The sequence below is a fragment of the Elaeis guineensis genome, chromosome 2, assembly GCF_000442705.2.
Source record: "Elaeis guineensis isolate ETL-2024a chromosome 2, EG11, whole genome shotgun sequence".
NCBI lineage: Eukaryota > Viridiplantae > Streptophyta > Magnoliopsida > Arecales > Arecaceae > Elaeis > Elaeis guineensis.
In genome coordinates this window covers 106,400,720-106,472,808 of record NC_025994.2, presented here as the reverse complement: position 1 = coordinate 106,472,808, position 72,089 = coordinate 106,400,720, and the positions used below count along the sequence as shown (strand labels likewise).

Here is a 72,089-nt window from a genome sequence, read left to right as displayed (position 1 = left end):
CATGTAATCAATGATGGCTATTGTAGTAAAGCTGATTCCCCCATTTCGTTCAAATGGTCAGTTGGAAGCTGCCCTCTTTCATCGAGGGGGAGAGTTACAAGGAAGCAAGTTGGTTTTGATTATTGTTTGATCGAGTCATTGGTTTAAGAGCTAAGAGTCTGCCCGCCTGTGAATGGAATCTGAACTGTTTGTACTTGAAGAGGAATCACGAGGACAGGATTTCATTCGCTTGCTGCAGTTACAAACAAAGTAAACAGCTGGTGATTGGTCGAAAATGAATGCTTATTTGCATGTTCCTAGTTGTTCTCTCATTTCCGTGCAGGTGGCTTTGGTCCAACAGTTTGATGGTTCCTAATCGGGCAGAAGCGGTTTGGATGATCATTAATGGGACCCAATATAAGCCTATTGTTCCATATGCAATGCTGTTTATGAGGGATGATGAATTGAAGTGATGAGCATTGCTCAAATAATTACTACGTTCTTTTGTAACATACTGATGGGAGAGAATGATGGAAGAAAACAATACCAAGGCCTGTGGTTCACTGAGTTTGAAGGAATAGAGAGAACGAGACGCAAGCGAAGGGAACCATGTGACTGGCAGTCCAAGTCTCCATCATGCTCTTGGTCTTCGATTCAAAGCAAATTAAAGTGAGTGAAAGGGTTATTTATTAATAAGGTTTTAGGGTTTTGTCTCCCAGGCAGTCATCAAATTGCGTGAAGGTTGGTGGATGGGGGTGCATGTGGGGGATGGGAGTCCCAATTCCCAAGCGGGGGGTACTCTGAGCGCAGCAGCGCACGCTCCTTGGTGCTCGCCCGGCGTCTCTTTCGTCGACAAAGCCGTGGGTTGTAGAACGAATCTTGCTCCATTCCCGACACCTCTCCCCTCCCGCTTCCTATAAAATGCTCGCCCGACAGTCCAAGTGTAGGCAATTAAAAGCCATCCAGAGAGATAGAGAAGCCTGTCATTAATTTGTTTCATCAACAAGTGCCGAAAATGAAGCAGAGCAAGCAGAGGAAGGTGTCGCATGGAGGGCAAGGTGGTGGGCTGGGCAGAGCTCTGAGAGAGCACAAGGCCAGGCTCTATATCATCCGCCGCTGCGTGGTCATGCTCCTCTGCTGGCATGACTAGCCCTCACACCCCGCCGTACGGCCTTTTAAAAAAATGAAAAAAAAAAATTCTAGGCAAGGGCAGAGAAGTTTTGGTTAGGCTTTTCTCTGTACATTCATCGATCCAAATACTATCTCTTTTTTTCTTTTCTTTTCTTTTCTTTTCTTTTTTGGGACCATTTGACTTCCGGTCCTTCATTGGACAGTGTTTTTTTTTTCCGGGACCACTTGACTCCCGGTCCTTCATTGGACAGCTTTTTTTTTTTGTTACTACTGTCTCATGCTAGGCGAGGATGGACCAATTTTGATGTTTGTAGAATCAAACACCTTGTACGTTGAAATGGATTGCTAGAGGAATTTATTACCCTCTTATATCTAAGCATTTAACCATGGTCTCTACCGCACGCGTATCCGTGTACGTGCATGAATCACATGTGTATACAGATGTCTAGATGCATAAATTTGAATGCGGAGGATCCGAATAGTTTTCTGAATGAATGAGGGATGTGAATCACTTCTGTTAGCGATCACCATTCGGTTCACCGGAAGATACGGTGGTTGATGATCGTCTTAGTCAGGTCCAACCAAGACCACGGACTTCACTGTTTTTGACCCTAGTCCTTGACCGCCCCATCTGGGGAACTGAGGTGATCACTAGCATCAGTAATAGTTTCTAAAGTTATACAAGATTTGAGAATGTTGCTAACTCGTCTAGCTTTCTTATCGTGCATCTACCTAATTATGAGAAGCTGCTTGCTTATTGTGCGTCTATCTAATTATGAGAAGCTGCTTGCTGATTACCATTTTTAAGAAGTCTCTTCTATGGCTGGTCTCTCTTTCTGCCCATTTTAATCTTCAATCACCTTCACCGCAAGACGCACAACTTTGATCCTGCATGCTGAAGCTTCTCTCAGACAGCAGCCTCTTTAACTCTTTTAACACTCCTGGATGACAGCCTAGTGCTTTTAGCATGAATTGATTATTGCACCAAGCACGGATGGGACCTGCGCCCTGGCTTGCTCGGACTCAGCTGATATGCACATTAACACAAACTGCAATGGGCGGTCAGCTCAGCCACTGAAGATCACAAGGCAGCTTCTACCCAAAAAAAAAACACGAGGGCAGCTCGAACTTGCACCACCGTTTCACCCATGGAGAGAAGGGGATAAAAATAGAGTACATGATGATGGCAATAGTCTTGCATTAAATATTTATCAAAAAATATACGAAAAGAGATGTTGAAACCTCCTAACTCTATATTCGAAACATGAAATAAACATTTTAATAGCGATTAGAGTCATCCTAGGAGTTGGGCAGAGGCCCTTCTTTGTGAAACTCGGTGATCTTTGTTGTAAATGTGCCACCGTAGATAGACTTGATGGCATGAAAGCTGTTATAGTTTGGCCAGAACCAGATACTTCCCTCGCTTGGGTTTCAGAAAGCGCCTTAAATATCACAGTGCCAACTTTAGGTATGTATGCATGCCGATTAGATATGTATAACACCACATGCCAATTAGGTATGTATAGCACACCACATGCCTGACTCTTGACCCAACATGATCTTCCATGCCAATGCATAACTCTGGCGAATATAACAAGAAGCTCCTTGAAGGAAATGACAAGCACAGCATGGAAGACTTTCAACATGGAACCAGCTGGTCAATGGAAACTGGGTGCTCATACTCCATAATGCTGAACTGAACCGCGCCTGGTCACAAGGCACAATAAGGAAATGATGATTTAATGACATACTACTTACGAAAAAAAATTATTGTTGCAAGGTGCTTGGTCAATTTACCAACAATGCGATCACATGAAGAAGGTACTTTCTTCACATGCCTCAAAATGGTTGAACGGCATTTTAGACATGGGACATAAGTTTTCAGGAGTCATATATGCAGCATTTCTGGCATATTTAATGCATCACTTGTACAAGGTAATGCCCTCTAATCATTTATCTGTAGAATTTTTTCCAGGACAATTCCAGCTTTTTAGTTTCACCCTAGATAAAAATGATAACTTATTTGGAAAGAATTGCATGAGATTGATTCACAATAACACACATGAATCAATTAAATCTTAAAAGCAAAAGTTATCAGTGAGGATTTTGATACATCTGCTGCTAAACAAGCCAAAAAAAATATGACCATCGACAGTGGAGCTAACAATTTATTGGCCATATACGTAAACCAAAATGTATAAGCTTATATATGGAAGCCAACAGATTCTATCTCATAACCTATCCGCTAACAAAGGCACTACTTCATAGGCACCAACCTTGATGTCATCTATATCTACAAATCCACACGTATATAATATACAAATATTATCTATACCATATTATGAAATGAGAGAGGAATATGCCAAATATATTCAATCCATCAAAAAACGATTCCCACATTATCGATTCCTTTTATTAAAAGATAATTTTGCCATAAATGGACAATTATACAATATAGATGAAAAGGCTAATTGTCTAATCTGCCAATTTTTAAACCAAAAACCATCAAACCACTAATTCACTCTCTGTTGCAGAAATCACCCATCGAATCCCCCCTCCTCTCTCTCTCTCTCTCTCTCTCTATATATATATATATATCATCTCTGAATCCCACTTTAGCCAACATCTTCTCCTTTTTAGCAGACGGAGATCTCCTTTCAATAATGACTTTTCAAAAATGATCGATGGGGAAAGCTAGGCTTTTATCTAAACTAGACTGATGATAGCATAAAGGGGAATGGGCACATAAGGTCCTCTTGGTGGGAGCAGGTGATTCGTTATTCCTATCGTTCTTCACCTTCTCCTGAGTTTTTTCTTTTCCCCTAATTTCGAAGTGTTTCAAGTGAAAATCCATACCGGTTTTCTAGGTTCACATTTTTTTATCATAGTCATCATGATCAAAATTCCAAATCAATGATCACAATCCATGTGATTTTAAATGCTTTGCTATTTTCCTTTTTCTTGCTATGACTGATAGCAAAAAGGTTCCTTTATTTTTGTTCTTTTTTGCTGAATGTTCTTTGGTCTGATTTTTACTCATGACTTTAGTAAATGTGTAGCATGGTACAATTTGTAACTTATTAACAAGATAACACATACTTCTCACTATGCATGATGAAGAAAGATGATCGCACCTTTCAGTTCTCGTCGATCCTTTTTGAAGTCATAAACTTGAGGTTGTACTGAAGTAAAAGATGAATGTAGCTCATGACTTCAAAGACAGGTTGACGAAAAGAATGCTCCTAATCAGCAAGGCTGCATTCCGCCAATTGAAATTCAGAATAATCAAGACATATACAGAAAAGGAAGGGGTAAAAAAATTTGGCATTCTAGAAATTCAAATATGCTTACCCTGTCTTAACCCAAATTGGAACAGAACAGCAACCAAGTGGCTGTAAACAAATTTTATGTTCTAAGATGGCCTGACATGGATTTACAAAAGCACACCAATTTAGTAAGAACTATCACAAATTAAAACCACAGGATAGTTGTAGAGGCAAATCGATAGACATGGTACATCCACATTGTGCAAATCAAATTACAAATTCTGATTGGACTTAAACACAAATCAAAACAGCACAGGAAACAATGGGACATTGACATGCCCAACACCTTGTATACACGACATATCTAATGCTAAATTTATCGAAGACAGATTAAGGAATATGGACCACAGCCAATGGTCAAATTTCAAAACCTCTAGAACAAAGATTAGTACATTACATCATCATGATCCTAAAAAAAGAACTCCTACAGTAATTTAAATTACCAAAATAGAAAAAACATTATCAAGAGGACAACAAGAGAACAACAACTGTCTAGACATATATTGATGTTGATCAAGATAGGAAATGCTAGAGTTAGATTCGCTGCATGATGTACCATCAATCTGTTTTTCCTATACAGTCCATTTTTTAAGTTTCTAGAAGTGTCTCCACTTTGGGAACTTGGACATGGCAAGACACCTACGAGGCACAAACATAAATAGGGATACGAATGATATGAATATGCCACTGAAGCGAACACTGAATCAGGAGGATATAATAGGCTAGGGTACATCAAAGAGCATACGCATAAGAAAGCAAAAACACTTGAAAGGATAGGATTCACTAGGTGAGGATACATTTCAGAATAAATGTATTCTTACATGCAAAAGTACATACATACATATATATATACATACATACATATATACATACATACATACATACATACATACATACATATATATATATATATATGATGTAAAAGGGCGCCTGTAAAGTATAATAGGCTATCAAATACCATCAATGCTTTATATGATAGTATCAACTTCTATGACCTCATTATATAGTCATCATTTAAATTCACAGACCCAAAACCATACTTAATATTTTAATATTAATATCATGAATTACAAAATCAACCATTCATCATTAAAAGGTTAAAATTTAAGAGACAAAGAAAAGGCCTTCCCCCTTGATTTTGGAGGCATCAAGGAATTATCTTGTTCAAAGAATACACATGTAATAAAGCAAAAAACCTGGAAAAAAGGAGGATTCGATAAGCTAGGACATATCTAAGAATGTATATGTACTCAGGTACACAAGTACATCCATAAATATATATACATATGTATAATATAAAAGGGCGCCCGTAAAGTATAATAGGCTATCAAATACAGTCTATGATTTATATGATAGTATCAACTTTTACAACCTCATTATTTAGTCATCATTTAAATCCATAGACCCAAAATCACACTTCATATTTTAATATTAATATCACAAACTACAAATCAACCATTCATCTTTAATAGGTTAAAATTTAAGAGAGACCTTAATTTTGCAGTCATCAAGGAATGATCTTGAGTGTATCTGGGAGATATCCAAATTATTTTGTTTTAATTTTGCAAACTAAGATAATTTACACAAATATCAGACACATCCAAGTATCAAATGAGTATCAGTATCTGATACATATATGACATAGAACCCAGCATGTGATTTGAAGTAGCAATGCTTCCAAGCAAGACAAAATAGGCCACACTTAGTCGCTTCATTTTGAAACATCCTTTCGATGCCAACAAAAAGTGCTAAAAACTGTTTCTGGATAAGCATCAAAACAATTTCTTACATACATGAGTGCATGCATGGACGCAATGCACAAACATAGATGCACATGCAACACTGAGAGCATTTGGCCCCGAATGCTTCCCAATGAAAATGATGGCCCTCTCAAAATGAAAATCCATAGTTAAATATTGGTCATGATCCGTATCATCAAAATTTTGGCTAGAAACAAAACATCGCATGCTTTTAAGGTCTTTTAACCATGCACCAAATGGATACAAATGAAGGATTTTAATAATATGATATAATGTTTTGATTTGATTGGTAGTCTAGAAGAATCCAAATCAGCTAAATTTTGATCTGTAAGATCAATGGTTTCAGTTTGCAAATTATACAGTCTATGATATACCTTTGCTTGCTAGCTATTGTTCATTTGGATCCCGCTTGCAACGTCTTATTGTTGCACACATATGCACTCAAACTTGCACCATGCATGCATCATATGCAGACACACACACACATACACACAGAAAACTAGCAGACATATGTGTATGTCAGTACATCCATGACCTGCTAACACATTGGCTCATGCATGCAAACACAAATAGGCAAATACATATACATATAATTTCACCTAAGTTTAGAGGATAGAACTTAATTTTATGAGAGAGACTCATTAATCAATTAAAACAATCCAATACATCCATGACGACATAGAATGAATAAATTCAAACAGAATCTTTTATTAAATATATATTTATATTTTGGAGTTGTATATATTATTATATTTAGGCATAAAATTTATATTTACATATTAAGCTTGATCAAGCCAATTGCATGTAAGCTGGAAATCATCAAGAAACCAACCCCGACTTTACAATTCCCATGATGACCCTAACTAGATTTCTCCACTAGACTTGAACCATGGTAAACTTTTATAAAAGGCATTCTAAGAATTTTGGGCTCTAAGGAATATAAATTGGAATTCCTGTTATTGTGTGAGTAATAGGAATCCCACAACCTCCAAAATCCAAATTCATACTAGTTTTCAGATTGTAATAGAACTTGAAAGCTTATCTAGATGAAGAATGTAGTATAGTTAACATATCTTAAATAATTTCATAAGGAAGGCACGTTAGAACCTAATCCACACTAAAATCTTTTCCAAACTAATCCTATATATATATAATCTTTAGCAACCATGTGCACCTACAGGCTACAAGTGCATTATAACTAGTATAATTATAAATAGTATTAACAAGGATAATTGAATTTCTGAACTCACTCCAAGTGGATGCACAAGTGTAATACTAAACTTGAAAATCATGTTATCAGGCGCACTACCAATATTAGCTTGTAATATTTGGAAGAAAATGCCAAGACGACTTAGTACCAGCGATTAAGAAAATCTTTGCATATACTTTAAAACAACAAAGTATAATAGGAATATTGAAATTTACCACCATAACTTATCAACCACCAACAGTCTCAAGCTGTAGCATATGCAAATATGCTTCCTGTAGTCAAGAATCGAAATTGTTAAACCAATTGTCATAAACAATTTATGCAAAATGGGACTGTTCATACATCTAGAAAAAGCAATTCTGAAAGCAGAACAAAGCTGTTGTCAAATCAAGTTGCAATAAGCATAAGTAGAGACACACCTTGACCAAGAACAAGAATTGCATTTGCAGAAAGAGGTATAATGTCCTGAACTTTTTCACTTGCAAAGATTGCTTCAATAGCTACAAGGCAAATGCAGTAGGAAAAAAAAAGTTTTCATTAATGGATTAATAAAGAGAACTCCATTAATATAAGAGACGACATAAAACACTTGAATTGGGTAAAACAAATCACAATATACAAATATCAGATTCTATCAAAAGCAACGATTGTGACAGAGCAGCTCCATGAGCTCAATAGCATCAAATATCAGAGGTCCACGGCGACAGTACTGTAATATTATTTATATACATCATGCAATTAGGAGATTCTAGTTTTCTGATGATCAAAAAAACATGTAGAATATGTTTCTAGTGATAAATAATCAAAAATAAAGCTTCTACCAGCTTGCAGATGTTAACTAATTATGAAATTGACTTGCAAGACCTGAGATCTGAACTGCCTTCTGTTTGCTTTCATTTTTATCATTCTCACTGACAGGACATTCAATATCAGTGATTGACATCATCTGCACTGAATATCCACCATCTGATACCCAAAAAATTTGCATCTCTGTAAAATTAATGACAGCACATATTATACAATATGAAGCATGGGAATACAGATGCATGGACACATAAATTAAGGCATACTTGCAGAAATGTCAGGAAGGACAGCCAGCATTTGCACTTTCATCGTGTGATCCAGATGGATCATATGAGCATCTTTGGGAGTTGCAGAACACAGAGCAGTGCCTTCTGGTGCCTTGACAGTATTAGGCATGCTTAAGACATGCAAATTCCCAGCAGAATCTAAGATCAAAAACTTCTTCTGGGACAGCGAATGGATTGAGACTGCTTTTGCTGATGCCACAGCTCCCATAGCATTTTTAGAATTTTGGATGTCACCACAAGTCATCACCACAAAAATTGAGTAATCACTTGAATTTTGACTCAGACTCACAGTCCTGAGCTTATCTGCAAGTAAGATGATGCAGGACAAAGAGATTAATCTGAATGGCATGACCGGTAACAGTCACAAGGTGCAAGCTCATGGAAAAATAACAGCAAAGTTTAGTTCAGGCAAGCTGTAGAATTCTGAAATCTTTTTTCGCTTACAAAACATTTATAATAAAATCATAGCTTAAAAGGAAAACTAGAGTTCCATATTAGCTATAGACTTTACGATACCGAAAGTACGGATATCATCTGCAGCTATCGATTCGATTTTCTCGTAGGGGCTGTTTGGAGCCCTGAAACTCAACCTGTAAATCAAGTTGCATGCAGCTTGAGCTGCAAGTGGGTTGAGTTGCGACAAGATCAACATGGGTGTCAGCAGGGGGTCGCAAGTGGAAGGCGCTGAACCAAAAGGTTCAGGAGCAAAAGGCACAGCAGCATTCCATTCTCTCTCCCCCTCTTTCTTCCTTGGCTCTCCTCCTCATCACCTTCTCTAGTTCTAGAACTCCTAAATGGCACGCCACAATCCAAACTCTAGAGTACTGCAGCTCTAGTCCCAGAGGTAAGATGTATTGTGGTTGCCCCGCTGGCCGGATCCTATTAATGCAGACAGCACCCTGGCCCTGATGAACTAGTGGATAAACAAAAGGGCTCCATGGCCATCACCATTGACCAGGGCTTCCCCTAGGTATTGCCATGGGATGGGTCGCAAGCCCGCCACCCACTACCTCCCACACCATCATCATCTCCTCTCTTGCCAGTGACGGGGGTGTGCATTAGCTGCAGGAGGCCACAGTGGAAGGATGGTCATAGGAGGGTGGGGGTGATGGTGGAAGCGCTTAAAGGAGGGATGCACAGAATAGGAAGCATGGAGAATCAGGGGGGTGACGAAGGCCGTGGATAAGTTGGGGGAGTAGGGGATGAAGGAGTCAAGAATGCAAGATGCATGAAGCCTAGGGCTTAACCTCATGAGCCTGCAACTCATCCCGTGGCTGATTTGGCTGCAGGTTGATCCACGGCAAAAACGGGCTGAGCTGCAAGGGCCCTACAGCTTGATCTGCAACTGCAGTCCAACTGCAGACCTCTAAACAAGTAGGTTTGCTCCGATCCTTAGCTGGACCTGCAAAATGCAGGTCAAGCTGTAGGCCTCCAACCAGCCCCATAATTGAAAATTACTCAATTATTATGGAGACCCAACCTCAATGTTATGATGTTGAGCTCAGTATTGAGCATCATGCTTTAATAAAATGAAAGTTATTCGAGTAGAAACCATAAACAACCATGCATTTATTATTCAAGAGAGCACAAATATCAAAGAATAGATAAAGCCAAGGTTTTAAATCCCGTGGGATGGGGGCGTCCCGGTTTTCTCCCGGAACAGGATGCCCCGCATCCCACCCCGTCCCGATGGTCGTCCGGATTAGGCATTCCGATATGCATTTGGGATATCCTTATATATATATAAATAGTATTTTTTTGAATTTATAATAGATCGTTTGTTGATTACGAAGTGAAAATTTCTCATACTTGATGCATCCACGAGTATTTGATAAAGTAAAAATATCGAAATTTGATAAAAAAGTTGTAATCCATACAATTTGAGCTTAGTCACTTGTATATAAAAATATAAATGTGCTAATAATTTTAATTTTCAATGTTACACAAAATAGATTCATCAGTTTAAGATAAACATATCAAATTTACTACTAATTCCAAGTGGAATGCCTATAATGCTCATAAACATTTGGATCTTGCTCATAATCGGGGTCTCAAATATGATGCCAATTTTGATACTAAGTCCATCCTTGTTCATTTTGTATTTGATGTTGTCCAGAATAATCCTCTTGATAGTACATTGAGTAAGAAACTGCCCATCCCTAGTTAGGATAATGAGAGGTAATACCATACTGTGGTCTGAAAAAATATCCATATAAAGATGGATATTGCATATGAGAGTACTCCTCAGGATATGATCATTCAGAGGATATATCTGTATCATTTGTAGCAAAAAAGGATCATGATATACATTTGGATCCTGGTGTTGCTTGCTTTCGGGATCCAATTAGTTTAAAAAAATTATGAAATTAATAATTACGAGTATCTAGAAATTAAATTTAAGTTGCATATGCTATACCTATTTGTACTATTATTTTTACTTATCTAACATTTATACACCTTAATTTTGGCTATTATGCTGATATTCTATTTTTAATTTAATGTATCAAATCTCTATTTTGGTCTGATCTCTTTGTTGATGTATCACTGCAAGAAAAATTTATCAAAAATAGAAATTATCAATAAAATCCATATATTTTTATAATTATTTAATTTTAAACAATAATTTGATATGATGTGGTCAGATTGTTGATCAATCCAGCACCTTGGCCAGGTTAAAGTCTGGTCGGGTTTTAATAATTAGACTTACCTAATTCAAATGGTGTCATATAAAACTCTTCTAGATGATGTATATCTACCACTACCATAGACAGTACCATGTTAACTTAAATATGGGTTTGAGTGATGTACGTATTTCAAAATAGTAAATTAAAGATTGTGAAATATCATGAGACGCACGCTTTCCTTCAGACAAATAGCCCACTCGACCAAACACTCCACCTCTTTCTTTTTTGTCTTAAAAAAAAAGATTGTGAAAATACCATTTATGATATTTAACATTTTTTACATCAAAAAATTATGATATCAAGTTAATAGGGATATTGAATCAACAAAGCCCACGTCAGAGATTGGTTCATAATAAAATGATTAAGATTAAATAATTAACTACTTCAAGCAAAAATCCTAACATATAGTAGAATCTGCAAAAATGAGCATGAAATGTAAAAATAAAAGATAGGAGTAGAAATACCATTGGCAGCCTTCCTCTCTTTTCTCAGATAAGACTCCGAGGTACTCAAAAATAACACTGTAGATCTCGCACTCTAGATTTTCGGCGAATGTTATCCTATGAAAAATTGAAAATTAGACTTTCAGTGAATGTTAGTTATGCTATGTGAGACTGAAAGTTAGACTCTCGGTGAATGTGGGAGAGTGAGAGTTGGACATGAATATTTATAGAAATTAGATGGCACATTGGATGCTGCAGAGACTAAGACGCGCTCGATCAAATCATGTTGGGCTTTGGGAAGACCAATAATATCGTTGCGCAACGATTCAAGACCAATAATACCATTGCGCAATGATTCAAGATCAATAATATCGTTGCATACGAAGTCATGGGTGAAGGCTGCGTATCATCAAATCACACGTGAAGGTCTATCACGCGTGCACAGGATGTCAGGTGCTTTGCCAAAATGCGTGGGCGCGCGCAAAGCAATCAGACACATCTGTACCAAAAAAAAAATCAGGCACCCGCGCGCGTAAGGCAATAGCGCAAGGACCGCACCAGGTGCAATTGGACCGGGCAAATCCCATGATGAATAACACGCCACACCACGCTACCCCTTGTATTTCACCGATTTTCGATTGCGATCAGGAATTGGACCAAGCAAATCCCACGATGGACAACACGCCATGCCACGCTACCCCTTGTATTTCACCGATTCCCGATTGCGATCGCGAAAAGTGGAGACCGCCTTAGGGTTTTGGCAGACCGACGATGCTTCGATGATGCTTCTCCTCCGCTCCTCTCTTCTCCCTCCTCTTTTGTTTCCTTGTCGAAGATCCGAACGCTTCCTCCTTCCTCCTCTCTTCTCATCCCGAGCAGCTCCTCCCTCCCGCCCGTGCTCCTCCCGGCTCCTCCCTTGTAGCCGTGCTCCTCCCTCCCAATGATGATGATGGCGGCAGTGGCAAAAAGGTCAGTACGGCTCCTCCCTCCCGTTCTCCTCCCTCCCAGTGTGACGAATCGAAAGTAACAGTGCAAATCCCGATCAAGACGATTGTACCAGCACGTGATCCAGCCGGAAAGAAGGCAGGATGGTCAAGACAAAGGCCGGATGCTCGTTTCGGGGTCCCGCACCCGTTCCAAGTGCCGGATTCTTAGAGGAACAGGACGGGACGGACGGGACGGTCAAGACGGCCCCCATCCCAGCGGGACTTAAATCCTTGGATAAAGCTAACTTGGAAGTAGAAGACTGAGATCGAACACCTTTCACTCAGAGAAGATTGAGAAATGCCTATAATGTTCAAGTGGCATGTATTATTGTTGAAACATGGCTTAGAAGATCACATTATGCTGTCTCAACCAAATCTCTAGCAGAATAAATTAGCTAGGTCAAGATGTCGGACAATTTTGTAGCAAGCAAACACAGCCTTGTGAATTAGTATGAGATATACATATTGGCATGGCTAATTACTTTTTAGAGAACCTAACCTACCTCTTCACTATGCTAATGCTTGGGATGGTTCTACAAAATCCAATGGTTGTTCTTTGTCACATCATCTTGCCACCATTCAATAGAGGAAAAGAAGGTAAAACTAGAAAATTTTTGGAAAAACAACAATGAATCAAATATCAGATTATAATTTGCTGGGTGGATGCAAAGTTTTCTTTTTGGCCAAATTTTATTAAGCCAAAATGGTAAATCTAAACTAAGATCTTTTTAGGTCTTAGTATATTGTCAATTATTAAATGCACTGCCTTAGAAACATGATATAAATTTCACACATGCAGAAAACCCTGGAGAATCACACAGTTGATGAAATCCATGAATTTAATGGTTGTTTTGAAATGAAATATAATGATTCGGAGGATGAAGTGGGTTGACTGCCATGAGAAGAAAATGGAGGAAATCAAGAAAGAAATCAATGGTGTGATATATGTTGTTGTAAGGCATCCAGAACAATGCAAAGATACTAAGGACACCAAAACAATGAATTCCTAAACCATTGATGACCTATTTATAGATTAAGAAATCAGGGACAGCAGCATGCTTGCTTTCAAATCTAAAACCCATCAGACTCCTCATGGACAGCAACAAGTGGAAAGCATATTCCTTGGACAGCAAACTGATGAAGCTGAGCACGAGGAAAGTTATTGGAGTGATTACGATAATCTTGGGCAACAATATTAAGGGTCTGAAGCATATCAACGGCAAGCAGTAAACTGAAAAAATTTGGAGAAACATCAATCTTTTCTTCTTTTCTAATCTGCTCTAGTACTGGTTATATATTTGCAAGTATCACCTCTACAAACAAGTCTGAGTTATAAATATTCTCATCTGTTTCAATGTTTCTGCATATTTTGGTTAAATTTTTAGCTTTGCATTCCTTTTCAATTTAAAAATTTGGATGTTAGATTTTATTATATTTATGATTTTGATTTATACTTTAAATTTTCATATTTTTATTTGAGCTTCCATGTATTCTATTGACTTTATTAACTTTTGGGACTATTAGCTCTCAATAAAGTATGAACTTCATTAACTTCAAATTTATAGTTTTTTTACTGGTGATAATTTTATATCCTTCTTTCTTATCCTTTTTTTCTCCTTGTACATTTCATTTCTAAGTTCAAGTCCCTGGACCTAAATATTTTAACCAATATTTGTTGGCAGAAATCAATTTCCTTCAAGTCTGATTGGGTAAAGATGCAAATAGATTGGTTTGACTTAGGCCTATTCTGACACCAATTTAACATGCATTTGCTTCAAATCTGAGATTAACTGACAAATATTCACTCAAATCAAGACCCCTTTCGAGTAAGATTTGGACTGGGTCTCACTTCAAGAGGCTAGAGTCAGATATTTTTTATAATTATTCTTTGCCGATAGAATTGAGTTGCTCACTAAAATCAGAATGAGATCCAATTCCTCAAGATCCATATCCATCCCAATTCGAGGAAATGTATTTATCTTGGACTCATGCTCAATTATAGATCTTTGCCTTGGAATCGGTAGGGTTTAGGTTCAGCTGAATTTTCAATAAGTCCAGATGAATTTGAGTCTAAGTTCAGCTGAATTTTTGATAATTGCAACAGCGCAGGTTGAATTGAACTATATCTGATCAAGCCAAACAAATGACAACAATTCATCTAATCTGAAACCATCCCTTTTCCTTTTCTTTTACTAAGAAGAGTAACAAAAAGGATAATGTTTAATAAGACAGTTTTATTTTCAGGACCTTTCTACTTGAACATCTGTAAAAAACGAGTTACTACATGCTTTATCCCTTTGGTTTTCTAGCTGACTGTGTCTTATTACCCATGGTTTTTTTATATCTTTGTCATGCACTGGATGCCTCCTTTGCTTGTTCATGAACAAATCAAAATTGCATTTAAATATCAACAATTACATTCATGTACTAGAACCAAGATCGGTCCAAAAGATCATATGAAAAAAAACAAAAATCTGAAACCATGATTTGATAATCATCTTCTATAACACATCTGAAATGACTTCCAGACAATATTGTTGCTTATCACTCTCAGTCTGACCTTATTAAAGTTGCCAATGATGTTGCTAACTAATCTTCAGGTCTATGGTGGATCCTGCAAAAGCCAGTTTTCCAGTCCCGCTATACTTAAAATACAGGCTTCTTGTTATGAGTTCATTGAATCAATACACGTTCTCCTATACGGATTTCTTTCCTTTTTCAGACTAAACCAACACCAGAATTATAAAGAATGCAATTTTATGAATATGCAATGAAACAAAAATGCAACATCATCTGCAACTACTAAAACCTACTTAAACCATCAGGAAGGTGTTCACGTGACAGAACCAAGAATTCTAGATTCAAAAAGTTATTGAGGGGGAAAAACTAGTACATTTAAGGAGGAAAATAGATGTTGATCTAACAGTTTTGATGTAGGACAAGAATCACTTGTTATTGAAGAAATATGAAAGAATATGAATTGATCCCGTCCATCAGACATGCTGAGCAACATTTCATCCCTTGAAGAGACCACTGCCATCAATTACCATATCCCTCCACTTGCTCATCCCTTAAGGTGATCAGTGACACCAATTGTATGTCCCTCCACTTGCAACAACAATCTATAAACCACTCCTTCCCAAATCATGTGTCAAATCTTAGTGCTTAAAATGGTCTAAGTCCATGGATATTTGCCTTGATCTCTTCAATAAACTGGGATGGTTGACTAGAAGCGACTTGTGAAAGAGAGGAAGAAGGCTTCCTTTTATATAGAAGAGGAACTATCATGGAGAGGCCTGGATTAAAGAAAGATGAATCCTTAAGGGGATCAATCAAATCACACATTCAAATATTGGTGAACCAAAAAAAAAAAAAAAACTGCTTCACTGGGCTTCTTTTGGGATCTTATTTTGCAGAAATCCAACTCCTTCTAGTGGCCAATTATGAGAGACTCTGGGTAAAGGAGACATCTAGCCAAAAGCAGGAAAAACTATGGACCGTTCAGATATCATCAGAAATAGTGGAAACACCAATATCTTTAACGGCATACAATAAAAGTTTAGGAAGAAGGGAGTCAGCAAGATTTTTGGAAGGGGATACTACACAAACTTTTAAGTGGGGCATACTGCATATCAGGCCCCCTTGCTTCTAACTAACATTCTAGCCTCCAACACAATAAACATTGTAGAGCCCCAAACTCTACCTTGTTAACAACTTCTATCACTCAAATTACCAAACATACTAGGGACAACTTCTATTAGTAACATTACCAAACATACTAGGGTAGTGTTTGGAGATTTTAGATTTCAAAAATCATGATTCTTTTTCTTTTCATGAATTTGAAATTTTCAGATTTTAAAGATATAAGATTTTTTAGGCAATGTTTGGTTGTCAAATAGCTAACGAGTTCAAAATGGAAAAGATTAAAGGCAACTTCTCCCAGTTCGGCTCCCATTTCCTTCATCGGTTCGCCTCGGTTTGGCATGGTACGAAACCGTACCAAACCATACTGCCAGCCAACCGATATGGCCTGCAGCACCGGTTCAGCAAACCTTGGTTCCTATTATTTAAAAGTAGCAAATTTGACCTGAACCCAAAATCTAAAACTTGTTCTTGAGTTGGAAAATTAACTTTCTTCTTTTGATGGAATTTAAATTTGAGAACAAATTTATTGAATTAAAATGAGGTGTAATTCCTCATTTATATGTAATATATTAAGTAAAATGGAATACTTAGATGATATTTATGTAGATAAGGTTTGTTTTACCCAGATGTTGTAGTCTTATCCTAATCAACACATATCTCCAATTATTGTCTGCTATCTCAGTACTGCACTCTATATAGGTACCATCCTGGTAAAGTGTTGCTACACTCGACACAAGCTTCAGTTCAGCATACTAAGACACGATATGCCCCCTTTACCAAATCTTTGTTCGGTAAAGGTACGATATTGTACGTCTGATATGGGATGGTATGCATAGGTACGGCGAACCTTGATCTTTAAATTGTGGAAAACCACAAAAAAACATTAATGGTCATATGTTTGGTGTCCAAAAGTAACTAGCAAATCATTCAGTATGAGTTACTACCAAGCAATATTTAGAAATTGCATGGAACTCAATATAGATCCCATGCATAGTATCAGCACAAGACTGCACTTTAAATCTCCATTTATGACTATTCTTAATGTGATATGTTAGTAGCGAAAAATATTGCTTTAGAAGGAAGATGGAAGGATCAACAAATGGTTTTCAAGTAAAAGTTTCATGCCATGTAAGTGTGGAAACTCAGGATCAACATTCTGGCTATTAAAATCCCTTCCAAGCATTTCGGATTGCAGATTCGTCATGTTAAATGACTGCATTAAGTAGCCTTTAAAATCATGAACTAAATATCTCCTATATTTAGAATTGTAATTAAAAGTTTAAACGAAAATGTTTATATTAAATGGAATCATGCTGTTATGTAGTATACCTAAGGCTCGAAGTCCATTACTCATGGTTCAAACATCAATTGCAAGAAGGGTTTAGGATTACTTTCAAGTCTTTGCCATTTGGAGTTTGTCTCTGGATTATCAATGCTCAATTTTGATAACCTCATTTTATTTTAGGAGGGGACAATCAAGATGTTGTATGTCTTATAAGCATTTTAGTGTAAAATTCAAAGAAGATAAGCTCCTAAGGATTTAAAGATAGAAAGGATGATTTAGTTTTTCACAAGGTTGAGAACAAAAGCTGCTTCTATCATTTTTTTGCTTTGAGATTTAGTAACAGCATTGTAGTGTACCCCTTCAGTTAAGAGCAAATCTGCTAGTAAACATAAATAGGACCACATCACATCCTAAAAATGGTTCAAGAAATATGGACATAGGGGAAAATAGTTTCTAAGAATGGTAGAAGAAATGTATGCATGTCAAGCTTGACAAATAAGCAAGACATTTTACTTTAAAACTGAAAAACTTTATCCGGTCACATTGCATTATTCATTGCACACAAGAAGTGCTTCGCGGCCAACACCAGGACCCCCCCGCCCACACACACACACCAAACCCACACCCTCCCCCCGCAATACACACCCACCCCAAAAAAAAAAAAAGGACTCCAAGACCCCATGCCATGAGGGGTTGGTTATTTATACTATAACACCAGCATCGCACCAATCTCTTTGTGCCATATGGTGGAGAGCTTTTTCTGGTAAAATGGCTTAACCCCATAGCATTGCTCAATTAATATAAATCCAGATATTTGAGGTCAATGCAACCTATGCAGGCAAAAATATGACAAAACATATATCGCACAGTCATCAAAAATCATAAGACAACATTCACGATTTCATGAGGTGCCAGCATATGTTACTAGTTTCTTCTTTATCTTTTTCTTTGGAGAATAACATGGAAGGACCACCTTTCCAAGTTCAAAAAGAAACTCAATGCTAAAGCAAATGCTGAGGATAGAGGTGCAACCTCAGTGCAGAACCCTGTTGGCTATATTAAATAATATTTGCATTTCTGTATCATAGTAATGATTCATCCATTTATTTTCGATACTATGAGTCTGTCAGGCTAAACTGTATGGAAAGATTTAATGATGATTTCAGTTCTTACTGTAATTATGTATGGCCACTTTGCATGCAAATTCCAGCTCGACGACAAAAATTATCAAATATGCTGATTATTCCAAACTATGCTCAAATTCTTCTTAGATTCTATTGCGAACTAGACAGCAGAATAAAATGAAGGAAAAAATTTACTTACAGGGAGTGCGATCTCCAGCTGTCCCTTTTTCGACGACATTTTTCAATTCAGCACCTCTATCATTGCAGCAACAACCAGCCTCAGGTCTCGGCAGCTTGCCAGCGGCAAGAGATGGCGGACCACTCTTGGCAGCGCTTGAAGGAATCACCAGCCCGTTTAAAACGCCCTTCTTGCATACATCCACGACCGAATCAACGCCCTTAGCTGCACTGAGCCCTTTCTGCCCCACACCGCCACGCCTCGCAACCCTTCCTTCTCCCTTAATCAATGGCCTCAGAGGGAAGACCCTAACCCCATCCATCTCCCCAAGAAGCAGAAACCCCATCGAGACGGCGACCGAGTAGACCGGGAGCACGAGGTCAACGACCGCACACTTCATCAGATCGACGGCCGGATGACCCCCGCCACCGCCGCCGTCGTCATGGTCGCCCGGCAGCCGGGCGGCGAAGACCCAGATCTGGTTGGCGGCGAGGGAGTGGAGAACGAAGACGTTGGTGGAGGCGGCGAGGCGAACGGAGAGGCCGTGGGGGAGCGGGAGGGCGAGGGCGGAGCAGGCGCGTTCGCTCTTGAAATTGAGGAGCGCGGGGGCGAAGAGGTCGCGGGGGAGGAGGATCCAGGCACGGAGTTGGACGGCGGAGCCGGAGGCGACGGGGGAGGCGGATAGGAAGATGACGTGGCCGGCGGCGGCGGGGGAGGGGAGGAGGCGGAGGAAGCAGGCAGCGGTGGAGACGGGAGGGACGGCGGTGGGAAGGGGTGGGGAAGAGAAGGGGGAAAAAGAGGGGTAGAGGAGGCAGGAGGAGTCGGAGAGCATGAGGGCGAGGGAACGGGAGGAGGGCTCGAAGAGGAGGGTCGAGACCGCGGGCGGGGGCTGCGGCTGGGTCTGGGTCCTGGGGAGGAGGTAGACGAGAGTACGAGCGTGCAGCCGCATAACAACCTCCCTCTGTCGGCGGCACCGAACTCAATCCGTCTTCTCGAGATCCCAGATCTCCATCTACAATTTATATGCAGCACCGCTTAACATACATCATTCTATGACATGCCCTGGGTGTGTCCGTCTTCTGCGAGTATGGAGACGACTCCTGGATTTGTTTTCCTCTCTGAGTGGCTCCTTTCTCAACCCTTCAATCGAGTCAGACTCTGAATTAATCCTATGATGGTATCGGTAGTGCTATCGGCCGCCCACTTTGTGCACCCGAAAGAGGACTCATCCTATTATCAAAGATTTGAAAACAGAAATATTCTAAAAGTTATTACCTATCCTTGGAATATGTTTGATTGTGTGAAAGGCTTTGAAAGAGAAAATGTAAAGGGAGAAAACCTCAAGCCATATTTGGAAATCCAGTTTTATATTTTTCATTTTTCTTATTGTCCAAACAGTTGGAAATATTAATTTCCAAAAAATTTTAATTTTCCATGCTTTCTTTGCAGTGACCAAACATACTCCACTGTGATAGAAGGTGGAAATGATATCAGTAGTATATTCTAGATCAGTTTATCTTTTGAGAGCACTCTTTTTTAAATAGCGAATTTTAACAAGCTTTACCGAATTCAGGGATTTTTTTCCTTTTTTTTTTTTTTGAGAATCGTTCAACAAGTTGGCAAACTTCAAAAAGTGGTAGCTGGTGAGTAAATTTTGAAAGCTGGTAACTTATCGACGTTTAAGAACAACCATCAGTGGTCAGATATAACATTAACCATCTTGCAGTTCGCTATGGTTATTTCTTAGATCAGTAAGATTATGGTTGATAGGTTGAAACTTCGTTCCTTACTGTAGGATATCCGGGCATGGAAGGCAAGGGTGTAGGCACGTACATATTTCGCGAAGGAATCAACTCATCAAGTGGCATATTTGATGACTCGTCGGGCTTTCAACAGTGATTTCATCATCAGGGTAGGTGATCCAATCCATCCTTCATTGAGCTGTCTTATAAATGCTGATGGTTATGGTGTTATGTACTCCAGACTTTAGTTGTTGACAATTCTCAAGTTTTAGCTCCATCGTATGTACCCAAAAAAAAAAAGAAAAAAAATCATTTGCAGTTCCTCTTCTAGTTTTCATTTTAGCTTCTCTCTTTTAATTTTAAGTATATAAAAGCAAAAAAAAAAATGATTTTTTTTTATCTTATCCAATTGACGTTGTGTGTTTGATGGGTGTTGTTATGCATCCAAGCATGGCAATTAGCAGCCTAACTTGTCATTTCCCCCTCAGTAACCAACATCTTGTTACTTGCACTGCAATTCTACCATAAACCTACCATTTCATGGTGCACCTTACGCTTGACCTAGCATTCTCGAGCCCAATATGCACCGGCACCAATTAAATAGTAATTTCAATTATGTTTGAAGTTGCCTTAGGTCTACACATAAACATTGTCAAAGACCCCCTCATCCTTAGGCAAAGATGGCACTCTTAAACATTGCCTTGCTCTTTCACAGTCAACTTGATTTATTTTAAACAGTCTCTTGCTCTTTCTTTCTTTCTTTTTTTTTTTTGACCTCTTTTTTTTTGGTAATGATTAATTTTAAACTCATTAAAGAATTAATTTAAGTAAAATCATTAATAACATATATCGCAAAATGATTGCTGGAAGGAAAACTTCTTGTTGCTTGAGGGATGACCGTTCCCATCAACTTGATTATCTCCACTCTTTCACAGCATATTATTTATATTTATTTTTTATGATGCGCAATTATCATTAAGTGGATTAACAAAACAATGGTTGGCGTTCTCCAAAAGAGGGAAAGCCTTTACGCCAAAAGATTCTATCTTGTTTTCCAGAGTCGCTCTTGGAAATACCAATTTGAGGGCAACTTAAGCATCTAGATAACCAGAATTTTCATCTCGAAAGTTCAATATATAAATTAAAATAAATAAAAAATAAAAATAAATTTAATAATATTATATTAATTAAAAGCGAATTCAAATACGTTAATATAGTTGTTCTTGACTATGTTTAGCATTTCGTAAGAAAGAAAGAAAAGAAAAAAAGAAGTGAGAGAGAAAATTTGAAGTGGGATGTGAGGGATGGAGAGTAAGGATTCAAACCACTAAACTAACTAAAATTCTTTGTTCTATGAAGGTTCAAAAAAAAAATATATATATATATATATATATATATATATATATAATTTTTTAAATAATATTTACATACCTTTAAAGATATTGCATCAAAACTTGGAGGTTCAATTGAACCCCCAAGCCAAAATGTGGCTCCTATCCTGCATCTAGATATTTGGCGAATATCTTATCAAGTGGTTCATTTTCACATATCTCATATATTTAGATAGGGGAACAACCCTGCTAACTAGGTAGCATCTCATGTGGTCTATTATACCATTCAAAAAAAATGTTGATAATATAAGTGATTTTGATCATGCTAAGATTTAAGACGGTCAAATCCAGTAGTTGATTCGTCTAAATTAAAAATGATATTCGAATAACTATCAAGATTGATGAAATTGAAAAAGGTTGACCATGCCTCCGTTGCTGCAGCCTTGGCTAATTATGACTTTCCAATTGCAAGAAGATCATGTAATAAAAATGCCCTCCCTGATCTTTGCTTGCCTAAATGCAACAAAAAAAAGAGAGCAAAAAAAAAGCATACAAATTTCAAATAAAAAAAAAATAATAGCACAATTTACTATAGACACTGCAATTAATAATACTGTATCATTACAAAATATAGGGTCGATGTCTAAAAATATAATTATGATATATGTTTCTCGCACATATTCACATTTCAAAAAAGTCATCAATGACATGTATGCTTGAGGCCTGTTCTTCGGAGGATAAATAATTTATTCAAAAATATTTATTTTCTTCGATAAATATTTCTTAAATAATAGTGGGATAAAAAAATTATTGATCCATATTCTTTTGTGCATTGGTAAATGGCTCCAGAATTTACTACATATGTTCTTTTACATTATTATTTTTTAGGATAAATTGTTAAGATCTATTCAATTTATATTATATTATACATCATGTGAAGAATGGATCCTCAAGGAATTCTAGCATGTTTGTAGTAGCCAACGTTCTTCATTAATTCCAAGATAGTTTCATAAGTCATAAGGAGAATGAATAATATTTCAAGATAGAATGAGTTTTCACTTTGACGTGATATTAAGTGCATATTCCTCTTCCACCATGCGTTATATATGCATTGCATCAACCTGGCATCAGCTAAGATGATACATTAAATTATCGGCCTAAATGATGTGATCATAATCTAAATACAAGTTAATAAAAGGACAAATGAGTGACCATTATATACCAATGACCTTCTACTTCATTTCATAATTAGGAGGTCATGGAACATACTCTTTTTTCTTTCATCTACTTCACGATGTTGATTGATGAATTCACTGGTACATCGTGCTACTTGACCATTTTTATTTTTCACGATATGTAATGTATTCTCGGTCTATTCTGTACAGATCTGGTACAGCCTTTATAATCTATATGAGCCAATATAACTATATGAGCATTAATTAAGCCTCAGATATACTATCGAAAAAGACCCTAAAACAAGTATATTTCTTGTGTCGACATCTTCCTATCTTTTTTTTTTTTTTTCCAACCAAAATTTTGAAGTGTATTACCCAAAAAACAAAGATAGATGCAGTTGCCAGTTGATAAAGTCTAAAGGCGCATTTGGTGATCCAATTTGGATCACCATGATGATCTAAGATCACTGATTATCCAAATCCTAGGATAATCTAATTTTTAGTGATCTCATATCATGATGTTTGATTTGCCATAGTATAGTGATTAAAGATTTCCAGATATGTACAAGTTATTTGTTTGGTATACTACGGAAATTCAAAATTACTGACCATATAATATCAAAAATATTCTTGACAACTTATTTAGGAGTTGGGATTGAGGATTGGGATAGAGAAAATTTTAGAACAAAATCAAATAGATATATTTTTTTTTCTAATTAGTACGATGAAAGAAGGAAGAGAAAGAAGAATTTTCTTCTCTTCCATGAAAATGACGCCCCAAGTACCTGCATGCATTCCTTCTCTTTTGTAGACAAGACGACACCTCAACTATCCACTCCACGTGTGCAAAAAAAAATATCACAGTAAACAAAATAATTTTCTTTGAAAGTTTTTTAATCTTGAGGATATTTTGGTTAATATATTTTAATATAAGATCATCGTAATGGAGTGATGTTGGATATCCATCCTCAAGAATGGATTTTCTATTATCGCACTGGACAGTGATTTGAGAAGCAGGGATGATTTGAAATCACCGTCACGTAGAATCATTATAGTGTAACCAAACATGATGACCTCATCATCTCCACCTACATCACTCCTGATCCTGGATGAATCATCCCATACCAAACACCTCCTGATAAAGAAGAAGTATACTCATATGACTGATATGCAAAAAATCTATCAGTAATGCTATGTTATCTCACCTAGAGCCACTTTCTCTAAAAAACCAAAAGCCAATGTCCAATTTCAAATTTCAAATAAAAAAATAATAGCACAATTTACTATAAACACTCCACTCCACCTGAAAATGTGATTATTATGTATATTGCTCTCATGTATTCACATTTAAAAAGGTCATCAGTGGCGTGTATACTTAGGGCCCACTCTTTAGAGGATAAATAACTTATCTAAGAATCTCTATTTTCTTTGATAAATATTTTTTAGATAATATTTAAATAAAAAAATTATTTATTCATATCCTTTTATGGATTGGTAAATAATTTTGGTATCTATTATTTATGTTCTTTTGCATTACTATTTTTTTAAATAAATTACTCAGATCTATTCATATTTCACAAAATATTTTTTATTATATAAATATATATATTATATATTATAATTTATATTATATTATATATCATATAGGAACGGATCCTTAAGAAATTCTAGCATGTTTGTAATAATCAATGTTCTTCATAAATTCCAAGATAGTTTCATAAATCATAATGGGATTGAGTAACATTTCAAGATAGAATGAGTTTTCACTTTGACGTGATATTAAGTACATATTCCTCTTCCTGTGTTGTATACGCATTGCATCAACCTGGCATCAGCTAAGATGATACATTAAATTATCATCCTAAATGATGTGATCATAATCTAAATACAAGTTAATAAAAGGACAAAAGAGTGATCATTATACCAATGACCTTCTACTTCATTTCATAATTAGGAGGTCTCGGAACATATTCTTTTATCTTTCCTCTACTTCACGTTGTTGATTGATGATTTCACTGATACATTGTGCTACTTGACCACTTTTATTTTTCACACTACGTAATGTATTCTCAGTTTCTTCTGTACAGATCTGGTACAACCCTTATAACTATATAAGCATTAATTAAGCCTCAGATATACTACCAAAAAAGACCCTAAGACTAATATATTGTGTCAACATTTGCCTGTCTTTTATTTTTCCAACTAAAATTTTGAAGTGTATTACCCAAAAAAACAGAGATAATTGCAGTCGCTAGTTGATAGAGTCTAATGAACCAACGGCGGCCAATGACAAAAGAAGCCGAATTCAGAAAAAAAGGAACCGTGGGAACTGAATGGGCAAGATGACGGCATCTTGAAAGAGAAAATTTGGCGTGAGTATTTTCTTATTTAAACATCCGTGCGGCATCTCAGTATGCCACACATCAAGATCAGTCTTCTTGAATTTTTTTCTCAGACATACTAATAAGTACGCAGCAATCCAGCCATACAGCCAAGCTTGCATCTCTATGCCTCTGTATAGCAACATTGTTGTACTGAAAATACAGATGACACCCTCAAGTGCCCATAAGCAATCCGACCCCTCGAATTAACCGCAATGCTCATGCATACTTGCATGTCATAACATAGACTCTTTCCAAGAGTTCTCCACAGCTCAACACCTCTGTATCAATTCTAAGACTTTGCCCCTTAAGTTAAGCACTGTTCATCCCAGATGTCTTGATCTTCAATATACCCTCATGTCATGATATAACCACTGTGTCACTGATCTGCAACCCATCAAGCTGCACTTCAGTACTACACATACCAAATCCATATAGTACGACCATGCAATGTCACTACTATGCATGAGGCTCGGACAAACCCATCTTTGATGCTGTCCAGCTAAACTATCAAGCTGACACGACCTACAGCTCCTCGAAGCTACAGATGATCGTACACATCCGAGTTTTCTGGAGTTCGACTATCCAAATTTTCCCCACAAGCTCTTGTGCCACGATCCCGATCTTGCATCTTTGATATGCCTTTCCATCCCTGATCATATCGCTTGACAATATTCATGGCCTGCTCGCCCATCACTATGCATTATCACGATCTTGAGATACATGACCACACCATCCAACATCTTAGGTTCACAGTCTACTCACATATTGAGCATGCCATGATATCGAATCAGGGCAAATTCCGAAGCCATGCACGGTGGATAGAACTCAATCGGGAATCGGTGAAATACAAGCGGTCGTGTGGCGTGTTATCCAGGATTTGCGCGGTCCAAGTGCACCTGATGCATGCAATACTGAGGCCTCTTGAAGGCCCGCTTGGCACTTCGAGACCCGCAACGTCACTGCACTACTTCACATATTATATATTATAAATATATATAAAGCCATTTCCCGCAGCCTCGCCCTGCTCTCCTCCATCATCGCCCCCGGCTTCGCTGTCGCCGCCCTCGCTTGGCTTATTCGTCTTCGACCTGGTGGAGGCAGTGGCGGGGGATGAGGCGGGGGTGGCCCGTATCTGCTCGGTGAGGCGGGGGATGATGGCCACTCATACTTGAGGTGGGTGCGGAAGTAGCCGAGGGCGCCCAGATAGAGGGGAAGGCCTTGGTGTAGTTGCTGGCTTGGTCCGCCTCCACCGCCCGGTTCACGGACTGTAGGAAGTTGAGGGAGTGCATCTCTCTCTTTCTCCTTCGCCGTGAATGTTCTTGCTTCCTTCGTAGTTCTCATCACCAAGTGTTTTTTCCATTCTTGAGAAGTCTCTAGTCCCCGGATCGGTGGGATTGCTTGCGCGCTGCCGACGCTCCGGTGAGTGGTGGACTTTTTTGCTGAATTCATGGATTTTGTTTGTTCCTTCTACGCCACCCGGGCTGAGACGTACTAGGTTGATAGATAGACCACGCTCAAATGAACTGTAAATTATTTTTTTCTCGACTATTTATATTCAAAATTAATAGGTCATCAATCATTTATGAGTAACGTGACTATAAGTAATAAATTGATCATGATTGGATTGATTTATAAATAATGTGATATATATAATATGTATGAATAATTTAAATTCAATCATTTATTATTCATATAAGTGACCACATAAAAATAAGTTTAAAAAACTTCCCACATATTTAACGATTATGAAAAGTTACATGGAATGGTAACCATAGAGGAACGCGTTATCAAGACGATGGAACAGTAACTATAAATAAAAAAACTACCGAGACAAGAAATCATACAGTAAAAAGTATAAAAAATTAGAGATAAATCTCTAATTTTATTTTCAACTTAAAAATAGCTCTCCAGATAAATTTTATGTAAAAATAACTATCCATTCCAAATATAAATTAAAAGTAACACTTCATTTGACTTAAATTATCTTTATATCCTTATATCCTTTAAAATACTGCAGTATTATATTATCATAATTCGAGATAGAAATAGGCCAGATGGCCTATCAGGAACCTACGGCCTGACCTGCTGTCAGCCTAGTCTGGCCTGATCTGTTTATCTAAATAAGTCAGACATAGGCTTTTAAAAAGATCTATTTAAATAAATAGGTAAGGCCTAAAATTTCAAAGCCTGATTTGAAAGCCCACAGACCGGCCTATATATATATATATATATATATATATAATTTAATCAAAAATTATAATTTTATTAATATATATAATTAATTAATATTAAGATACTATTTTCTATTTGGTTCAAGTTATATTCTCTGTAATTTGAGGCCTGTTAGAGGTAGAAAATTATCATATTTGATAGACCTTTGGATCTGTGTTGAGACCTTGAAGGCCTAGGCCTGTTGGCTTATTTAAAGATTTTAATGTTTATAAGCCTTTAAATAGGCTTTCAGACTCGATCAGATTTTTTTATTTTTCAAAACAGATCAGGTCAAACTTCATTTTAAGTTTGAACCAATCCAACAGGCCAGGCTTAGGCTAGTATTTTACAATATAGGCCTGACCTATTTTAGTCAGAATTTGGTCTAGCCTATTTCCATCCCTAATCATAGTGCAGTATTCTTTTACAATAAGATAGTATTACATTATATTAGTATAGTATTTTTTTACAATAATGCAGTGTTGTTTTGTTGTATTATATTAGTACAGCATTCCTTTACAATAAGAAAGTATCATATTATATTAGTATAGTATTCTTTTGTAATAATACAGTGTTACTTTATTATATTATATTAATATAGTATTCTATAATCTTTTACAATAAAATAGTATTATATTATCATAGTGTAGTATTACTTAACAACAATATAGTGTGGCTTTATAATAGCGTAGTATAACTTTATAATAGTATAATATTACTTTATAATAACACAGTACTGTTTTATAATAGTATAGTACGGTTTTATAATAATTCAATATTATTTTATAATAGTATAATATTATTTTATAATAGTATAGTGTTGTTTTATAATTACAGGGATAATTGGATCATTTCATGCCATTTGGATAGTTGTTTTTAAGTTATGTTTCAAATGAAAAAAAAATTTTGCTGGAAACTAAAATGGGTAGCTATTTTAACTTTAAACTCAATTGAGTATTTTTTATTAGTTTATCTAAAAAGTAATACATCACACAAAGACAAGAATTTGGGCTCTCTATTACTTCATATGAAAATAATAATGGAAGCTAAATTGAATGTGCGCCGTTAACCTTTTATCTTAAGTAGCTATTTTTTTTTAAGCAAGTATAGATACAGTTCTATTCGTAGTATCAATTTGTATCAATTCTTCCATTCAAAGATGCCTAAGGTAGTTGATCTTGCTTTACTGCAAATTACAATGTCATTTACGGTAGATAAAAATCAGCTAGCTAATTAGCAATGAAGTTGATTTTCATGAGAGTATAAGCTTATAGCGTTCTTATTTTGCCAGTTTTTCGTTGGTTTCATATTCCTCCAAAACCCAAAGTTGCATGACATTGGCTGGGACTCTAGATTTCAAGCTTAGCCATATATCAAATAAGATTTGCAGCGGTAGACAATTATCCGCCCATATCAGCTAGGAGACCAACAAGCCTGATTCGCTTCCTTAGTTTGACAAATGGAACAAAGGAATTGAAAACCGGCAAAAAGAATATTTCATTTGCTCTTTTATATCATAATAAAAAATAAAAAATTATAGAAATACCACTTCAACTTTAACTTAATTTCACTTACATTTTCTTATTTTAAAAAGTGTCAAACTAACCTTTCTAGTTATCGATATGTTCTGATATAATCCAACCGTCTATCTTCGTTAATAAAATTTTTTAAAATAATAAAAATACTCATCCCCTCTCTCCTCTCCAATTAATCCCCTCCTCCATGGCTAGCATCCCTCTTTCTTCCTCTTCCTTCCTCCTCTCCTTCCTTCTCACCCATTTCTTCTTCTCTCCTTTCTTCACTTATTCTCCTCCTCTCCTTCCTTCTCATCCACTTTTCCAAACTGCTCATAAACCATCCCCCTCCACGACAAGCTCCTCCACCTTCATCCATTCTTGTCTTCTCCACTTCTTCTTCCCTATCCTCTTCTCCGCTCCTTTCTCCTCCTCCATCCTATTCTTTGCTTGCTGGCTGCCCCTCTCACCTCCTTCCCTTCCTCCTCATTTTCTTTCTCCTCATTTTCTTTCTCCTTCAAATCAACTCATGAGCCATGTCCCTCTAGATAGCTCCCTTTACATCCGCCTCTTCTCACTGACAAAAAAATTCCTTCCCTCTCATCTTCGTCTTCACTCATTTCTCCTTTTCCATGGTGACTCCCTTCACCTTCGTTTCTTCTTCCTTTTTCTCCAAACCACTCATAAACCATCCCCTTCATGATGGCTCCTTTTACCTCCATCCCTTTCCATCGATAATCCATTCTTTTCCCTCTTCTTCCTCCCCATCCTTTTCTCCTTCTTATTCTCCTCCTCCTCTAATCTATTTTTTACGCACGACCATTATTCCCTCTCATTCTTCCTCATTTATTTATTTTTTTTATCTTCTTCCTCCTCCAAATTCATTCATGAATAGAAAACATTTCCATCCGTTGAGAGAGAAATCTTGCATCATTTATTGATAAAATGAATAATTGGATCGTGTTAAAATATATTGATAATTAAAAAAATCAATTTGATATTTTAAAATATAAAAATATAAATAAAATTTAATTAAAATTTAAAAAAAAAATTATAATTTTTTTTAAAAAATATTAAGCTAAAATACTACTAAAAGCATTTGACCGTAAATGCCTTCCCATGGAAGTCAACAAAGAGCATTTAAAGATATTTTTTTTATTAGATCGTTCGCTAATGTACCAAGGTTATTGGTAAAGCAACCTTGGGAATTTGAGATTTCTGGCTCGCAGAGGTCGCAAAATCCTTGTAGCTCGACATGGGCTTGAAAAGCAAAAGAATCGCTGTCTAGACTCATCTTGAGGTTAGTGCTCCCAAGGTCGTTGAGTTTGAAGCAAAGAATTCAAGCCAATAGTCACAGGAGAGAGTAAATAACTACAAAGTGATCCTGCAGAGGAATGCAATTGCCACTCAAATCATAGGGATAGAAGTTTTCCAGCAGTGTGGTATTATAATACCCAGTTAGCCTTAGCAAAACAAAATTTTCAAAACAGATATTTGCATTATTTTGATTGAGGATCAAATGATTATAAATAATGATTTACCTTCATGCAAAAAAGAGGAAAGAAAATAAGAATAATCAGAAAAAATATGCAAGATACAGTATACTTGATAATGGTTACAGAAGTAAACAAAAACAATTTGTAGCTCCTTTTGCAATTTAATGTGAATTTGTTCCAATATTAATCATGTGCTTCATTGCAGTTATAGAATAGGAAGAAAACAAAGGTGCACATCGTGTCAGTCAAAAATCAATTACTCATTTGACAAACAAAATGCTGCCTAAATACCAAGCAATGGTACTCGCCTCACCTTCACATCATAATGTTGCACTTGCCAAGGCTTCCTCCCAGGAGGTTCGCAACTTTCAGCATATGGTCGACATGAAGCCACTGGTGTAATCTGGTAATTCATATTTCTCAACATTGATTGACGGACAATCTGATTGGTTTTCAGTTGTTCAAGAGTTCTGATGACTGCACACTATTCACAAAAGTTGCACTTTTGTTGATCCCCTCGAGCACTAAAATCCTTATTGCTTCTATTCCCCTCTGAAACGTGAAGTCAATCTGAATCCACAACAAGTATATCCTTCTTAAATATCAGAAATGTAAAGAAACTGTTATCAAATCAACTCTTTGGTTCCTTCCTTTTACTAAACCAATTATTTAGTTTGTTTGTTTAAAATACTTAGTACAAAGGTTACGGAAAACCTCTTCACGCTCTTGCTTGTTGAAGGGTCTGAGAACAAAATTGGCAGGATCCATCTTCCCTGGTGGTCGTCCAATGCCTTGACAAAAGTCACCAGAAGTTCTCCTTAAGCGTCTGTGCATAACAGAAGGAAAGGAGAGAAAAAGAAGAAGAGAAACATGGATTTAAATTGGTACCTATTCGTAGACGTGGAAAATCACGACTCCCCTTAAAGTGGTTGATTACACTTCGCATCCTGTTAATTAATACTGGTGCCAGTTAAAAGCCAATCAGAAAATATCTTTCATCTGAAACCTGCTTTACAAGTGAACAGACAGAAAAATAAAACTGCGGATCAGGCAAGAAGATAATTGCCTCAGTGAGACACATGCCTATAGTCAACTCAATGATTAGGGAGCAGATTTTTTTTTTTTTTTTAAAAAAGAAGGGTTGAATGAGAACAAAAATTCTCCATTCTACCATGCAGCTTAGTACCCCTAAGACTCTGTTGCTTAAGGATTTAAAGCAGGCCATTAGTACTACCAGAGTATTCTGTACATCAAAAAGTTGATGACTCGTATGCAGCATGGTGGCTTGTCCTTCTTACAAGGAACCCCAGTTAGAAACTGTTACAAGGAGCGCCCAGACTCTCACAAAATAAGCCTACCATAAAATCACAACCTCTGCTCTCATCAGGAATGTAGATGATCATCATAATTGCATGGCAATGATCAGACACTCCTTACAGCAGTTGGTAAAAGGAAAATTTTCCATGTAACAAACTAACATCTCATAACTGGAAGGCAAACAGTGTCTTATTGTGCCCCAAAAAAAGAGGTCTTGGAAGCACTACTAAAGATCAGCAAATTAACCTATGGAATTTCAAATGTCAAATCACTGAGCTAATGAAGGGGCTGTTTGGACATTGGCGTAAGTTATCTGCTGATAACTCATGCACCTGCTGAGGCCAAGGAAGACAAGGAGTTCTGTTAGTCACAGAAATGATGGATCTCTAAGAGCTGAAAAATTCATAATCCCTGAGGACTCGTTTGGTTGACGGGAAGTGGAGGGGAAAAGAGGCACTTTCTGAGAAGTAAAAAAAGCGCCTCTTGTTTGATTGAAATTTTAAGAGGAGAGAGAATGGAAAAAGCACTTCCCATGAGAAGTCACTTTTCATATTTCATGAAAAGTGAAAATCTATGAAGAAGGTGGATTTTGGTACTTCCCGTGAAATGGGAGGTGGTGGTACTTTTTTTCTTTTCTAAAATACTCTTTTAAAATCCATAGCTAAAATTTAATAAAATATCAATTGATGGTTAAGATAAAATACTGAATAGTAATATAATATTATATTAATATTATCCTAATATTTATATAAATATAATATTAATATTTATTATATTTTAAATTTTTTAATATTTACATTAATATAATATTTTTATTAATATTAATATAATATAATATTTATATCTATATTAATAAATTTATTATATTAATATATTCATATTATATTAATATAATATTAATATATTAGTATTATATTAATATAATATTAATATATTAGTATTATATTAACATAATAAATTATTATGGTCTAATATTATATTATAGTATATTAATGTTATATTTATATTAATATAAATATAATATTAATATTTATATAAAGTTTATGAGTAAAAATATATGGTTTTATATCTACTAAGAATATAATAGGTATTTTACACATTTTTTTCAGAAAAATAGGTGCTCATCCAAATATAAACTACTTTATAATAAGTGATCTTCCCATGATCAACCGAACATACCAAAATTCTATTCTCAAAAATTACTTCTTGAGAAGAAAAGTTCTTCCCGCGAACCAAACGAGTCCTAAATTTTAGGGATAATGTAAACTACCTTGCTATTAGAATTTAGTGTCCTTAAAAACTGGATAATCTGCTCTGCAACTCTCTCTCATATTGTATGATTTCCCTCCTCTTTCTACTTTAGTCTCTCACTCTCTCAGGCGGCAGGCCAAGTTATAAGCGGATAACATAAGCCCAGCATCCAAACAGGGCCTAAATGAATGATCATTCTTCATTAAACAACCATCCAGGTGGATGGTAGCAGCTAGCCACCTATCAGGTAGGTGGCCTACCACCGTATCTGAAGAATTGAACGTCCTCAAACTGGTTTATTGCAGAACAGGAACCTGCCTAGTCCATATTTCAAGCATCATAATCTCTTCTGGCTGTTTGATACCGTCCTCTTTTGAGCCTTTATCCTTTCTTGATATCTTTATTTATTTACAGTCCAAGACAGCCATCTTTCCACCAAACCCCTAGGCTTCGTGTTGCAGTGACTCCTTGCTGCAGCAGTCTCATTGTGGCTGTTTTCTATCAACTGAATCACCACCACATGGTTCTCAATAGACATCATCACTGATTATGGAGAATAGGGGCACTCCTCTGCTGATAGATGTTCTTCACTTTGCTTGGAGGAACCTCTGTGGGTTGCACAAAAACTCCATCATGGTGATAAATCTTCAGAATCTTGATCTTGTGTTAAGTTCCTTGTTGTAGATTGTTAGTTTTCTTACTGAAATCACCAGTTTTAATCAGCCCTGCACATAGCATGCTTTATACAGAGACATCTTGCATCAGATCAGAGGCTCGTTACATTTTTTTTTTTACATTAACACATTAGATAATAACCTTGTTATGCAATATGTGTGTTTTATCAATTAGTTCTGAAATCAGATTTTATTAACTCATTATTTTCGTCTGCATTGAACCTCTTTAGGAGTACACATTGCAGTGTCTGCCCTGAGGATATCCTACATTAGAGCACACATTTGAAACAGAAGACCACGGCACAAGATAATAACACTACGTAATATAAATGCATATTGCATCAGTAAATATTGATACAAGATACTGTAAAATTGTAAATTGGTACAAGTTACCACTTGGCACATAAGGTACAGAAGTACACACTCCTATGCTGTGCCAGTAACATTATAGCATGGTAAATGTACTACAGAAGTTTTATGTTTCAAATGGATGGCAAAATCCTCGATGCGAAGTTTTGGAAGCCAAACATTGACGGAAGAGAGATCATGAAAGCATCACAAAAGTTTAAACAAAACAAATAAGAGAACTCAAGGAAAAAAAATTGGAAAAACTGGCTTTGCACAAGGATCTAACCAACTATAGGAATACATGAAGAAGCATATAAAGCCATCCACATTAGTTAGGATAATGGCATTAATTATGACTACAATGATGGAACTATAGCACAATAGCACAATTGACTTGATGTCAACTCATGTCCAAGGCAAAAAGTAGTGGACTGTTGACATCAAGTTGATAACAATCTGAAACAAAAGAAACCAGGAAAATGAAAATTGACCATTCCTTGTCTGTAGTTATGAATATAGTACCCCTTTATGATTCTGAGAGAAGGGACTTAACTATGAAGCAATAACAAGGATATTCTGTAGGCATAAAGTGATTAGTGGGAAAGAACAAAATACCCATTGTGGCCTCCATGCCCACCCTTTGGCAATAGACGCAATTTTGCAAAAGGTAAGTCTAGGTCATCATACATCTGCAGAAAAGAAATCTAACACTCAATGGAAATCAAGGGAAAACGTACGTCATTCTGGTAATAGTAGAACCAGGTAAGTATTACAAGTACCATACCAGAAGTACTTGATTCAGTGGTATGTTGAAATATGAGACAAGTGATCCAACCTACGTTTCAAGGGCCAAGAGTACATCATAAATAGAAAGACGTTTACACATAATGGATAAGTATTTTCAGATATGTGTACTTACAGACTCACCACTTGCATTCATAAAAGTTTGTGGTTTGGCGAGCATGACAGGAGCATTTCCAATGCAGCCTAAGAGCAAAAGCGGAAAAAGTATACCTGAGGACTGTATCTTATGTAGTAAGGTAATTGAGTATCGCTAGTAAATAAAAAACCTACAGACTAGATAGATCGAGATCTATATAGACAAGATTATATGCCATAAGATAGAAAATTGCCATTAAGTAAAAGAACTATGTCCTTTTCTCCTTTTTTAGTTGGAAGCAAGTACTTGTTTTAATTAATATACAAAAATTATGCTAAGTTGGTAATCTATGGCAATGGGACCTACCTGCAAGGACAGAATGGATAAACATAAAATCAGGTAAAGCACATATTCACTAAACAGATGATCCAGGTCCAACAGTCATGAGCAACAAATTGACACCGTAGAACAATTTAACTACTGAAAAGTCTCTTAGAGCAGCAGGTCAGATCCACTGTTCAGTAGATAATTTTTTCCCTTACAAGGAGGCATGAAAAAACACATGATGGTCTTTAATATTCATGTTTGGGTTGTCCCTTTTGGAGCGCACATGAGAGCAACTTTAGTGGGCTTGATCATTTGGGCATCTCACCAGTCCTAACAGACCTTACCTGCATCTCTCGTCTTAGTGGATCTCCAACCTAGTTTAGGACAATTCAAACATGAGCATATGTTGCCAGATTTACTTAGGCTGCAAGCAATAGTTGCATATGGACCAAGATTTTGACCAAAGGGCATACCAGTTTTCCAAAAAACCATTATGGTACCACGTACCAGCCTGGTACAGGACTGCATCCCATACCTTCACAGTGCACTGGTGCTGGATTTCCGCTGAAATGGTATGGAACCCTGATACCATCCCATTCCACAGTTTCTAAAACCCAGATATGGACAATATACAATAGCAAACTTTAGACCATTGAGTGGGATTACATGCCTCTACAGTCAATAACAAGAAATTAAACATGTTAAAAGATCTCATTTTTGCAAAACTACAAGTAAAAATTAAATAAAAAGCATGATATAGAAATTAAACAAACATACACTGAATATTTTCCTCATATATGTTCCTGTTTGCACTTCAGCGAAACATTACAAACGAGAGATATGTGTATATGCAGGTTGTTTATATAGTAACATGAAAGTACCTTCCCCAAACATTGCTCGGAAGCGTAATTTGCTCACAGATATGCCCTCAGCTTCAGCTATAGCATCTAACATCTCGAAACCAACCTAAAAGGAAAGCAACCAAATCCTTAAAGAACATTCAATGAGATAGGCTATTATTCCTGAAATTTCAGGAGCAAGTTTGAAAGTTGTGCAGCAGTGTTACAAATAAGTCAAGAATCAAGTCAATAGCCTCACAAAACACAACTGAAAACTCTAACATGTGGATTAATTATCCTAACTATAATCTCTATCAATTATTGGTATTAAGGAAAATCAACTCAAACATAATATAGAACTAAGGCCCCATCCGCACTGTATGACATGTATGATATGTACCTTGCCAGATCAACATAGTGCGCCGGTAATACGAGTCATGCGTATGATGCCAAATGCAAAGATCATTTTCAAAGGTCTTTCACAAATTGATTTGATCATTAGGAACCTCATATTGCTGCAACTGAATCTTTGCTTGTAGTTTATTCATTCCAAAAACTTTAGTAGGCTTATGGAGTCAATGATGGAAATCAGACTTCCTTTTTTTTTAATTTGGACTTTTGTGTATTGCTCGTAAAAAAATTTAAAAAGAAACATCAGATCTGAAACAGTCCAAATTGTTTAGCCCCATTCAGCACTTTTACTCAGCAGCAAAAACGAAACAGTCTTGTTAGTGTCTACTAAGATTGTTGCTTCAATGTTCAGAACAAAAGCTGTGGCAGATTTACTCAGATCTGATTAAAAAAAAATCAGTGAATCACCTTTTTTTGTCCCAGCAAGTGAAAAATTGGAAAAAATGAAACAAAAGAGGACAGATACAAGAAGAAAAGACCACGAGAAGAATAAGAAAGAAGAGACTTGCAGTCTATTAGAATAAGAAATGAAGCAAAAGAGGGGAATATGAACAGAAAAGACAAGCAGAAGAGTAAGAAGAAAGAAGAGGCCTGCGGTCTTTAGTTTCTTTCATGGAATTAACCTTATAGAATCCCATCCATATACCAAAACAGCTGGCTACCAATATTATAGGTATAACTAGATACCTATCCTTCTCCAATAGGACCCCTGAAATAGGAAATAGGCTAGTTAATAATAGCGGATAAAGCCTATTGTGATTACATCTCTCTCTCTCTCACGCAAAAGCAATCAGTGGTCCCTACAAATTGGCCTCTAGAAACCATTTAGAATACCTCCTAAATATCCAATTTCCAGATGAAAAAAGGACATTAACTGAAGAAGGTTGGACCCATTTGTCTTAAATCCCAAGAAAATGGTTTGTTCAAGCCTTTATGGTAGGGCTACAACTTCGTAGGTTTGGTAAGGTTGAGGGCAATCTCCATATACAACTACATATTGTCAGCATGGCACTTACCTCAATACATATGGTATAAGGGCCATACCCAGTCTTGGTACAGTATGGTACACCCCATGCCCAGCAGCGGTATAACAAACCATGGGGCTAACCCTAACCTAATCTAACCTTTATTATCTCCCAAACCAACCAACCTTAGTTTAGGATTTGTCTTACCAACCCCATTTTGAGCTAAAGTCAGGTTGGGATGAGCTGGTGTTGGGTTGGGCTATGTTGTGTTGGATAATTAGGTTAGGCTAAGTTGTGTAGTAATTGGAGATTGGGAAGTTTCCAACATTCTTGATGGGTTGGCATTGGTTTGGTTGAGATCATATTTGAGTGCATTAATATAATTCTGTAACTCAAAAGACTAAAGATGTGACTTAAATGAAACATATAAGTATTTTACATGTAACATAAATACAGGTTTGTTTATTTATCAGGTTCGATCTGGTCAGGTTGGGTTCAGATTTGGTTCAAATCATATTCAGTTGGATTGAAGCACAACCCTAACCCAACCCATCTAGAATTCAGTTTGGGATTTTTGAGCTGAAGCCCCAACCAAAGTTCATAAAAGCTCAAGCCCAACCTAATGTTAGAGACTTAGATTGAGCCCAAAACAAGTTGCACCTTGTTATAGTTGTCCTTTTTGTCACTGTAAGGTTTGGTCATAGGGCCCCTACCAGATGGTCCTCCCCTGTCCTAACTACACCACAAATAGCCTTCTCATCTATGTTTTCCATCTCCCCCATTCGTGTTTCATAGCCCCCCTCCCCCAACCCAAAGTCAAATTTTAGGGATTTAGGATTTTATTTAAGGCCTTTGATGCATTATACTTCAACTTCTAAAGAACATAAAAGAATTGGAGTTTCTTTCTCATCTCTCTAGGCCATTTAGTGATCTCTCTACTCTTAATAACATCTCTTATACAAATCCTTTCTTCAGATCAATATTTTTTCTTGCAATCAACTTAGTGGTGAAAATTGAAAATCTATTGTTGTTAATGATCTTATGCATCAATATTGTAGCTTTTGCATGTCAGATTCTTTTTGTTACTCAAGCATCTCTTTAGTATTAAAATATAGCTTCTACATGAGATATAATTAATACGTCATATATTTTTAATATATAAATTTGTACAGAAGTTTCTTAGGTGCTTCCAACGCCAAACTTGTTTTAACCACGTACTTCTTGACACTAATACCCACTTCAGGCTACTTAGGAAGTATCTACTTGCTACCTACTTGGCCTTTAAAAGAAAATGATGGCAAGCCAAAGAAGAAAAGAAAAGATTTCAGGCCTTTTCTGTTTGTGTGTGCCTGTATTGGGGGTGGAAGCTAGGGGAGAAGGTCCGGAGAGAGATAATGAAGAAGAAAAGAACGAAGGGAAGCTTGGACAAGGATGGTCTTGCATTCAAGTTCTGTTTTCTATTTAGGATGGGTTTAATCTTCAAGAAACTCTACCATGCATCTTGAATTCAGTTTTTGTTCTATATTTTTGAATCTTGCAGTCAATTTCTAGTTTTAGGTGTTGCTTTTGAACATCCAACCTCGTGATCCGATTCAAAACCAGAATGTCCTTGATGAAAATTTCTAGAAGACAATCTTGATCTTTATATATATATATATATATATATATATATATATATATATATATATATATATATATATATATATATATATATATATATATATATATATATATTCCATAGATCGCTTTCTTGAGAAGACAATCGGTATCAAAGGAGTAACGCAATTTAGAGTACACAAATACCGCGAAAAAACCATTTTTTTAAAAAAAAAAGGAATAGCTGATATTACATGAAATATATTAAGATCAAAGAAAAGGCAAGAAAAAAAGCCAATTAAAAAAAAAAAGGTAGAGATTGGAACAAGTCCACGTACGTTGTGGCGGGTTCCTTGGTACATCTTGCCCGGGTTGCCAAGGCCGACAAGCAACCAAGGTTTCTTGGGGTTGGTCGGGTCGTTGGCGGACGAAGCGAAGGCGTGGGGAGATGAGAGGTTAAGGGAGGAGGAGGAAGGCGGCATCATAGTGCGCCGTGCCCCCCGTGTGGCAAAGCAAGGAAAGGAGAAGCGCAGCCCACCGGCGTTGGCGGACGACAAGAGAGCCGCCGAGATGCCCAGCATGCTCTGCCAACCACACCAGCAATGTCGGCGAGAAGGAGACTTTCGCTCGACAAGAAGGCGGATCGAGGAGGATCCCGTGTCTGGAGTGTGCGGCGTCTGATTAGGGTTTGGAGCACCGCCCAAAGAAAAATTGGTTTCTTGATCGGAGTGGAAAATTGGCCCGACCAGGTCCTCCCATCTGAATCGGCTCTGCGCCTGGAGAGTTAGCTATGGGTCAAAATTTTTTCGACTCGAGTTTTAAATAGATCAAATATGGGTCTAATGGTCTATTCGGATGGAGGCCGTTTAGATAAGGTCGAGTCTAGCCTAGGTTATGGGCCACCCTTATATTGACATGGGTGGAGAGAGCTTAATCGAGTCTAATAGGACATAACTACAAATCAAAACTTCGAAAAATTCTTTGTACACTGGTGTAGATTTATCCTATTAGATCACGTAGCCATCATTTTTTAACACATATTTAATATCCATAATTTTATTTTTTCGTTTCAAATTTTGAATAACGAAAATGATAAAAATATTCCTTTTCTTTCGAAAAAATATGGCATCTTCTGCAGATATTACGGCATCTAACATTGAAATTATGACTTTCTACACTGTATGCCATAATTTTTTCACAAGATGTCATAAAATAGGAAGGGTATTTTCATCATTGAAAAATTATGAGCATTTTCGTCATTCCAAATTTCAAACAAAAAAATAGAACTACAGGCATTAAATGCACATTGAAAAATGATGACTTTGTAGTCCAATCGGACAAGGGGGTGCGCTCCATGTCAAATTTTCTACATCGCAGATGGTGTACAAAGAATTTCTCAACTCTGTTATTGTTCTAACTTGACCCAACTTGATCGCATCCATCCTTTGAAATTTGGACTAACTATATAGTGATATTATTTTACCTTTAACTGTTTATTATGTTTAGTAATGCATTTTTAGTAGGATGGATGAATTAATTAACTAATATGAGTAAGTGTGTGTATATATGTATGTATGTATGTGTATATAAAAAATCAGAAGATAAAATATTCAAAAATTGATGTGGAAGGTGTGTTGAAGAATTTCATAGTGTATGCTAACACAAAAAAAAAAAAAATTCTCATAGTGCAAACCAAGTATGATTAGCCACATAATTTATTATTTACTCTGCAAGACTATTAGCTTTTCTGTAAATATATTAAGGAATATTTTCAAATTTAAGTGTTTGTTAAAATATTTACTTTACTTTATAGTGTAAATGCCACTGATATATTCATTCTACACATATCATTCCTTTTGTATAACAACCCAGCATGCACGATGCATGTTTTAGGAAAAATAATATAAAAATTAATTTATACTATATAATTTATAAAATAATATTTGCTGATTTTTTTGTGCTTTTCATATTTCTCTACTCTCATAAATATCACAATAACAATTTTTTTTTGTCCATATACAGCTGGTTTTTCTTTTTTTATTTCTAATTTTAACTTCCATGATTTGTTATTATGGTTTTTATTTTTAATTTTTATTTATTTATTCTCATAACATGACGGCAAGGTAATAGCAAAGATGACTAATTTTTTTTATATGATCTCACCAAAAAAGAAATATTGTATTATAATTTATTATTAATTTGTTTATAAGTGGTGTTTTAAATTTTTCTTATTTATTTTATATCACTTTTTTGTTATGATTATTTCCATGTCTATGATTTTTTTTGTTCTTTCTTTATGTTATTGCAAACCAATATTTTTTATTTTTAGTTTGTTTATTGCTATAACTGCAAATTGAAAAATTTTCTTTATTTACCTAAAACCAGGATTTTGTTTTATGTTCTTGGTTATATATATAACCATGACTACGTAACTAATCTAAAAATAGTGCAGGGGTACTTTTGTAATCATGAAGTGGAAGACAAAAATCCGAAATAATATTCTTAGATTTTGAAACTCATATTTTTACTAGCTTATAACCCCGTGCATGGCACGGAATGTGAATTTTTTTTGAAAATATATTTTATTTTATTAATTTATTAATATATAGACATTGCAATTAAGAACATAAATAGGATGCCAGATATAAATATTTGTCAAATGAGTATAAAACAAATTTTATGGTTGAAGATATCCACCAAGGATTCCTTATATATGTACCTTTAAGACAATCAAATTTGATGTATCTAGACACTCGAAGCCAACCATAAACCTTAGTTTCAAAACCTAATAACTTAATTATGGCTATCATTAAGTTACGATAAAATTCAGAAAACAAAAGTATTTAAGTAGAACAATGTGATAAACATGTACCTTCCCATGGCTCCATATACATTTGCAAGGCATTGGCATGTATCTACTGAATCCTCATGGTATGGCCCAAATTATAAATCAATTATCAATGATATCTTTTGCTAGTGCTAGCATCTTCACAGCCGACTGCGGCTGGTCCATCTTCAAGAATACCTGTCCCAAATGTTTGTAGACAAAACCTAATCCAAAATGCTTTGAGCCAAAGCAGTTCTTCAGCTTCTTAATTGCACTTTTCAAATATGGAACAGTCCGGAAGAAGTGACCACCTTATCATTGCATGATGCTCCCCTCAAGGTGATGCATTCAATAACTCCAAGCTATTATCGAACCTCTTGGGCTTGTAAGCAACCAAGCCCATCAAGTGAAGAGCTTCCACGATCAAGAGCGACCATCCCCCATTCCTCTTCTCGAAAATCTTTAAGGCTTTGAGGGCAAAGTCGAGAGCTTTATCAGCTTCCTTGAAGCCTGGGGAGTCTAGATGCCTACTCGCCATCATGCAGGCCACACCGAGCATCTCGTCACTCTAGTCAAGAGAGGATTCCATGTCTTCGAAGGCGGTGAGGAGTTCCTCTACGGTGGCGGCGGCTTCTTGCATGGTTGCCCGCTGTCTACTTCTTTCTCTTCCTTTCATGCCATTTAGGAAGTGAGAGAGGGAGACGGAACTCGTCCCCTCGCTTTGTCTGATTGACACTTCATTTCAACACGCGACGGCCCCAACTCCTTCCTTTCGATTCTCTTCTGTAGGTGCTTACGACAACGAAGAGGGGGAGGCTGCCACCGACGATGCACGATGGTCGGCACGTCGAGCTCAGGTGGCACTCCGACGGCGGCCCTAGCTCCTTTTCCGCACACTCTGATAGCGAGACGCGATGGCCTCCACTCCTTTTACGCGAGCGTCATGTTTTTTCTTTCTTTTACGTGGTAACATGGCCAAAGAAGACCCCATATTGGTGCCATGTGACGGACAGAGGCTCCTTCATTGAGAAACTTTCATTTTAATATATATATATATATATATATATATTAGTAGAGACAAGTGAAGCAAAACTTGACTCATTTTTGAAATATCATTCGTTCCTGTTTTTATGAGAATGGCCATTCTTGTTCCTACAAAACATGACCATTCTTTACATTTGATCACGGAATCATAAATTCTCTATTTAAGGAAATGATGCCTTCCAATAAAATCCTGATTTTCTTACTCATGCAAGCCAAAGACTGACGTGGAGCTGGATTTCCTGTTCCATTCCACCCTCATTCCATGAACCAAATCTAGCATAAAGCTCTGTAAGCGAAATCCACAAGGCATTGTCTGATCGACTTAGAAGCAAATAGTTTTACAATTCCCATCTCTAAACTGGCAGGCAGCCTATACTTCAAGTATTTTCTCACCAATTCAAGAAAGCAATGATCAACTATTGCTCAATATGGTTAACTGCCACATCACATTCAGCATATGCAAATGGCCAACCATGCCTTTATCCACATTTTGCACTCTCATAGAAAGGTCAAATAGTTTTCTAATTGCATAATAAGATGGGATTTACAATCTTGAGCACTTCCACATGCTCAATTCAAAAAGGGTGGGTGTAACAGCGATAAGTTCACACATTCGCAGGATATCTTGTTCATGCATAAGAACTTCCCATCAGGAATGTACACCATACATTTAACAGGACATGGAGAAAGCATACATACTAATTGATACTTATGTAATTAAATCATCCATAAATGGGAGATCAAATGGAAGCTTTACGACCCCAGATGCGACCAGGAGAAGCAAGAGCCACACTGGCAAGATTTTGAGAGACAACATCATCAGAATCCGCTGCCCTGCATTATGATTAAGAAAAGTAGTGAAAAAAATAAATTAGGTTAATATTAGAACAATGCTAGAACATTGTCCATTGAAAATATGAACATCCAAAAAGAAGCCTGGCATGATCACAACAGAAAATTAAAACATTAATGTAATCTAAAATTAGTACACTGAAGTGAGAACGCCAATTCATCAAAGATTATGAGAATGCATATTGAACAATTGCATGGAAACGACTGCACAAACTCATGAAGACACATGGAGATGCAGCACCAGGGGGTCGTCGTGGAGAACATCTAGTTGGTCTTCAATCATTTAGTTAATTTAGCTTTAGAATGCTGAGATTTTGGAGGTGATAAATATGTCTGATAGGAAGGTGAGATTGAATTAGAAATGAATTGGATAAGGGCAAGGAGAATGGCAGGCTGTCATGGAAGAAGCTGGATGATGCATGATGAGGAAAGATACATCTTTTCAATTGTTTGAATTTAAATGCTGTTAAAGTTATTTGGGCTTTTGTCTGCCACATTTGAAAACAACTACTTATACATGAGGAAAATAATTTACATTATCCTGTGTTATTCAAAGCTGATGACAAATATTCAGCCATGGTAACTACTGGCAATGTAGTGGATGTTTATTTGAACAAGCATAATGGCAACAACAAGCACGGGTCAGAAACAAAAAGGTGAGTGTAAGATAATATGCACTTGGAGCAGAAAACAAGCAGGAAAAGTGTGTATTCAATCGCATTTCAATATTGCATACACCGGTCACTGCATGATACAAGCCTGACAGAGACTAACATTCAGTTACGCTAACTTTTTATAGCAACACAGATCATAGAAAGGAATAGCACATATCAACATGCATATAATTTATAAGAATTTTAATTGGCTTTTCCATGATACGCTGTCACTAAAAGCTAACACATATCGACATGCATATAAATGACAGATTCAAGACAAAGACTGACCGACATTATTTACCGATGAGTCACCTCATTCTAATTCTAATACAACTTTATCTGACATCTTTCTAAACATCATGTGGTATAAGAAGAATGCAAATTGAAGTGCAAAGCTAGAGCTTATAATTTGAGATAGTTGTGCTTGTTCTCATGGCAAAAAGAGAGGAAAAAAAAAAAAAAATCACACCGAAATCAGCATGACAACATTCTCATAAAGAGAATGAGACTATACTTCTAAGAATCCTTTTGCAATTAATGTGGTTTCCACCTAGATTTATTCATATCTGGCTATCAAGCCATTGAAATTCCATTGCAATGAATTGCTTTCTAGATGAAACGCGCCATATATGCCAATTATCCCCTGGGACTTGATTCTCTACCTTCCCTTCAAAGCTTTTCTCCTCGATTTATACATAACGCTCTTCATCTCGTACACGGAAACTTTATCTACAAAACGCTACACTGGTTCATGAAATTCTAGACAGAACAATAATTCCTTTCATCCACTCAGGCATTCTTTATTTCAAACAAACTATAATACCTAGCAGATAAGAGAAAATCTACTATATGGTGGATGTACCGGAGCGAGCATGGGCCTCGGTGTGATCAACCACCCATTCCGCCGTCTCACGGATCTTCCTCTCCGTAGGACCCTCGGCCTGCCCGATGGGAGTAGAGGAGACGAAGTCCAGAAATGGAGAAGAGGATGACGACGTTGAGGATTGGAAGGGGTCGCTGGCGACCCCTATAGCCCGCTCGACCTCCGCCACTGAGGGTTGCTTCCGTGGCGGAGAGCCGTTTGTTCTATGAGAAGGTCTGGCGGTCTGGGAGGCGAGGATGGTTCTGGTGCGGGCTCTGGTGGCGGCGGCGGCGGTGGCGGGAGGAGAGAAGTGGGGTACAGCTGCTGTTGCCGTTAATAGTCCCGCTGCTGCCGATATCCGACCCATCCGCGTCGGCTTTTCTCTGGCACCGTAGGGAGGGAGATTTTTCTGAAGAGATGAAAAGCTTATCCGAAATCCCACCAAAGGTGAGTTCCATCTTTATGCTACTTTTCCCATATTTTGAATAATAAATTGATTCTTGTCAAGATAGGAAGCCGGACAATTTGGAAAAAGAGATTTATTTTCTATATCTTGTTCAATATTTTGTGACCGAAATATTCATTACAAAAATTGATTTGAGGAATGGAAAAAATATGATTGAGAAATATTAGCTAATGATATATTCAAATTGTATTAATTGATATCTCAAAATTTAATGATTTATGTCTTTTAAAATGACAGAATAAGTTTTTCTTTTTATACATATTTTCTTTTTCCATTGAGGTGTATCATAATGCCAGCAACCTTATCTTTTTGCATTAATTACACCATTTTGATAAAAATGATCAAAAATATCTTTTTCCTTTTTTGGAAACTATGGATTGATTTATCCTGTAAATACAAATCTAAAATCATACCTTTGCACAAACCCACCAACTCATGGCTCACAGGTCACAATGGTCGGAAGTAGATACATATATCCATATATACATATCTCTATATATACACATATAATTATATCTCTTTGATGATTGTGTCATTGATAAGCATCACCTTTTATTGTATAAGAATAGGTATCTATTTTTTTTGAAAAAAAGAAAAGAAAAAAAGATCATCTCTTATATGATAAAAAGCATTAGAAATTGAGCAACTCCATTGTGGGATCCAAACTAAGCTATTCCTCTTATTAATTTTCTTTTCTCCTTTGCCATACTTCTGATCCATCTGAGAATCCCAACTTCAATGTCTTGGATGTAGCTCATCTTCCTCTGTTCTAGGTGTCGTTTTGATTTAGTTATACAACAGAAGTTCGGTCTGTTTGGATATAAACATAGAGCATCCCAGGATAAACTGTTTTGGCTTGAAAGTGCGAGGACACCAACAATATGAGGGAAGAATTTCAAACAAGAAGCATTGACCCGCAATCTCCACAAGCATATTGTTCAAGAGGGAAAAAAAATGATAACATTCAATAAAAAATAATAATAAACTACACTAGAAACATGATCGCTCTTATCCTAAATTTTTGGGATCTCATGATCCAAAATTTAAGATTCTTCACTCCCACCTTGCTTATCACTGGTGAAATCTGAAATTCCCTAAGTTGAAGATACTTCATTTCCACCATGCTGGTTACTGGTAAGATGTAAAGACTGCTTGATTGAAAATTTCTTCATTTCCACCATGCTCATTATTGATAGAGGGGAAATTTTCATAAATATTTTATATTGCCAAACATCCCCCGGATGATAGGCTAACAATTTGGGAGTGCTGCATCGACATGCGCATAAGTGTCTCTTGCCATCGTAGAAAGAGTGGAAAAGTTTTATAAATATTTTATATTGATATCCAAACAGTAAACAACACATAGTTCCAGTATCAGACTGCTTGTAATGAGCCTATCAGTTAAGATGATGACCCCATGGCGATACTCTCTCTCTCTCTCTCTCTAAAAGAGAAAAAAAAAAGTCGTCCCTTCCAAGGCGGCAAGCCAAGTTGAGGATGAGCGCTGGAAAATATAGGCAGCAAGCTGAGTCAATCATTTCTCGCATTTCTCATTTCCTCCTTCCGTGATCCGTCGTTTCATAGGTGTCCAAACCCACATCTGCCTCATTGTAGTTTTCCTCCACCGGAAAGCTAAACCTTTGGAGCATAGAATTAGGAGTAGGTTCTTTTATCCTGTACCCCATTCCTGCAAGCAAGGAAAAAAAAAAAATCATATTATATTTTTATATATTTTTTATTTTTAAAATAATATAATAATTATTGAGATAAGTCAATTGACCTCCGACTCAAGTCAACCGACTACCAACTCCGACTTAACAACAGCCGACCGATCAGACATACAACTCCGATTCTACATCGGTTAAATATGCGGTTCTGACTCTTCATCGACCAATTGAATGAACCGTACCGGCCTATTACCGACTGACCGACTAATGACGACTAATGATTAGACTACTACCGATCGACAGCAGACAATTTAGACCATCGGTATAACCGAACTACTAGCCGACGGTCGCTCATGGATTCTACCGATATATGATCGGTTCTACCGATATATGATCGATCAATCAACTCAGATATACCATAACCATTATGAACGGTTACCGACCGCATATCATGACGTAATCAGTGGGAATTAACGATCCACTATATGATTATGGCCCGATGATTTAGCACCATAAAATACGGGATCACGTCCGACGGTTACGAAAATCTCATCTATAAAAGGAAGTAAGGAAAACGGGACTGGTAAGCCAACTCTGGGCCAAACTCTGTTACTGTTTACATTCAACTCCTGTTCACCAACTTTTCTATCTGACTTAAGTATTGGAGGGTCCCCGCCGGACACAAATCCAGTCTGTGCAGACGCTGTTTGCAGGTGTTCGTTTCCGACAACAGACGATGGAGAGTTGGCCGCAACAGATTGGTGTGCCAGGAAGGAGAGAGAAAAATAACTCGCAATGATGAAAATCAGAGCTCAACGGTCAACAGCAACTGGATCGGTGAGGCACTCTTCCCGTCGGAAAGAGGTTCTTCCTCCTCCTCCAATAGCAGAGCCTAGTTCTTCACGTCCCGTGATCACTATGGACATCTAGATCGCTGCACTCATGTAATAGATGAATGTCCTCACGAAGGCGGTCAAAAGTCTCCAACAGCAACAAACCCAGCAGCAATAGCTACTGACGGAGCAACTGGTGGCACAATCGATGCCGTCCAGGCACAGCCACCATCATCCACGGTGATCACCGTCTCCTTCTCCAAACTGACCATCTCGACTTTTCCGTCGAGACGAACAACGACATTCTCGACACTCTCTGCATGCCACTCATCGTTCCCGACGTTCCCCCTCTCCTTCCCATCTCAATAGTATTAAGAAGGGGAAACGACCGTGAACGCCCTCCGTGTCTCCTTCAAACTCATCGGGTGGTTCTACCCTTGGAGCTTTCCGATGATGATTTGATGATTATAAACGTAAATTTCAAGAGATCAATCGCCAACTTGCTCAGCTTCAAGTGGAAGGTCGGAAGTCCTCCAACGACTACGACTTCCACACCGCCCAACCACTTTCTTGGCACGTCTTGGACCAACCGATCCTATTTCGATTCAAGATACCTCAGATGGAGCCATATGATGGATCCACCAATCCAATCGACCATCTTAAGAGCTACAAAGCTCTCATGATGATTCAGGGGGCGACCGACGCCCTCTTATACATCGACTTTCTGGCAACACTTTGAAAAGTTACTCAAGTCGGTACTTCGGTCTTCAATCGGGAAGCATATATTCTTTCAGATAGCTAAAACATTCTTTCGTGGCTCACTTCAGCACTAGTCGAAGGCCGTCATGAACTTCTGATGGTCTCTTCTCGATCAAGCAAGGAGAGACTGAATCACTTCGGGATTTCGTAGCTCATTTTAATGCGGCCATGCTTGAGGTCAAAGACCTCAATGAAAATATGGCTATCTCGATCATGAAAATAGGTCTGAGAGGATCTCGATTCACATATTCTTTGGATAAAACTCTCTCTCAGACTTATGCTGAACTTCTGGAGCGTGCATACAAATATATGTGCACAGATGAAGAAGCTTCTGACCGGCGTCAGACAGAAGGCAAAAGTCAGAAGAAGAAATAGAAGAAGGGAGGATCTCCGACTGAATCAAGTCGGCCACCATCCAATAAGCGAGCTTCACCCCGACGATGAAGTTCAAGATCAAGTTACGACAGGTATGACTCCTATACTCCTCTTTCTGCTCCTCATGCGCAGATCCTTATAGAGATCGAAGGAGCAGAATATCTACGATACCCCCCATCGATGAAAGTGTTACCGAAGAGCTGCGATCAGAAGAAGTATTATCAGCTCTATCATGATCACGATCATGATACCAAACAATGCATCCAGCTTAGGGATGAGATAGAAGTTCTAATTCGATGAGGCTACCTCGGTAGAGATCCGCTGACTCAACTTCCTGTTGATTGACGACCTCAACTGCAAACCGAAGAAGCTGTAAATAATCAACCAACTGCAGGGGTGATTAACATGATCTCCGGACGACTGGATAGAGGAGCAACTTTCGAAGATGAGTCGGCAAAGCGATGACGACTCAACAATGTAATAATTTTTTCGGAAGAAGATGTTCGAAAAATTCAGACTCTCCATGATGATGCTGTTGTTGTTTTGACAACAATAGCGAACTATGATATAAAAAGAATCTTTGTAGATAATGAAAGTTCAACCGATATTTTATTTTATTCGACTTTCTTCCGAATGCGACTGTCGACTGACCGACTCAGAAGAATCTCGACGTCACAGGTCGACTTCACAGGAGATGCTGTCACAGTGGAAGGAAAAATTTCTCCCCTTAACCACTGAGATCGAACCACAACAGAATACTATTTTCATAACGTTCATGGTGGTTCGAGTACCTTTGACTTATAATGCCATACTCGGACGATCTGGGCTTAACGCTCTGAGGGCAGTGGTTTCGACATACCATTTGTTAATCTAATTTCTGACAAGATATGGAGTTAGAGAGATACATGGAGATCAATAACTCATCCAACGTTGCTTCCTTGTCTCCACTCATAATAATAAACCTGATGACTTTTTGTCTGTTGACAAATTGGATCAAAGAGAAAATAAGGAGAGGGGTGAACCGGTTGAATAACTGATTTCCATCCCGTTAAAAGAAGAAGTTCCCAAAAAAATGGTCCGAATTGGATCACAATTACCTGACTCAGAGCGGCAACAACTAATAAAATTGCTTAGAGCCAATGCTGATATTTTTACTTGGTCGGCCACCGACATGTCCGGGATTCCTTCAGAAATAATAACTTACCGACTTAACATCAACCCAAATGTTAAGCCGGTGAGACAAAAGAAATGACTTTTTACTTCTAAAAGACAAAAGGTCATTGATGAAGAAGTCGATAAACTTCTCGTGGTAGGCTTCATCAAGGAAGCTACATATCCCGACTGGCTTGTCAATGTAGTAATGGTAAGAAAAACCAATGAAAAGTGGAGGATCTGCATCGATTATATCGATTTGAATTTAGTTTGTCCGAAGGATAATTTTTCATTACTGAAGATTGACCAATTAGTTGATGCGACTTCTGACCACTGACTTTTGAGTTTCATGGATGCCTTCGCTGGATATAATCAAATCCGCATGATATTAGAAGATGAAGAGTACATGACTTTTGTGACTGATAAAGGCATATACTGCTACAAAGTAATGCTTTTCGGTCTGAAAAATACCGACGCTACCTATCAACGGCTCGTCAACAAGATCTTCAAGACACAGATCGGACGGAATATAGAAGTATATGTGGACGACATGTTGGTAAAGAGTCTCCAAACTGTAGATCATGTTCGAAATCTGGAGGAAGCTTTCGACACACTCTGATGGCACCAGATGAAATTAAACCCGACTAAGTGTGCATTTTGGGTAACCTTCGAGAAATTTTTCAGATTTCTTGTTTCAAAATGAAGAATCGAGGCTAATCCCAAAAAAATCAAAGCCATTATCAACATGAAGCATTCGAATTCAAAAAAAGAGATACATCAACTCAACGGAAGGATTGCCGCACTCAGTCGATTTATTTTTAGGTCGGTCGAAAGATATTTGCCATTCTTCAAAACTTTACGGCAGACGAAGAATTTTTCATGGTCGAATGAATACCAACAATCCTTTGAAGACTTGAAACAATACTTGACTTCTCCACCTTTGCTCACAAAATCAAGGGTCGGAGAGATATTGTATCTCTACTTGGCAACTTCGGCAGAAACAGTTAGTTCGGTGCTCGTCCAGAAGGATGAAAATCGAATCCATCGATCAGTCTACTATACCAGCAAAGTACTTCACAATGTCGAAGTCCGATACTCAAGGGCAGAAAAAATGATCTACGTCCTAATCATATCGGCACAACGACTTCGTCTGTACTTCCAAGCCCATCCGATTGTAGTTCTGATAGATCAGTCGCTGAAGGCAATCTTACATCGACCTGACACGTCAGGTCAGATGGTAAAGTAGACAGTGAAGCTTGGTGAATTCGACATTCAATATCGTCCACGACCATTTATGAAGGTGCAAGTCCTAGTCGATTTCGTCGCCGAATGTACTATATTCGATAATAAGCCAGAAGATACGGATGACAACACAATAAAAGAGGCAACCACTCCTAAACACGACTTAAAGTCGACTTAGGTGCTGCACATTGATGGAGCATCTAATGCACAAGGTAGTGGAGCTGGCCTCATACTCATGAATTTTGAAGGGGTAGTCACCAAGTACGTCCTTCGGTTCAACTTTAAAGTCTCAAATAATCAAGCCGAATATGAAGCATTTTTGGTCGGCTTAAAGATAGTCAAGTAGCTTGAGATTTACAGTTTGAAGGTCTTCACTGACTCACAATTGATCGCTGGACAGGTCAAGGGCGAATTTGAGGCCCGTGACCCCATTATGATGAAGTACCTTCAGAAGATGAAAGATTTTACTGCAAGCATAAAATATTTTGAGATCTTTTACATTTTCAGAATCGAAAATGCTCGAGCCGACATACTTTCATGACTTACTACTACCGCTTTCTACGTACGGGGTCGGATATTTGTTGAATGCTTCGAACAGTCGAGTATTGATAAAATCAATGAGGTATTGCAGCTCATTATCGAACCATGCTGGATGAATCTGATCGTTTAATATCTGACCGACAGGACCTTTCCTGCGGACTCCTCAGAGGCTAAATGACTCTGATGGATGGCCTCTCAATATGTAATAATGAATGGTCATCTTTACAAAAGATCTTTTTTTCTCTCCTTGCTAAAGTGTTTAGGACCTACAGATGCCGACTATGCACTTAGAGAAGTGTACGAAGAGATATACGAAAATCACTTGAGGGGCAAGTCTCTAGCCTATAAAATTCTGCGACAAGGATATTATTGGCCTACCATAAAAAAAGATGCAGCTGAACTCGTCCGAAGGTATGAACCATGTCAAAAGTATGCAAATATACAACATCAACCGACTAGTCAGCTGACGTCAATTGTAGCACCATGACCCTTCGTACAATGGAGGATTGATATATTTGGTCTTTTTCCCTTGACATTGGTCAGAAAAAATTTATAGTGATTGTCATCGACTACTTTATCAAATGGATAGAAGCCGAATCTCTGGCGTAAATCACTGAAAGTAAGATGGAAGACTTCATTCAGAAATTTATTATTTACGGATTTGGTTTGTCACACACCATCATCACCGATAATGATCGATAATTTGACAACTAAAATTTTAAAAAATTTTGTGCGAAGTTTCATATTACGCACAAACTCACGTCGGTCAGCCATCCACAGTCAAATGACGAGGTAGAAGTAACCAACCGGACAATCCTATATGGGCTAAAAATCTGACTGAATGAAGTCAAAGATCTTTGGGTAGAAAAATTATATCCGATCTTATGGGCGTATCGAACGACTCCCTGCATACCAACTGGAGAATCCCTCTTCAACTTAGCTTATGGGACAGAAGCAATGATACCGCTTGAGATCGGATTGCCGTCAACAAGAGTGGAGCAATATAGTGAGCCGAGCAACTTTGAATATTGGAGAGCCGACTTAGATCTCCTTCCAGAACTCCAACAGCAAGCTCAAGTTCGGATGGCTGCATATCAGCAAAGGATAGCCCGATATTATAATACAAGAGTCAAGCCGAAGGTCTTTTGACCAGGAGATTTAGTCTTAAAAAAAGCAGAAGTCTCAAAACCCCTGGATCAAGAAAAATTATCTTCGAACTGGGAAGGACCTTACAAAATATCGAAAACTCTTAGACCGGATGCATATCGGCTAGAAACTCTCGAAGGGTCGGTGATTCTTCGAATATGGAATACCGACAATCTGAAGATGTATTATCAATAAAAGTATCGATATGTATATTATTTAAAATACAATCAAAATTTCAGAATCACAAGCCTTTGACAAGTTTTGTCAACCACTGGTTATATGTCGGCTTCCATTGCCCAAGCCAAGCTATCTACTGTACTTTGATACGAAATTTATCTTTGCCTCTACTATAAAAATTAAAGAATTAACTACTTCGGTGTTGACTGTATTTCAGTTCTCATGCAAAAATTGACATACCGACTGCAATCTCAACTGACATCAACTACATAGGCTTTTACCGTAAAAGCCATAGTGCCGATTATATTTCGATTTTTAATGTCGACTTTCCACTGTAAAAACTGACCATAGTCGAAAGACTAATATGCCGACTTAGTCCTAACTAAGTAGAATAAAATGCCAAAATGATCAAGGTCGAATTGGAATTACACCGACTAGGCTACGACCAGTCGAGGGATATTCAGTTTGCCATCGATTATCAGATAATTCGACGTACAAATTCGACCAAATATCTGACATGGGATATTCGACTTACAATCATTATTCTAGTTTCTATCAAGTACGTCAAAATGATTACGTGGCTAACGGATATTCTACAAGTCCTACCGAATGATCGGATCATCAATTGATGTTCGGTGACTACTTTACATTGCAGACAATATTCCAGACGAACAAAGTTCAAACTTAGAAGAAAATTGCTTTCATTCATTGCCAAAATAAGAAGTTACAAAATTAGACCGAAGTCCAATTACAGGTATCTGATTATAAAAAAAAAATAAAATACACTGACTAAACTTCGTCATCGTTCCTTTGCTCGGGTGTAGCATCATTGACTTGAATGATTTTGGGCTCAGTCGGTGCTTCTTTTTGAGTTGGAGCAGCTTCTTCTTCAGCAACTTCATCTTTTGATCTTGGAGGGACAATGCTGCTCAAGTGAAAGTTTGGGTATAATTTTCTGACCGCATCTCGGCTGTCTTTATACCTGACACAGTACGAAGCGAAGTCATTTTTGAGGATCTCTTTCATGTATTCTTTCGAACCTCAAAAATCCTTGACTGTCTGACCCAGTGCTTCTCTTCCGACTCTGCTTCCGCCTTGGCTAAATCAGCATCGGCTCGAGCAGAGGATAATTCTTCTTCGATCAGTGCCAACCTTTCCAGGCTGGCCCGATAACGTCCATGTTTGGCTTCGAGTTCTTCGATGCATCCATCTCGCTCTCATCGAAGCTGGTGGATAGAATGCTTTTTGCTCTTGACCTGTGATTCAAGAGCCGAAATAGCCCCGTGAGCTGATGCAAGTTCGGCCCCCGAGGATGCCAAGTCGTCAGTGAGTCAGAAAATCTTCTCCTGAAGTTTGGCTTTCCGTTTCGCTACCAACTTGAGTTGTTCAAGTGCAACCGCTTTCTCAGCATTGACGGCTGCCACCTTATTCTTCCATGCACTGCGGATGTTGGCGAACTTCGTGTAGCCAACCTCCAAGTCAGACATGTCGTGGATCAACTATAGATAAAGGATAAGTCGGATTTAAAAAAAAAGAAGAAAATAAGTTTATCAAAGAGACTTATCCCAATAATGGTCGGATAAAAGGACGAAAATATTTTGACCAACGATTATTTCCTCCGATGCTCCTGGTCAGCCAGAAGGAGTGTCGCCTGGCACAGTCGTTTAGCCAGTACAGAATTAGCCGAGGCCAATTCATCGACGGGCACTTGGAGGTCGAAGTGCACCGCATGGCCCTCTGATGCTGCATCATCTACCGACGCCACTGGAGCTTTCCCCCGATCTGTTATCGACGGTCCCATATTTGAAAGTGAGGGGAAGTTGAATTTGACTGCACCCCAACTGATGGAACAACTAGCACAGCCGCAGATTGTTTGAACTCTCTTACCTCAGCCTGAACCTCCTCAAGTGGTGGGACTACCGATGCTGTTTCGATAGTCCCCCTCGTCGCTCTTTCCTCGGATGACGCAGCAGGGAGCACTGTCGGAGCTGACAGTGCCAAGATGGGTTCGGGAATTGATGCCAATGGGGCATCGGGTTCCACGATCGATGTTGAAATGCCAACTGGAGCTGGTGCTTGATGTCTCTTCGACGGTCGCAAAGGTCCGACTTCAGATGCTGCCCTCTTCTTGGCAGCGTGCAGATGAATATCGACATTCGACACTCGCACCCTCTGCTGCATGGCTGCAATTACAATGGAGGTTAGTACAATTCAGCAATTAAAAAAAAAATAAAAAATAACTGACCAACTATACTATACCTAGACGAGGAACCGAACTAAGGCCGATGTCATAAAGGGCCTGTTCGGTTACAAGCTCTTTCTGCTTCGGCACCGACATATCTTTTAGTCGGTGAAAGTCCTCCTGATCATCGACCTCTACTCGGCTGTTGTCGTTGGGACTGATTCGATGATCGCCCCAACGAGAAAAAAAATCCCAAGAAAGGGAAGAAGAAGCAAAGAAAAATTAGTTCTTCCATTTATGAATGGATGATGGAAGATCGGTAATAAAGGAAAGGCCTTTTCAAAAGTTGAAGAACCACCACCCTCGGACCTTCGGATGAGGTCGGAGGATAAAAAAGGCTCAAAAAAGAGAAGGACGAGGCATGGTCGGCAACATCCGACACAGCAAAGCAAAACTAATTATCAGTCGGACCGAGTTCGGTGCCATCTGAGCCGGACAAAGTCCGTAATAATTTAAAATATTTCGGACAAATTTTGAAATCAAAAATTGAAGACCCATCCAAAGATCTTTGACATAGAAGGCCATCTGGTCTGAAGGTGGGTTATTCACCCAACCATCGGCCCCAAGGATGAAAAGTTGAAACTGCTTTGGGATACAAAACTGCTCCCGGAGCCGTTCAACGTTCAGTTCTGAAAGTGAAGAAGCCTCCACATCCGAATCTGATTGAGATTCATTAGTCAAATTCTTCGATCGATCTTTTTGAGAAGGAGAGGCCCTAGCCATAAGAACAACTCTGAAGAAGACAAAGACTTTAGAGGAAAGAGTAAAGGATTCGAAAGAAAGACGAAGTTGACAAGAAAGTTGAGTGCGATAACCTTGGGTGTTGGGGCAATAATCTGGCAGAGTTCCAGCATCAAAAACAGTGAAAAGTAAAAATTTGGCTGAGAGTGATCCTATATATATAGGATCCCTGAACAGTCGAGATGAAGGCGGTCAAATCAAAAATCTACCAGATGACGATACGTGACAACATCTGGACCAACCATTGATCGGACGGTTCGACGCACCTACCCCAAATTGAGCCACATCACCTCTATCTTTGTGAACAATTCCGACCCAATAACTTTCGGACACGTGGAACAAATCTACTTATCAGAATCATATCATCATATGCCGAATCGACTTTTCGAAATGATGCCTGACACTGATAACTGATACCAAATCGATCGATCAATGTGACAAATGACTGTACCTACCAATACGATAAATTAGTCGATCATCCGTATCTCGAAAAAAATGGCAACAAAATCAGGATTTGATGTGACAATAAATAACTCCCTTCGTCCAACGTGACAAACTATGTAGTAATATACACGTCAATTCATCTTGGATTTGAGAGTGGAGGACAACTGTTGAGATAAGTCAATCAACCTCCAACTCAAGTCAACCGACTACCGACTCCGACTCAACAACAGTCGATCGATCGGATATACAACTCTGACTCTACATCAGCTGAATATGTGGTTCTGACTCTTCATCGACCAACTAAACAAACCGTACCGATCTATTGCCGGTTGATTGACTAATAATGACTAATGATTAGACTACTATCGATCGACATCGGACGACTTTGACCATCGACATAACAGAACTACTAGCCGATGGTCGCTCATAGATTCTACTGACATATGGTCGGTTCTACCGACATATGATTGGTCAGTCAATTCAGATATACCATAACCGTCATGAACGGTGACCAACCACATATCATGGTGCAATCAGTAGAAATTAACGATCTACTACGTGATTATGGCCCGATGATTTAGCATCATAAAATATGGGACCACGTCCGATGGTTACGAAAATCTCATCTATAGAAGGGGGTAAGAAAAACGGGGCTGATAAGCCAACTTTAAGCCAAAACTCTGCTACTGTTTATATTCAACTCCTGTTCACTAACTTTCCTCTCTGACTTAAGCATTGGAGGGTCTCTGCTGAACATAAATTCGGTTTGTGCGGACGCTGTTTTGCAGGTGTTTGTTCCCGACGATAGGTGATGGGGAGTTGGCCGCAACAATAATAAATTTATATTTTCTAAATTATAAAAGTAATATTTTTACTGTATATAGCTAATTTTTAAAATAAATATATCTGGTGATCAGATATATAGCTAATTTTGCGGCATATAGTATAGTTGTAGTTGTAGCGGAAGTGATCAAGACATTGATAATGTCGATAGCAAGTATGATGGTGGTATTATGGAGATAGTGATGTTGGAGGTAGTGGTGAGGTGGAGGTGGAGCAATGATGGAGATGGTGATAATGCTAGTGACGGGGGCACCAATCATATGATAGAGTTGACAATTATGTCAATGGTGGTGTGGTTAGAGATGCTTGATATGGTTCGAATTTGATGCCAATTGTGATTATCATTCGAGCTCACTGACAAATGGTGAGATGACACGTCTCATATATGTTTAGCGCTAGGATGGATTAGGAGGAGCAATTACAGCTTCACACAATCAAGGGGTGCAACTAAAGATAAAACAATTATAGCTTATCTACTGATCTCAAAGCATGAAGGCCACCATGCTCTCATCTTTGTATAAACATGGTTAAAGGCCCTAGGGTACAATATATACCACATTTCTCATTCTATAGTATGTGTACTTTTAGATCTTTTATTTGCTATTGCACTAAAACTCTATCTAACTTGGACATTAGAGAATCCTCACTAGATTAGGTCTATCAACCTTCAATTCATTCTTTGCTTGTAAGTTGGACCTCCACTATAAGCAAACTAGCAAATAGGCTGGCCAATTGATGTCTGTCAGTTTTCTATCAAATCAGACTTTGGTAGCAATAGATAAGCTATTTCGGGGGAATGAGATTTAAAGAAGATATGAAATTATGAAGTTGAGGAGGAATAATCATCAAGAAGTTGCCGTCCAAGCTCAATGGGAAGCTCAGCTAGAGTCTAATAGCTCCCAGCACAATGCTCTAAGGCCCCAGTCTCCTTAGGGCCCTCAGCCAACCTTAATAGTGGTTAACCTCAAGTAATTCAACTTGTTTATCTATTACATATAAGCTTTCACAGTATTAGTTTAAAATTTGCAACATCAAATGGTCAACCATTCGACTAATGAGCCGACCCCCCAAAATGTCTAATGCAAAGCATAAGTCGTCCACACCAAGACCAAAGATGTAGCCACTCCATCTGCTACTCAAAGACTAACTCCAGCTATGATCATTCCACCCCTCACCGAATTGAAAGGTTCTCTGGGAGGAAAGCCAACCTCAATCGCAAGATCTAGAAGATAAAAAACAAAGGTATCGAGAGGGAGTGGGAGGGACACTAAGGCAGAAATAGACCTAGAGGTGACCAATGAAACACCTAACCCTCCCACTAGAGAAATCATAGAGGAGTCTTTGTTAAGGAATTTTGAAATGTCACAATTTTAGTACTATGATGGTATATTGAACCCGATGGATTATTTGGAGAGCTTTAAGACTTTCATGTTGTTACAAGAATCTATAGATGTGATAATGCACCAAGCTTTCCTTGCCACCCTCAGAAAGGTTGCTCGACTATGATACTCGAGCCTTCGACTTAGCTCAATTAGTTCTATTGGCTAGCTTAGCCATCTCTTCACTGGTTATTTCACTGGCAGTGGAAAGCATAGAAAGATGTCGGGACACTTGATGACTATCAAGTAAATGGAAGATGAATCTCTCGTATATTACATCTTAAACATCGAAGCGTTGGAGGGTTGTAAGTTGGACCATTTTATTGCGGTGGTAGTAGCTATGAATAGGTTGAGGAATTTATACTTCGGCTTATCTTCAGAGAAGAAGCCTTTAAGTCTTAAGGATTTGATAGAGCTACTGTCTTGTGTAAACTAGCAGATACGCCGACCAATCGATGTCCATCAATTCTTTGTTACGTCAGATTTTGGCAACAACAAAGATTACGGTAATGATATTGATGGCAATAATTAGAGTAGCGGAGGCACTAACAATATGATGAATGTAGTGATGATGGTAGGTATAATGATGGCAACAATGGTGGTGGAGAAGTAACACCAAATTGTGGAAATGATAACAATAATGGGAGTGATAAGAATCACCAGTTTTTTATTATCGAAAGCAAGTAAGAAGTATCAAAAAAAAAAAAAAAAAAAATATATATATATATATATATATATATATATATATATATATATATATATATATTATCTTGACTTCTAGATAAAAGAAGGATGATACACTGGCACCATTAAATTGAATCAAGTTTCTCCTGACCAAACGAAGTAGAATCAAGTCAAATCTCATGTGCTCTCCCACCATTGTTTATCTCGATTCATAGTACTTGATTTCATTCTTATTTTTGATTTCTTTCTACAACTAATTTTGAGCCCAAACGTTGTGCACGAATTCTAGATTATATAATAGATTATTTTTTTAAAAAATATTATATATAAATAATAAAATAATATCCATCTAAATTTTTAATGTCTATTCATATTCTCAACTACATATATGAGTAGATTTTTATTGCCAGAGAATAATAATATCTGATTTTAAAAATATTATTTAAATTACATAAATAGACTTTAATAACACCATGCTTTAATTCAATGCTTAAAGAATTAAGAATTGTTAGACAGAAGAGTCTAGATATATGGCATATTGTGTGTTGATTTTGATCTAAATGATGCTTATAGATGATAATGTGTTGTTCACGTGAATAACCTAATTGACTAATTTAGTTTCTCTCAATTTTTACTTATATATATATTATATATATTAAATTAGAGACTCATATGTTAAAAATAAGAAGAAGAACACGACGTCTTCTCTGGCCCACTGTGATGACTTCGATTGGCTTCTTTGGCGGAGAGTATGGCACCGATGGAATTATGGAAGGCCGGAGCGAAGACAACAGGGGAGAAGAGGCAACCCAGGCAAAAACCGTCCTTCACCGGTGGTCCCCCACCGGTTCGGAAGCGACCTAACTCAAATGAACATGCCACGTGTTTATTCCATAGAGACAGCTCAGACCTACACCCAGCACTTCTCGTCTATGATACACGATGGATTTTAAAATCCACGAAAAGAATATGATCATAAATGATGCTTGATGGACTTTACGATTCGCGCACGACACGTGCTATCTTCTGCTGTACGTCGGTCGGTCAGCAATGGGTAATGTTACCGAAACTTCCCCTTCCTGTTCTAAGAAACGCGAGGGCACTGTGGGCGCCAACCAAGTTCAGGGCACAATTAATTGAACGCGTCCCTGCGTGACCTTTCTTTCTTTCCTTTCCGATCTCTTTTTAGATGCCGGCCCCCTCGCTCTGCCACTAGAGGGAAGCGAAGTAATGGCCGAGAAGCAGCTGATCGTGGCCGTGGAAGGCACGGCTGCCCTAGGCCCCTACTGGCAGACCATACTCTCCGATTACCTCGACAAGATCATCAGGTTTACCGCTTTCTTTCATGAAATTTTGCCATGACGCCTTTTTTTTTTTTTTCACCCTCCGATTCGATTACCTCAACCGGCATCGTACGTCTTTCATCGCCATGGATTGCTTAGTTTTGTTTCAGCCTGCACTGGGTGAAAGTAGTTTCGTTTTTTGATGAGGATTAGAAGGGGAATTCATATTCTAGAAGCTGAGGAATTGCTATACTCTTTTAAATTTTTCTAGCTATCCGTATACACTTTGTTCAACAATAGGGAATTTTCGTTTTCATGGGGTATCACATGTTTTTTTTCCCTGATCAATGTACACGTTCAAATTGGTGGATATGGCGATCAGACTTGCGACTGATCTGAATGTTTTGGAACTTGTGCAGGTGCTTTTATGGTAACGAGTTGACTGGACAGGTAGATATCTTGCTTCCAAGACTGGTTTTTAAGGTCTTTCCTGCTAATCTTTACCCTAAGGTTGCGTTTGGTAGCTGGCAATCTATCCAGATTGTTGTTAATTTAATGTGGCAATCTAGATTATTGTGTTTGGTATATTTTTTGAGTAGTAATCTAGATTGCCTTGAGGAGGGGTAGATATCCATATTATCACTTCTTTGGTAACGTAGCAATAAAAATTTTGGATAAAATTATTTCTAAAAAAAAAACACACAAAATCCATTGCCCAATCCTTCCCCATCCCCCTCACCCTCCTCCATGTGCACCCCCGGTCCGCGGTTCCTCTGCTCTTGTACCCCACCACCCCCCGTGGCTCCTCCATGCCCATCTCCATCATCCCCACGACTCCACACGTGCCTGCCCCCTCTCCACCCTCCCAATGCCCGCGATTTTCCACACCCCTCGACACGCTACTTCTCTGCACCATCACCACATCCACATCACTTTCGTTACTTCTCACTAGAGAAAAAGAAAAGCACTAGGGCAAAATTATTGGGAGTATTTTGAAAATTTGATTTCACATTACCGATAATTTAATTGTTATACCAAACATGTCAATCAAAATTTTCAGTAATTTTACTGTAACATTACCTATGGATACCAAATACAGTAACCAACATTACTGATAATTTAATGATGGCAATCTATCTGGAAGGCAATCCACGTTACCTTCCAAGATTGCCTGGCAATGCACCAAACGTAATCTAGGTGTGTTTAGTTTGCAACCAGAGTTGGAATTGGAATGGGAATCAAAGTGGGCATATCGTCCAACACATTTGTTTCTTGACTGGAATTAGAATCGGAATCAGAATGGGCTTTGAATACCAGTGGAAAGTAGGGATTGGACTTTGGGAGATTGGGGCATTCCTATTCCCTCTGGGGGAGTTGTTCCCATTCCCATTTTAAAGACCAACTCCCCCAACCAAACATGCCTTAAAACTAATATGGCCCTGGTTATGTTTAACAATTTCAGATTTCCTTTGCCTCTTAATTGAACTGAGTAGTTGTTTTTCTAATTTTATGTATCAGAAGCAAATCAAAAAGATAAAAAAAAAGAAACCCTTAGAATCTGTGTCCATGTCTATATTAAACAATCATCTCAATCTGCATCCAAGTATGATTGGATACCATTTTTTATATCTGAACCTAATTCAAGCTGGATCCAAATTCGACTCTAGTCAGATGTCATCCGACCCACTTCCAGCCCTACTTCATGATGTTCTGGTAATAGTTATATAAATACGAATAATGAGGCTTGAATCACCACACACACTCACACACACACACACACACATTTAAGTTAAGGTGCATTGGCTGTGATTTGAGCTATGTGTGTGAGAATATGTGGAACTTACCATCATTTTATGGCCTACCATCTCTAGGATAGATCTATTATGACTTCTTCAAGTTTAATTTTAAGATCTTTCAATAAGCTAATAATTTCTATCTTTCCCTTTTCTGAATTACAGAAGCTTTCTGGGGCACATCCAGAGTTTGCGTTGGTTGTCTTCAATACTCATGGACCTCACAGTTGTATGTGTCAGCTCTTGCTTCATGTGCTTGCTTGTATTAACAATTTTCTTGACTATAGTTTGGATCCTAGTACACATCTGAATGCTTATGGCCATTATATTGATACCTTCATTTTTTTAGAATTATAATTTATATATTACATAATAATGTTTGTTGATGTTGTCTGGAACTCACTTGGTTATTTTGTTGTCTCATAATATCTTTTCAGCTAATTAATGCTAGTGAATAGCTTTTTAACTTTTGTGCATTACATTCGTAAACATTAGAAAAAACAGACTGCCCTCCACAACCTGGGTTCTCTCACATTTATGACTTTGCCATTGGTATTTATACGAGCTAGAGGCCTCCAAAATGGGCAGCATCCAAATGACTTGTCTTATTTTGTGGTATACGTGCAAACATATCTCTTATGTTGCTATTTTGGGGACCCCTTGCCTATGTATCTGGAGTTCCAGAATTTGCAGTTTTAATTGCATGATCCAGTGATTTGATTTTGGGGCTACTTGATGCATAGGCAAGGGGTTTCAAAAACTTTTCACTTTGTGGATCACATATGACATGTTACATTATCACCTTTCAGCAGCATCATTGAAGTTGGCAGTGTGTGCAGAGTACCTTTCCATCTGTGTCTAACTATTGCCTCTGTGTGTGTCTGTATTCATCCATGCACGTATTTATGCGTCTATGTACCAAAGCATGCATGCATGTTTGCATTTATATCTACAGATAGTTGCATGTTAGCAAGACTCCAAGTGAATGAGACACTACAATGTTTCCCTTGGACTCTTGACTAACTGTATATATTCCAAGAAAATCTAGAAAATGTTCTTTGACAAGGGTTGACATGACAACATTCACCCAAAAAAAACAAATAAAACCTCATTGGAATAGTAGCTGGATGTAGAAAGATTTTATTTAACAAAAGGAAAGTTTTCGAATAATCAAATAAGGTGTATATGCATTATGTCATGAATTCGTAAAGAATATTTTGAGATATCACTAAAGACATGTACTAGACCATGTTAAAAAATTCTGTAAGTTGACTTCAATTTTAAGAATGATGAGGAAAGCACAATACGAAAAATATATTTCTATAAATCTTTCATATATGTGTTAGCCATTTCAGCATGACTGCTGCATATCATAGCTGTCTGTTGAAACACCATGATATAAGGCTATATTATGGATAGTTGGATACTATGTAGAAATAACCTATGAGGGCCACATTATTGTCAGTATACTGTAATTTCCTAATAAATCCCTCAAAAGCTTGAAGACTAATTTGTCTCGTGCCTGTTATTGGTACAAAGTACTGAGCCTCATGATAACTTTGTTGTTAAAATCAAATTATCTCTCACATGCCATGATCATTTTCCTTCTGTAAATCTGCATTTAATCTCCTTTCTATAACTAATTAGGTATATTGGCACCAATTAGGTGCTTGAAGTGCAAATCAATCGCTTAACCCTTGATACCACCCATTCCATTGCTCTGTTTTTGGTGATATTACTCCCTCTAATGTTGCCTTGTCTAGCCAGTTTTGCAAGTAAGAACCGGAACTTTTATATTTTTTGTCCTATGTGGACCCAAGTCTTGATGTCTGTCATAACTTGGGTTTTGAGAATGCTGATACACTTGCATTGTTTTATCAACAGAAGACATACAAGAGATGTCTACTATCTTCTCTATGTATAATGCAAACTCTAGTGTATGGCTCCATTCCCAGGTGAAATACATGGTGGGCCCACTCCAAGTCCGAGAACTGCATCATGATTTTCTTTTCTTTTCGGGGGGCATCTCTACACTCTGAGTCCGTCTCCACCATGAATGCCCTATGCGATGGGACTAAGCATCTCTGCTTATTTCCCTATCATTGCATGAGGCTCCACATTGTTTACTTATATCTATATTTCTTCTCTACCTGTGCTACTACAAATCAAATTTCTTTATCTGGGTCTCTGCATCTCCATTTATTTGTTTTCCTGGTTATCTCTTAAATAGACTCTTGGTGGTGCTGCTGCTTTTCCCTTCTCCACGTGCATTCTTCTTACAGCAATTACATTCTTCCATAATCACTCTAAAATGACCAGTGAATAGAAAGAATTGCGCAATATTAAATGCGGAGTATATATATCAAATCTACTAGACAAGCTTGATAGATGGGATCATGGCCTTCCATTAAATATTTTCCTCTCTTGAATGACTTGCATGCAAGGCATAGGATGCATGGTTCAGGATCACTCATGAAGAACTTTTTTCTTCAATAACATTAACCTTGCCTCAGCCTAACGTGATAGACAAAAAAGTACCTATATATAGGGAATTGCATTTAGCATTATGCCATAAAATTTTGATATTTCAATTGGGTAGTTATGCTTCAAAATATGGATAACAGGTTGTCGTTACACCATTCACATAGGTTGCTGGTTAAGCGACAAGGAATTTCTCTACATGGGGAAAGCAAGCATTTCAATTTTTAAATTTAAAAAGTTTCATGCATGTGTGCAATTTTTGCCAATTGACACTATTTTCTCTACGCTTCTTATTTGCTGAAATTTATTGAAGTTTAAAAAATTGTAGGTCCACATGTGTAACTAGCTGCTTTTCGCTTCTTTTTCTCATGATAGTTTAAAAATGTGACATGCACTTGAGTCTGAGAGTTAACTTAAGATATCCTACATTTTCTGGCATATTTGGATCTTAATAATGTCTTCTGCATTGCAGCTTTCATTGTGCACCATAGTGGTTGGACAAAAGATTTGGATGTTTTCTTTCAGTGGTTATCAGGAATACCATTTAGTGGTGGTGGTTTTAGTGAAGCTGCGATTGCTGAAGGTCTTGCTGAAGCATTGATGGTATTCAAGATGCGTGTTATTTGCTAAATCTATTCTATCAATATGTAAAGACCATATCAAAAGAAAGTATTAGAATCTTGGATCTGTCGATTTTTCTGCCATAATTGCCACCAGAATTTTCATTTTAAACTTTATATAAGAGTATATGCCAATGGCATGTTAGTGTGAAAAAATAGAAAATTCATGTCCATTAGCTAAGCTACCTCACTTATACTCATCTTTAACTTATCACCATGTGTCTTCTGTGCATTTGGCTTGATTTTCTCTTGTTTATCACTATTATACATACAATAAACATGTGCCGACCTTAGGATGCTAAGTGCTGTTTTATGTAAAATGCTAAGTACCAATAAGCTGTTTGTTCTTTCTGTTAAAACTTAGCATGCAGTTTTCTGTTTCTTAATGTATTATGGATCGGTTAGCTAGTTTGATATGATAAGCACATGGTTACACATTACTTGTGTTTGAATTTGTGATTTTTTACTTTTTATGTAAAATGTTGGATATATTGCTTTATAGGAGGTCGCTTAGCTAGTTTTGTATTTGTTTTAAGGTGGATGCTCTCCTTTGCTTTGAAAGGGATTTATTTGAAGTTATTATCTTTTGATCTGAACTTGTTTTCTAGACTGTTCATATTTACATCATTTTTTGCATATCCTTTGTCAGATGTTCCCATTTACTCCAAATGTCAGCCAGAGTCATCAAAATCTTGAAGCACAAAAACATTGCATCCTTGTTGCTGCTAGCAACCCCTATCCTCTGCCAACGCCAGTATATCGTCCTGCTATGAGTTTAGAGCACCCCGAGAATGCCGAAGCACAGACAGAAGCAGGCCTTGCTGATGCAGAGACTGTTGCAAAATCATTTGGACAGGTATTGCTCAGATTTTATCATTTATATTACTTTTTACTTCACTTATGTTAAACATTAATTTTTTTTGCTGTTCTTGCTTGTTGATCTATAACATTCTTTTGCATGCAGTGCTGTGTGTCATTGTCAGTAATTTCTCCTAAACAGCTTCCAAAACTGAGATCAATATATAATGCGGTACTGTTATCATTCTATTCTTAACCACTTATTTGCCTTCTTTCCTCTATTATTATGCATGATACTAGCTTTCTGTATATACAAACATGCAGACATCTATGCACACACATGTATATGTATAAAAGAACAAGGTGGAAAGGGGGTTTTACTCAAGCAAATGACCTGAGATACCCTTGATTTCTATCCAATAACTTGAAAAATATAAAGGTATTCTTGTAATTTAGTTGAGCATTATGTACCATAATTTGCCTATTTGATAGACATTTTTGGGTGTATTAGGTTCTTGGTTAAATGACATGAATACACTACCTTCTTTGAGTGGGGAATAAAAGAAGGTAGTTCGACATTAATCATTTGGTGGTGGTGTTGGCTTGTATACGTGTATGCACTTGTCCACATATGAACTTGTGTATATTCTATTAACTTTCTAAATTATTCAAGCATTGTGCTCTTCCTTTTTCCAAGTTTCATTGTCTTATATCCTCCAGTTAAAATTACATGATGTATGCTGAATAGTAGTATTTCGTACATCAGCTTTGGGGACCAGTATGAACAGAACAGTCGCATTGACCTTGATTTAATATTGAGGTTGTAGTGAGGCAACCTTAATCGATGTCATGGGTGCATTGAGAGATGTAAGAGAGCCAATTCATAGCTCGTGTCTTAGCCAGACATAGGCACAACAGGACACCAATGACATTGACTTCTTTGACTAGCCTCTCCTTGATCATTAAACCAGGAGGATGATCATGCCATCAACCATCACACTAGGAGAGACTGTGATAGTTGAGAACCTTTAAAAGGCCATTTGAAGACATACTATAATTCAGCAAGGTTGACAAATTCATGCTTTAGAAGAAAAGATCTTTGCTAGTCCCGCACCTTCATGTAAACTTTCTTCCTAGCTTGGGCATTTTGGAAGAAGCTTGTCTACAGGTAATAATTAATGGTATGAGAGCAAAAGATGTGGCATCTGAAGGTTTGCTTCTTATAGATCTAACTACTGATTTCTATAGCAAGTTGGAGAACCAAAGATCCAATCATTCAGGCTCTACTAGCCGGTTATCATGATAAGAATCACACGATTGATGGACCCAAAGTTTAATTGTTCAGTTTGGTGCAAATTTGTGGTATAAGAATCGAAGATGGCAGATGAATAACTCATAGAAGATCTGACATTGATTTGTGAAAGTACTTGTTGAAACTATTGAGATGTAGAAGGTCCAGAATATCTGTATCTTGTATGATAATTCAATGCAAGATCTAATTGTCGAGCTAACAATCAAGACGGTGATGTTTAATGTGCCATCTTATTTATTTTCAATATGATGGATGGCTATTATACATCTTGTGAGCATTGATTGTGTTCATTTAATTTATTGAAGGATTGAAATTAGCAGAATATTTAGGGAATCTTTGGTGGTTTTAGAATGACGGACTGAACTGCCAGTCAGCATCGCTGTTATGATATTGTACATATCAAGCTCGGTATCTTACTGGCATGTGGCACAGCATGGGATCTGCTATTTGCCAGTGTTTGACATGTTGTGGTGCCCATGCTTGCTAAGCATGTTAAGCACTAGCACGGTTAAAATGCGCTGGGATGGAACCACACATTATACAATAAGCCAATGGTTTTGAATTCAACAAAATCAGGACTTTGAACTTTAATTGGCTAGAAAATCCCTTTGATTGGGAAGACAATGTTCTAATTGACTTGGAGTTCTATTTTAGTGGAGATCTATGCCAAAAATATCTTGGTTTGGTAAGTTAAGAAGGTTTTGGATTGAAGTTGTTGTTATATCTTCTTATATGGAGCTAAGGGAGATCCGAAAATTGCATTGTAATGAGTGACTTTTGAATGAAGAGAGATTTTCTCATTTATTCATTCCACCTATTGATCTTTCTTCTTATTCTTCTCCTGTTTATCTCCTTGTGTAATTAGATCTTGTAACTCTGCCATTAGGGCTACATCAATCTTTTTTTTTTTTTTTTTTAATTTATTGTTATCTTGAAAATTGTATTGCAATAACTGCTTTTTGAATGAAAAAGATTTTCTTGTGAATTCAACCTCTTTATCTTTCTTCAAATTTTTATCCTATTCCTATTTCTTCACCTTCTTCAGTATTTGCTTCTTTTATTAAAGTTATACAATATGATTGAAAATTAACTTCAAGCAAGTTGAGCAAATCTATAAGTAGTTTATTATTTTTATCTTTATGATGTAAATATATTAGTAAATAAATTCTTGCATAAGTCCTATATGAAATCTTCATCTCATAGCTCAACCGTTGAGAAGTCCATTTATGCATTTGATGATCGGAGGGTGTTTAGGAATTATTTAATTATTTTGACAACCTTCAATGAAGATCAGGGAGCACTTCTATGTTTTTTTCCAAGTCAATTTATATAAATAATTATATATGCAAATGAAATGTGTCATTCTGTTAGAATGTTAGTTGACTATTTGACAGCATGTATGTGGTTGATGGTGTCAATTTTTCTGACTATTTCTTTGGTTAAAATTAGATATCATCCTCTTTCTTAGGAATTTATTTTTCTTGTTTACAATTTACTTTTTCTTCTTGTATATCCTTTTTTGCCACCCAGCTTACTGCTTATGCACATTCTACTGCTTTTATCATAAATGTTCTCAGCTGTTAATGATGGTCGTCTATCACTCATAATACGATTCCTTTTGTTCTAGGGAAAACGCAATCCTCGAGCTGTTGATCCAGCTGTGGATCATGTTAAAAATCCTCAGTTCCTCGTTTTGCTCTCGGAGAATTTTATGGAAGCTCGTGCCGCGCTAAGCCGCCCTTTACTTGGAAGTTTAAGCTCCAATCAGGGTGTTGTAAAGTTGGATGGGGCTTCTGCTGCTCCTATTCCAGGACCTTCAACTAATAACCCCACAGGTCATTATCAACTATTTGATGGTTCATATTCATTCAGTTAGAATAAATGAAGAAATTCTCTTCCAACCAAAAAAAAGAAAAAAAAAAAGAAAAAAGCATTTTCTTGAACCTATTGGCTTTACCGTACAGAGATAAAAATATGATCATGTTGGGTTATCTGCTCTTGCAGCCAGTCCATACATTCTAACTTCCGATGTGAGACAATGTCAGCACATGGACTATTAAGTTAGATTATGGTTTCATTTTCTTAAATATGTCATATAAGCAAGTAAAAATAACCTAGCAGGGAAGGGAAGGCCAAGGAATGGTGTTGAAATGATATAGGAACAAAATAAATACATTAGAAGCAGCATGGGAGCTGCATCAATTAAAAAGATGTGGTATTTGCCAACATGGTGTGGGCATATTCACAGATCCAGGTTGCTTTATCAACTGGGTCTGTTGTTTGGTTCCAAGAGAGGTGGACCAGAAGATCTGAATAACATGAATAGAAGTTGCAGGAAGGGATATGATAAGATTCAGAATAGCAGATCGTGTATACAAATGGATGGCAAATAATGATACATAAATTTGCAATTCAGTAGGTGCAACAAGCATGTTGTTTATGTTCTCTGTTTTCTCTATATGGTCATGGATATAAAATTGAAATTGGCCTGAACTGGGAGGAGGAAAGTTGAAGTACGGTGGTATGAACCAAAAAGGCCACTTTCTATAGCTCAACAGGTCATCTATAACTAGCTTGTTCATGAGTAGTTTGCACTGTTGCTGTCCTACATATCACAATTTGATGTTCAAAGGTGATGGGTTTATTTGATGGAGGGTCTAGATATATATGCTTTCTTTTTAGATAAAAGAAAACAGTGATGCGGTATTTCACCTACAGGTATAAGAGAAGGGTTCTACTTTCCTGATGTTTTGTGATCATGTGTGAGGATGAAAGCACCCTACCTTATATTGTGATGCAACTTCAAGTTAGATTTATACATAAAAAAGCAAGCATTATCTAGGTTTATGCCATAAAAGGAATCTGGCTTTAGAATGTAATGCGACAAAATCCTGAATTCTATGAAAACAGTGCAAGTATTGAGTCATGCTAGCAAACTGATGAAAATACAATCCATGGTACTTTTGAGCCCAACCTCAAGGTTACTGCAAACATGTACAGCCATTAGTGCTAAGATATGCATGAACAAGAAAGTGCTGTATATTGGTGACATGTTGGCATGGTGTTGACTGAACATGTGCCTTGTGCTATGCCATGCTAGTGTTTTGTATGCAGTTGCCATTGGGGGCATGTAGTCACATTCATGGGCACACATGGGCAAGATGGGATATGAAATTTTTGTTTTTATTTTTTTGTTTTTTTAACTTAAACTAATCCAAATTTCTTTTAATGCTCCAAGATTTTGTTATATGCAAAAAAGAAAAGAACAAGGAATAGAACCAACAAATTTTGTTCTATAACTAAAAAGCAAGGCATATATGTGTGATGATAATTGTGCAATGTGTTATTTAGGGTACTATGGTAGAGTTTCAAATCTTACTAATGTGTTGCACAAAAAAAAGATCACATTGAATGATTAGAATACATACTAATCATTGCAGAAAACACATATAATGAAAAGTAATCTTTAGTTATATTCTAGTTGTACTAGTTTTATTGTAGTTTTAGTATAGGTATATTATAATTGTACCCAGGGTTTGCCATACCGAGCCGAACCGTCCGGTACGGG

At 37.5% G+C, this 72,089-nt stretch overlaps 5 protein-coding genes across 11 annotated transcripts in view; 2 read left to right on the top strand and 3 right to left on the bottom strand.

The window, feature by feature from the left end:
- Positions 1 to 2,145, top strand: part of LOC109505359 (small polypeptide DEVIL 4) — a 21,863-nt gene extending 19,718 nt beyond the window's left edge. Inside the window, exon 8 of the mRNA XM_029266034.2 lies at positions 1 to 2,145. This exon is cut by the window's left edge and continues 1,022 nt beyond it. Coding sequence (XP_029121867.1) covers positions 995 to 1,129 — 135 coding nt within the window. The 5' untranslated portion in view covers positions 1 to 994 and the 3' untranslated portion in view covers positions 1,130 to 2,145.
- Positions 2,146 to 2,291: 146 nt separating this feature from the next.
- On the bottom strand, positions 2,292 to 20,051 carry LOC105046650 (uncharacterized). Of its 6 annotated transcripts, XR_832293.4 has the most exons (9): positions 18,864 to 20,049; positions 8,477 to 8,800; positions 8,271 to 8,396; positions 7,826 to 7,906; positions 7,622 to 7,678; positions 4,462 to 4,532; positions 4,245 to 4,365; positions 2,908 to 3,067; positions 2,292 to 2,817 (listed from the first exon to the last, which is right to left on the bottom strand). XR_832293.4 is itself a non-coding variant. In XM_010925344.4 (6 exons), the coding sequence occupies exons 1-5, from the start codon at positions 19,789 to 19,791 to the stop codon at positions 7,650 to 7,652; spliced, it is 1,488 nt and encodes a 495-aa protein (XP_010923646.1). In that variant the 5' UTR covers positions 19,792 to 20,050; the 3' UTR covers positions 2,292 to 2,817; positions 7,622 to 7,649. The 6 variants fall into 6 exon arrangements, 1 of the variants encoding a protein (XP_010923646.1); XR_002163236.3 differs by lacking the exon at positions 2,908 to 3,067 and having other exon boundaries at positions 8,271 to 8,372; positions 18,864 to 20,051; XR_832292.4 differs by lacking the exon at positions 2,908 to 3,067.
- A 10,283-nt stretch (positions 20,052 to 30,334) lies between these two features.
- On the bottom strand, positions 30,335 to 40,073 carry LOC105046639 (peptidyl-tRNA hydrolase, mitochondrial). The gene is made up of 8 exons (XM_010925295.3): positions 39,642 to 40,073; positions 36,374 to 36,458; positions 35,205 to 35,272; positions 35,070 to 35,120; positions 34,901 to 34,974; positions 31,584 to 31,642; positions 31,410 to 31,486; positions 30,335 to 31,265 (listed from the first exon to the last, which is right to left on the bottom strand). Exons 1-8 carry the CDS (start codon positions 39,882 to 39,884, stop codon positions 31,149 to 31,151), a joined length of 774 nt encoding a protein of 257 aa, XP_010923597.1. The 5' UTR covers positions 39,885 to 40,073; the 3' UTR covers positions 30,335 to 31,148.
- Positions 40,074 to 43,677: 3,604 nt separating this feature from the next.
- Positions 43,678 to 45,986, bottom strand: LOC105046631 (probable NAD(P)H dehydrogenase subunit CRR3, chloroplastic). Its single transcript, XM_010925284.4, has 2 exons — positions 45,545 to 45,986; positions 43,678 to 44,008 (listed from the first exon to the last, which is right to left on the bottom strand). Exons 1-2 carry the CDS (start codon positions 45,909 to 45,911, stop codon positions 43,884 to 43,886), a joined length of 492 nt encoding a protein of 163 aa, XP_010923586.1. The 5' UTR covers positions 45,912 to 45,986; the 3' UTR covers positions 43,678 to 43,883.
- Positions 45,987 to 61,318: 15,332 nt separating this feature from the next.
- LOC105046609 (mediator of RNA polymerase II transcription subunit 25) overlaps positions 61,319 to 72,089 on the top strand; it is a 21,420-nt gene continuing 10,649 nt past the window's right edge. The window contains exons 1-7 of one of the 2 annotated variants that reach the window (XM_010925257.4): positions 61,319 to 61,562; positions 61,937 to 61,967; positions 63,476 to 63,539; positions 66,264 to 66,394; positions 67,061 to 67,267; positions 67,376 to 67,441; positions 70,149 to 70,356. In XM_010925257.4, coding sequence (XP_010923559.1) covers positions 61,465 to 61,562; positions 61,937 to 61,967; positions 63,476 to 63,539; positions 66,264 to 66,394; positions 67,061 to 67,267; positions 67,376 to 67,441; positions 70,149 to 70,356 — 805 coding nt within the window. In that variant the 5' untranslated portion in view covers positions 61,319 to 61,464. Of the gene's footprint in view, positions 61,563 to 61,936; positions 62,001 to 63,475; positions 63,540 to 66,263; positions 66,395 to 67,060; positions 67,268 to 67,375; positions 67,442 to 70,148; positions 70,357 to 72,089 lie in introns of both variants that reach the window. The other variant, XM_010925252.4, reaches the window with a different exon arrangement.

Coding starts and splice junctions, on each gene's coding strand:
- LOC105046650 (XM_010925344.4), bottom strand. CDS start 19,791: ATGCGGCTGCACGCTCGTACTCTCGTCTACCTCCTCCCCAGGACCCAG. Junction 8,801..18,863: donor AGCTGGAGATCGCACTCCCT/GTAAGTAAATTT, acceptor TCTTACTTGCAG/ATAAGCTCAGGACTGTGAGT. Junction 8,397..8,476: donor CCTTCCTGACATTTCTGCAA/GTATGCCTTAAT, acceptor TTAATTTTACAG/AGATGCAAATTTTTTGGGTA.
- LOC105046639 (XM_010925295.3), bottom strand. CDS start 39,884: ATGCTGGGCATCTCGGCGGCTCTCTTGTCGTCCGCCAACGCCGGTGGG. Junction 31,643..34,900: donor GGGCATGGAGGCCACAATGG/GTATTTTGTTCT, acceptor ATTAATTAACAG/GATGCGAAGTGTAATCAACC. Junction 31,487..31,583: donor TTTTCCACGTCTACGAATAG/GTACCAATTTAA, acceptor ACTTTTGTCAAG/GCATTGGACGACCACCAGGG.
- LOC105046631 (XM_010925284.4), bottom strand. CDS start 45,911: ATGGGTCGGATATCGGCAGCAGCGGGACTATTAACGGCAACAGCAGCT. Junction 44,009..45,544: donor CGAGGCCCATGCTCGCTCCG/GTACATCCACCA, acceptor ATCATAATGCAG/GGCAGCGGATTCTGATGATG.